Here is a 58,602-nt window from a genome sequence, read left to right as displayed (position 1 = left end):
AAAAATAGAAAAATATCTAAATATTTTTTTTTGTAAATTGATAAAATACCATAGTCTCAACTTTATTGATTTGTTGAGTTTTTACTGTAGTTGTTGTTGAAAGTTAATTAAAAAACTAGTTATTTATTGAAACTGAATAATAATTGTCAACTAATGATTTATTCTAAATATTTATCAATAACAACCAAAATATATAAATGCAATATATATTTTTTTGGTAAAAATGTTAAGTATTATTACCGATTTTCAGTTTGAGACATAGTTTACACAGTACACAAGTAGCGGAATTGCATAATTAAATCTAAACAAAGAACCTAAAGCGATTATAGAACAATAGGAAAGAACAAGAAAGAGGGATTAGAACCGGACAGCACCGAAGCAACGATGGACCAGAGGAGAAGGCGTAAACGTAGTGAGCAAACCAGTTACCACGAGCTACCGGAGAGAAAGACGCCTTCAAACCTTGAAGGACACGGCTCCTACAGCTTCTGATCGACCCACATGCCACAACCCCCACAAAGAATCACATCTCGAACTCGCTTGCCCACCCAAGAGAAACCAGACCGGCAGCACAAGGAGGGAACAACAACCGGCGATGCCGTTGTTCGGAGAACGAAGACTGAAGATTGCTGCCTCCAACCCTCCAACCCTGGACCGTATACACCGATTTAATCAATCACACGTATAGAGCACCGAGACAGGAAGAGCGCACCCCCTCCGGAGAAGCGCCACCAAATGAACAAGGAACCGAAAGTTCAAGTGAAGCTTACCCTTCACCACAGACCTGAAGTGCTTCCACAAGAGACCAAACCGCAACAAGATTCACAAGAGAAAAAGACAGCGACAAGGAGAGCCACACCGCCGAGCACACACAAACTATGAGGAGAAGCCCAAACCAGTACGCATCGAGGAGACCCCAACAAATACGTGGTTGAGTCAACCCAAACGCGCCACCACCAAAAACCTTAGAGAGAGAAGAATCCCTCACCGAGATTTCACGCATCACCACCAGAGATCACCGGCGAACCCAAATCTGAATGTGAGAGACCGTAGATCCACGAACCCATACCCCTAACCTGCTGAGAAAACGTCTCCAACCAGCCACTCGCCACGTTGAGAAGGAGACAAACCCGAGTCAGGTTACTCGGCACCTCACGCACCACCGTCTCGAGGAAAATCCAGCCAAGGAAGGGGAAAACCCTCCAGACAGAGATCTCGTCGCGAGATCCAGAGACACACGACATGTAGAGAGCCATCCTCTCAAGCTCTATCGCCAATGCCATGTACTTGCGGATCTACACGGAATACCGCCAGATCTACATGGAAGACCGCCAGATCTGAACCAGAGATCCTTGGACGAGCACCACCTCCGCCGAGAAACGAAAGCTAGACCACAGAGACACACAGGAGAAGCAAAGAAGACATCGGGGCTACGGCTACCACCTAGACAGACGCGGCGGCACCGTAGATGCGAAGAGGCAACAGAAGAACCTTAGAAAAAAAATCGCGAGAAAAAATAGAGGAGAGAGAAACTTTAATCGAGAAATCGATCTTGAAATAAAAAGTTTTCCCCTACAAAAATGCAATATACAAAAAGTAAATAGAGCTAATGGGAAGATATACTAGAAGTTTTTCATTAATTTTTTTTCTTACTGATTTTGTCTTTTTTTTTTGGTAAGAGGTTATCACTTATCAATCATATCTATAATTAGTTATTTAGGAAAATAGACGTCTGGATCAAAACGAATGCATGAGTGATGATGTGTGTGCTGTTTGTATGATGGAGAGGGAGACAAAGTAAATTGCCGCGAAAGTTCCTCTTCCTTGTTTCGTCCTTTTCTTGGTCCACAGTTATTCTTCACATCGTACCAAAAATTATCTGAAATGCAAATGACCTTTTCTACTCTAGTCCATACATAATTTATGTGGTCCAAAAATTACATAAGAAGCAACTCTTTTTTTTTCTCTTGGCTTTGGCATAATTTATTCGGAAAAATATTTAATATTTTACAACTTTTTATTTTGAATACACGTATAAGATGACTCACAAACTCGGTTACAACGTACGTACCTTACAAGATTTTGGTTTCTAAAAAACTTACAAGAATATCACAGATATTTTTTTTTGTAAATTAGTAAATATAAAATATCATATACTATTTTTATAATTCAAGAATTACAAAGAAGTTTCATTTTTTCTCTTTTACTGCTGACTAGTGAATTTTGTTAAACCTAATAGTGTACCTTTAGAGCATCTTTAACTCAACCTTATTTTCTCTTTTATATTTTCATCTAAATAGATAAAATTTATTATAGAAATATATTTATTCCAATAAATGTATTTATAATAGAATTCCTCTATATTAGAAAAAATATAAAGAAATATTGCTTTTTATTTTTAGAGTAAAAATGTAGCATTTTCTATATTTTTCTTTATAGTATAAAATTATGTTATAAATAAATATATTGGAGCAAAATTCACCTCTATAATATATAATTTTGTTTATTTTTAGAAGAAAATATAGGGAAAAAACAAAGTTGGATCGGAGATGATTTTAGATGAAACATTATCCACCATTTTACATTATTCCAGTTTAAATAGTATTTCATTATTTACATCAACTTAGAAAGACACCATTAAGATTCTGTTAACTAAATTGAAGACTCTATATTTATATGAAAAAATATGAAGATTGATTTCATGCATCACGTGCAAGAGCATATGTCTTTGTATTCTGAATCCTGGGTAGATACTTGAGCTGAAAGGTAGTAAAATTATCTTGAAGCTTTTGGATTTCGTCTATGTATATTGCAAAAGTAATATATTCCTCTGTTTTGAAACCATCAGTTAAATAGTATTTTATATCACTGACAATTTTAATTATTATTTTAGAATTTTTTTTGTAAGAAATTTAGAATAGTTATAAAAATTGTTACCAGTTAAGAAAATATGATGGACTTTCACGTAAACTTTGTTTGGGTCAAAAATGGTTATTTCGAAATCAACGGCTATGATTATTTCTTATTCACGGATTTCTCGAAAAACATTCACTGAAATAAAGATCGGAAGTGAACAAACGAGCGAATCCCCCACAAAAGCCACTCGCCGGCGAGCTGAACCATCACGCGGGTCAGCTCGCCGGCGAGCTCAACCATCACGTCGGACAGCTCGCCGGCGAGCTGAACCAACGTGTGGTTATACTCGCCCGGCGAGCTCAACCATCACGCCGGTCAGCTCGCCGGTGAGCTGAACCGTCGTGTGGTTGCACTCGCCCGGCGAGCTCAACCATCGCGCCGACGAGCTGAACCGTCGTGTGGTTGTGCTCGCCGGCGAGTTCGGCCGTCACGCGAGTCGGCTCGCCCGGCGAGTTCGACCTGATCCCAGCCTGTCCGACTTACTTCGACTCCCGTATCTTTCGTATAGCTGTGATATCCGACCTTCGGGACCATATACTTCTCGTTACGTTTTGATTAAAGTTATTCTCGAAGTTTTATGACTAAAACCGAGAAATCGTATAAATGCCAAAAGGCCTAAGAATGGTCCGCAAGGATCCAAACTGGTCTAGAGGCCCATCTACGCTCTCAGAAGGGATTCGAGCCCATAAAAGTTATGATGGTTTGTCCTAACTCGCAGAAATACGATAAATGCTAAGTTTCCAAAGATAAATGTAAAGATTCGAGGATAACTATCAAGATAGACGAAAAATGAAATATTCCCAAAGGAGATAGACTTGGGCCCGAAGGCGAAGGATGGGCCACCTACCTAGAGCGACTATATAAGGAGAGCAGGAGCAGAAGGAAAGGGGATCCAAGAATTTAGATTTAGAGAACTCCTGCTAGCTTAGAGAACTTAGGGCTTAGGTGGTTAGACTAGCACGGCAAGGCTTAGGACGTCTTGGCCCCCTCGTATACTCCGACAACTTTCAAAAAGTCGATCTTTTCGAAACTTTTTACAAAAATAAAAAAATAAAAAACGCGACGCTACAATCGCTAAGCCCACTATCCGACAAACGGCTAGAACGACGGTCCAGAACTCGCCCAGAACGCCTAAATCATCTATCACGCTAAAACCAACAAACCCACGAATGCTCATAAAAAAAAGAGCATCCTTGGTAAAAAGCCCGCAAGAAAAACGCGGCTCAAAACAAAAAAGATTAACTTTTGGCACTGTGAGACGTCGCAACACGCTTGAAGTTACGGTCTTTCCAACACTTATGGAAACAACACTCTTGTTTCCAAAATCAACATACCTCTAACGGCATAATATCGACATCTCGATATGAGATCCCAAAACTTGTCTCTTCACTTAAGTCTATACGTTTTCACGAGTCCTCGCACAAAGCAAAAACTGCGCGCTCAACAGACTATGGATACGGTGATCGTCCGGGGGCGAGGAACGAGACGACAACTCACTCCTTCGCCCTATAACTTCGAAAAACCCGGAGTTCTCTCGATTTATAATAAGCCGAAAAGGTTTTATAGATTGAACCAAGCATTATACAAAAAGCCCTAACAACGGCAGGGATTCAAAGCCACCAACGGCCAGTCCCGAAACATGCAAACTGTGGCCTCACAAACAGGCCAAAACAAAAAATAAAAAAAATCCCCGAAAGGATCATTACCCTAGGCACTCCTCGGAGCACTACCTTCATCCTCAACCTCACAACGTTCCCCGCTCGCAACATTTCCACCTTCTTCAGCCACGGGGCCTTGCCCCTCGGTCTCTCCCGAACACGGCGTGAGGGTGCACTCGAACTGCAGCTGAGAGAGGATCGAGTCGAAGTCCCCGTCGGAAGCCTTCAACTCCTCTTTGCGAGACAACAGCCTGGCTTCTTCGGAGTCCAGAGTCGGAGCCATGTCGCCTTTAAGCAGGTGGATCTCGTTCAGGCTTCCCTCGACGCTCGACAGAGCCAGGTCCTTCTCATGGACTGCCATGAGGGAATCAAACAGAACAGCCATCCTCGTCAAGCGAGCGTGAAAATCATCCCTCAAAACAACAGTCCTCGACTCTTCTCGGTTCTGAATTTCACGCTGGAGACGACGGACTTCGGAAGCCTTGATCTTCTTCTCTTTCTTCAGCTTGAACAATGCGCTCGCCGACTTTCCGAGGTCCCGCTCGAGATCGCAGACCCGAACCTCCAGCTGAGAGATCTCAGCAGCACGAGCAGCTTCAGTAGATTTCAACGCGGCCTCGGCTTGTTTCAATGCCTCTCGCGATTCAGCCAGGCCCCTTGTCGAACGCTCTATCTCTGATCCGCAGTCGCTGTGCATCCCGTCAATCAGGGATACAAACTATACATGAAATAAGGATCAGGACAATCGTAGAACAAGGTGGCTTATGCTGAAAATAGTCAATACAAACCTTGGCACGATGTTGCGACAAAGGTCCCGAGGGCTCCCCTTCCGCGCCAGCGGTACATCTCCTCTTCTTGACGGTCTCGGTCGCAGCGCCAGTCCTCTTGCGACTTTTGGTCAAAGGATCAGCACTGGACGCGGGAAGCCCTAGGACGATCTCCTTCCTATCCAAAGGCGGAGGCATCAACTCCGTCGCCTTCTCCTCCTTAGGAGCTGGGACTGGTGTGGTCGAAGAGCCCGAGGGTTCAGCCGAGACCTCTGAAACTTGAACAGGAACCATGGCCGATTCTGCGAGGGGCGTGGCATCACCAGGGGACGTGTTTCCTCCAGCCGAGGTCGACATCGCAGACGAAGAAAGGATAGCTGGCACCTAAGGCTGAATCCGACCCCCTTCCTTCTCGGCACTGCGTCTGGACAGTCTCTCTTTGAAAGAAAGAAAGCCGGCGACGAAGGTTGGAGTAGCTTCATGCATGGCCGGAGTCGGAAGTGCCGAGTTGGCCTCACCCATCTCGACGTCGGAGCTTTTCTTTTCACTTGGGGAGGAAGACATTCTTGATAGGTAGTTTGAAGAAAAGAGAATGTGAGAGAAAGAGATGTGTGAAGAATGAGGAGTGGTGAGTTGCTACTTATAAAGATATGAGGGTGACGTGGATTTCCGCAATAAATATTCTTAGCCAAAGATTTCGATTTCTAATTCACATCATTCGCCCGCGAAATCGTCTCCGAGTCTTACGGGCTGGGGGGCTAACTGTTGGGGTCAAAAATGGTTATTTCGAAATCAACGGCTATGATTATTTCCTATTCACGGATTTCTCACAAAACATTCACTGAAAGAAAGATCGGAAGTGAACGAACGAGCGAATCCCGCACAAAAGCCACTCGCCGGAAAGCTGAACCATCACGCGGGTCAGCTCGCCGACGAGCTCAACCATCATGTTGGACAGCTCGCCGGCGAACTCAACCATTACGCCGGTCAGCTCGCTGGCGAGCTCAACCATTACGCCGGTCAGCTCGCCGGCGAGCTGAACTGTCGTGTGGTTGCACTCGCCCGGCGAGCTCAACCATCGCGCCGGTCAGCTCGCCGGCGAGCTCACCCGTCGTGTGGTTGTGCTCGCCGGCGAGTTCGGCCGTCACGCGAGTCGGCTCGCCCGGCGAGCTCGACCTGATCCCGGCCTGTCTGACTTACTTCGACTCCCGTATCTTCCGTATAGCTGTGATATCCGACCTTCGGGACCATATACTTCTCGTTTCGTTTTGATTAAAGTTATTCTCGAAGTTTTATGACTAAAACCGAGAAATCGTCTAAACGCCAAAAGGCCTAAGAACGGTCCGCAAGGATCCAAACTGGTCTAGAGGCCCATCTACGCTCTCAGAAGGGATTCGAGCCCATAAAAGTTATGACGGTTTGTCCTAACTCGCAGAAATTCGATAAATGCTAAGTTTCCAAAGATAAATGTAAATATTCGAGGATAACTATCAAGATCGACGAAAAATGGAATATTCCCAAAAGAGGTAGACTTGGACCCGAAGGCGAAGGATGGGCCACCGACCTAGAGCGACTATATAAGGAGTGCAGGAGCAGAAGGAAAGGGGATCCGAGAATTTAGACTTAGAGAACTCCTGCTAGCTTAGAGAACTTAGGGCTTAGGTGGTTAGACTAGCACGGCAAGGCTTAGGACATTTTGGCCACCTCTTGTCCTGTTGTTCCGATAGTTAGCATATCTCTACTCCTCTCGGAGAAATCTTGTATTCATACAATTCAATAAAACGCCTCTGAACGATTATGTATATTTTTATCGTTCTAAAGTGATTACGCAGAGAATTCAGACCTTCAAGAAAAAACGGGTTCACTCGGTTTTCCTCCATTATTATTTATTATAATCGACGGTGTGAATTTCGGTTCGCACAAACTTAAACTGGTTTAACGTTTTATACCAAAACGTAACCACACATTCTGTAGTAAAATAGAGCGAATGCATTTTTCTTTCTTGTTTTCTGCTCTCACATTATTTACGTGTCTTTAATCATTTTCCTATATATTTTACCAATGATTTTTTATTTTTTACTAATTTGATTTAACATAGTCTTATTATACGATTTTTTCTGTAAAAAATAGTCCCGTGATTAGTTATCTAATACAACACTACCAGGGCTCCTGTTTGTTCTTTTTTTAATTACAATATAATGTTTCATATCTTTACTAAAGTCTGTACCGTCAAGATGTAAAAGTTTGTTTTTTGTCAAAAGGCCTTCAGTCAAGATGGAAAAGATAGGGGAAAAGGAAATTCTAATGCTAAATAAGAAACTGTTATCTAATTTAAAACTAACTTTTAGATTAAATTTTTTGAACTTTTAACTAACTTTTAGTTTATACCTAACTAACCCATCTTTATATTTTTCCATCATTATATCATATTGCTCTCAATTATTAGCGATATAAACCTTTGTAACTGCCTGTCATTTCTCTCTCTCTCTCACCCTCTCTCCCTTCCTCTAAGCAAGCTAAAACACAACAAGAATAAAACCTATGGCTGGTATGCTTCCAGGAGTTGAGTGCGCGAGGAGGCGGCGATTTCACGGCGGTGCTCCACCGATTGACTTATCCAACACGGCTTCTGTGGCGGCAGCAACGGGACACGTATGGACTCGCCGACCATCCTTCTCTCTCTACACTACCAATCACGAGAGTCACCAAGCCTATGTCTCCTTCTCGGTAATGAAACGACTAAAATAAAAGAAAAAAGTTCAAACATTTTCTTGGGAAAGATTGTAACTTACAAAATTTATAAAATTATAGGAGAGAAATGTTAGGAACAAATCTTACGGTGTTGATAACGACGAGAAGCTTGTAGGAGCAGCCAAAGAGGCGAAAGATAGATTGGACGAGCGGCTGAGAAACCCGCGAAGAAGGTTTGGTTTGTTTAAACAAGTGTATGATAGCAAACCAAGTCCTAATTCACCTTAAAATGCACCGAATCAGCTGAAGCATTTTGCTTTAATTCCTTGATAATGACGCATGATGATGCACTATTATCTTTCTAACATGTGGTATCACATGAGCATATAATTGTGAGATTGCCTTTTGTCGGACAATTATTTTATCCTTTTAGCGCTAACCGACTTTTCTCGACTAGGCGCATTTTAGCAAGGGTTTCAATTTAAAGATTACCAAATTTGACATTTACTCGTCTCGAATTTTACTTTGAATTTTCAAGTTCAGGCAAAATGGCAAAGACAAAGTGAATAAATTGGAGCAAGGGAAAATTAAATCTCTCATGGATTTACCGACAGAGTTAGTTGGGTTGAAGAAGAGCCGGGGAAGGCTTGTCAAATGGTTCGGGTGGCGAGTAAGGGAACAACAAGAGTGTGCTATATGTCTTGACCAGTTGAAGATGGGTGAGACATTGGTCCACCTACCATGCACCCATAAGTTTCACTCCATATGTTTATTGCCTTGGCTAGATACCAACGGGTATTGCCCTTATTGTCGAATGGACATTTGGAATTAATTGTAACAATTTGATGTCATACTTGTTTACGGCTATCTTAGTCTTTAGAATTTCTAACATAAGCTGCATATCCTTGACCTATATAACGTTGTGAAGAAATGCATCCATAGTCTATCAGCACCATATATAAATCATATTATAACATATGCGAGAAGATAATGCGGAAGAATATAATAAACGTGATAAAAACAACACAAAGATTTAATATTGTTCACCAAATTGTGACGTCTACATGTAGAAACAAGTTTCGGATTACATGAGGTTACTGAAACACAATATAGATAAAAAAAAAACCCCTTCATTATAAATCAATCGGTGGATGTCCATAACCGGCCCAGTCCATAACCGGCCCAGTCCATAACCGGTCCATATACTTAGAGAGAGACGGTCCAACCCTAAAGAGAGAGAGGCGGCCGCGAGACTTAGAGAGGAGAGAGAGGCGGCTACAACTTGCCTATTTCCTAATTCGTTTATGTTTATGATTTGTAATCTTTCATTTTATTGTATTTGTATTTCTATTTCTCTCTCTTGTAACCTCTATATAAAAGGAACACTTATTCATTAATAATATACATAAACTTACAGTTCTAAATCCTTAAGTTTACAACACGTTATTAGCACGATAGCCTCTAACACCCTGAGCCTAAAACCAAATAGCTAAAACCCTAAAACCCTAAATGAAAAGAAATCTGCCTCGGAACTTCGAAGAGGCCGTTCTCCCAAACCGTGAGGACCCAGAAAACGATCAAGATATCAAATCGAAGCCCTGGCCGAGACGAATCAGTCAGTGCAAACCGTTTGTCGACCTGACCACCGACGCGCCCTTACGCACAGATAAAGTGCACCCCGATTTGCTTTGGAACCCTAATCCGAACCCGACGATACCGACGAACCCTAATCCGTTCGCGACTCCATTCCAGCTCGTGTCCACCTGATCAGCTCCAGCCCCAAGGTGTTCCTGATCCTAGACGAACTCAGATCCATCCTACATCAAGGACAGCTTGCGATCCGACAGCAACAGCTCCCATTCGCATCAGAGCCGCTAGCGATCCGATAGAAGCAGCCCGCGTCCCAGCCAGCTCGCGTCCCGATCGTGTCTATGCTAGAGGTTCATTCTTGGTGGTCCAGTTTCTACAAACAACTAAACTAAAGGTATTTTGAATTCTAAGAACATAATGAATCGAATTTGGTTGATTGTAAAGAATGAAACCCTAAAATATAATCTCTAAGATGAAAGCCATAGGATAATAGATCAATCCCTATGCGAGTAAATCGAAGCTCTATAAGTTCGATCCCGAAACCCTAAAAATCGAGATTGATCCATTGATCAATTAAAATCAGAACCTTAAAGGTTTTGAATCTCAAATCAAATCCCTATGATCTAAGATAAATTTTCGAAATCCCTAAACCCTAATTCGAAAACTATTGATTAATTAAAACTGATTGATTGATTGATTGAGATTGAATTTGATCATCCTGAAATTGAAATTGCTTGTTAATAAAATCGAAACACTAAAACCCTAATTCTGAAAATCGATTTTGATTGTTTGAAATTGAACATTGATTGGTTGATTTGATCACCTAGAACTATTGTTAGGATTGTTCAAACTCGAATCTGATTGTTTGGCTTGTTTAAACTAAAACCCTAATGACCTAGTTTAGATTATTTTAAAATCGAAATCTGAAACTACATATTAGGTTAAACTGTTCTAGACTTGATCATACTCGTGGCCGTGTGGCCTTGTTGCATTCATACCATAACTTAATCACATTGATTGATTGCAATTACACTTAGAACTTATTCTAGGAATGGTGTTGAATTGAATCAAATAGCCGTGTGACTTGATCTTTGCTTGGCCGATAGGTTTGCTTGTTTTGATTGCATCATGAACTGATAGAAACAAACCATGTTAGGATTGCAATTACACGACAAACTAAATGCATAAAAACGAACTAGTTTGCATCCATGGCCGTGCGGCTTGCTCATTGGCCGTGAGGCATATATCTTGGCTGTGAAGGCTTGTTTGATTGTTTGAACATAAAATACTAATCGTTTACACATTAAAAACTATTCCTAAAAGATCTAAAAATATTAATCTATAACTTCAGATGTCGAAAATCAACAACTTTGATTTCGCTGTCCTAAATCTATCTGGAGACAATTACCTTCAGTGGGCGCTCGATGCTAAGATCATCTTGAAATCCAAGGGTCTCGGTGAATGTATCACCGAGAACAATAATGCCAATGAAAAGGATCGTTACAGAGCCATCTTGATCATTCGTCATCATCCAGCTGAGAGTCTCAAGGATCAATATCTAACCATTGAGAATCCACTAGATCTTTGGACTGAATTAAAATCGAGATATGATCACCAGAGAACGGTGATCTTACCAAAAGCTCGGTTTGATTGGACTAATCTGAGGATCCAAGACTATAAGTCGGTGGACGAATATAACTCTGCACTGTTTAAGATTGTTTCTAAAATGAAACTGTGTGGTGAAAGTATTACGGAACAGGATATGCTTGAGAAAACCTTTTCCACTTTCCATGCAAGCAATGTGCTGTTACAACAATAGTACCGAAAGAAAGGTTTCAAAACCTATGCTAATCTTATTTCTTGTCTCTTGCTCGCTGAGCAGAACAATGAATTACTAATGAGAAAAGTGAAAAGATGAGACCACTTGGATCAGCTCCACTACCTGATGCACACGCTACAGAGGACAATAAAGAGTCCAATCACGTCCAAGGAAACGGCCAGTATGGCCGTGGTCGAGACAAATCGAACGGACGTGGCAGCGGTCGAAGATCCTTTGGCCGCGGGCGAGGAAATGGTCGAGACCATGGACGAGACCGTGGCTCATTTGGATGAGGCCATGGTCATGGCCGTGGATCTTCTTTCAAACCCCAACACTCGACTAAATCAGAGAAATACGTGTGCCATAGATGTGGAATGAGCAATCATTGGGCTAAGACTTGTAGGACTCCCAAGCATCTTGTTGACCTCTATCAAGAGAGTCTGAAAGGGAAGAATCCTGAAGCCCAAATGACTTACCAAGATGATGAAAATGACTTTAATCATGAGAAGGACGATCTTATGGATTATGAAACTTCAGATTGACTAAAAAAAAAACTATACATGCATTCTCTATTGATCTAGACTATGCCAATATCAGTATGATAGAGGCAATAGTCATGGTAACCAGAATGGTTTACTCACGAAATTATACACTTTATGGTATGACCGGATTGGCCATCCTGGTCCAAAACATGATGCGAAATTGATATTGTAAAGGGCACAAAGAGTTATCCCATAGAATCTCACGTGTGTAGCATGAACACAAGGGAAACTCATTAGGCCATGATGTCCCAAAGCACTTAAAGATTATAGTATGTCCATGAGGGGGCAGTGAGGACAAATCCGCACATGTCCATACTATATATAGCTTGGTTGAATCCTTTTATAAATCTGTATTGGCCATTACCCATAGGTCCAAACTCTCAGTCCAAGGCTTGGGGACACACGAATTTACATGCATCTTTACTAATAAGCATCAGACCATTAAGTGAGCATAGATATTCCCATCTCAAATTTATTACGGGTCATGAGCCAGACATATAACATCTTGAGATATTTGGATAAGCCACCACAAATATATGTGCCGTCTAAGATGGATCCTTAGAAGAGGATGAGGATGGGGATATATGTTGGATATGAATCTCCCACAAATAATGAAGTACCTTAAGCCAAATATGGGTGATCTATTTAGTGGCCAAGAACACGGATTGCAAAGTTTAATGGATCTGACTATCCAACATTAGGGGGAGAAAATAATAAGCTGGTAAGAGAAATAGAATGGCATCGACCATCATTGACTTGGCAAGATCCTCGGACTAAAGAATGTGAAATAGACGTCCAAAGATTATACATTTACAAAGCTAGCTAATCAAATGCCAGACACATTTGCTGACCCGAAAAAGAATGACTAAGTCATATATAAACCAGCTTGTAAAGCACCAACTAAATTGATGTCCAAGAGAGACACATTCAAGTTGCTACAGAGTCTATACAAGATAGACCAATAAGTTCCAAAGATAAGAATCCTCGGAAACAAAAGAGAAAGGTGCATAAAATGATAAAACAAATCCGAGGTCAAGGAAACCATCCCAGACATAGAGATAAGGCCGGCCGGCTCTAAGGTACAAGTACCAAACAATGTAGCTTGGGACGCCAAAAGTATTAAAAGTCCTGATAATAATGAATCTCAATCGATTATATCATGTCTGGAACATAATGAAACACAATAAGGAATGTCGACATAAGATGATACAAGGTAGCACTTGAATTTATGAATATATGCGAGGATCATGAACCCACGTCAATATAAGAGTGCGCACTCGTAGAACAGATTGAATGGAAACGTGGGGTTAAATAGTTTAAAGAAGAAAGGTGTATTTGGCCATATGATAAAAACGCCATATCATGTTAAAACCAGTGGATATAAATGGGTCTTGTGAGAAATATAAATTGTGAGATATAAAGCTAATGTTGCACAAGGATTCTCACAAAGACCAGTAATAGATTATGAGGAGATATACTCCCATGTGGTGGATGCAACTACTTTTAAGATTTCTCATAAGTCTGACTATATAAGAGAGAAAATTAGACTTGCAGCAAACTGATGTAGAGACTACATATTTATATTGTCCACTGGATAATGAAAGTACTAGAGGGTATTGAGCTGAATGTACAGCAAGTTCTCGAGAACAATATTGATAATCATCGAAATATATGATCTGAATATCTTAGGAACCTCTGGATACAATTTCCCAAACGGTTGAATACCTTAAGAAAGAATTCGAGATGAAAGATTTCGGGAAAACAAAATTCTGTTTGGGATTACAACTTGAGTACATAAATGATGGGATCCTTGTGCATCAGATGACATACACTGAAAAGGTACTCAAGAGATTCAATATGGCCGATTGCCATTCTCTGACCAGTCCCATGGTCGTGAGGTCTCTCAGTGCCATAGGAGCTTTAATGTACTTGGCAACTCACACACGGCCTGGTATAAGCTTTGTCGTGAACCTACTATCTAGGTTTAGCTCCTGTCCGACCCAGAGGCATTGAAATGGGATCAAACATGTTCTTCGTTCTCTGCAAAGAACGAAAGACTTGGGTCTATATTATACTAACCATAACAAAGATGGTTTAGTTGGCTTTGCTGATGCTGGTTATTTATCAGATCCACATCAAGCTTGATCACAGACAGGATATGTCTTTACACATGGAGGTACGGCCATATCATGGCGTTCCATGAAACAAACCATCGCGGACACTTCATTTAATCACTCGGAAATCTTGGCCATACATGAGGCCAGCCGAGAGTGTGTTTGGTTGAGGTCGATGACCCAACACGTCCGAGCTGATTGCGGGATGGCCGAGTGCAAAAAGCCAACCGTGATGTATGAGGACAATGCTGCGTGCATTGCTCAGCTCAAGGACGGTTACATAAAAGGTGATAGGACGAAACACATATTGCCTAACTTCTTCTTTACTCACGAGCTTCAGAAAGCCGGTGAGGTCCAGGTCGTCCAAGTACGATCCAGTGACAATTCAGCTGACCTATTCACCAAGGCACTTCCTACCTGCACGTTCAAGAAGCTCACGCATCAGGTTGGGATGCGTAGGCTGAAGGACCTCCACTGAGGTTCACATCAGGGGGAGTAGTACGTGTTGTACTCTTTTTCCTTCATCATGGTTTTGTCCCACTGGGTTTTCCTAATAAGGTTTTAATGAGGCAACATTAAGCGTATTACAATCTCTGTATGGTTATGGCATCCAAGGGGGAGTGTTATAAATCAATTGGTGGATGTCCATAACCGGCCCGGTCCATAACCGGCCCATACACTTAGAGAGAGAGACGGCCCAACCCTAGAGAGAGAGAGGCGGCCGAGAGACTTGGAGAGGAGAGAGAGGCGGCTACAACATGCCTATTTCCTAATTCGTTTATGTTTATGATTTGTAATCTTTCATATTATTGTATTTCCATTTATCTCTCTTGTAACCCCTATATAAAGGGAACACTTATTCATTAATAATATACAGAAACTTACAGTTCTAAATCCTTAAGTTTACAACACCCTTCTTATTATTTGAAGATCACTTTTATAAATAAACCTTTATCCCATGTGTGATTCACAACTTTGTCATTTCCTAGGTGTCAACACCACATTCCACCTCACAACCTTTTTTAAATAACCCTCTTTGACATAGACTAATTACGTGTCATGCCATTGCCAAAAACATATAATATATGTTTCATTTTATGCATCTTGATTCTAAGCATTTATTATGAGCATCTTGTCAAAAACATATAGTCTCATTTCATGAACGTTGTTCACTAAATTTAGAAGATTGAAACTTTTTATACATCCATGTCACGACACTATTGTATAAAATGTGAACTCTATGGATAATATAATTTATATGCCATGTTAAGTTATATTGATACTTTTTAACATCCCTATCAACTCGAGATAATATTATGTTATTGGCCATCATATTATATAATTTTCTAATTTATGTTATATAATATACTATGCTGAATAACCCATAAACAAGATGATATACTATGTTGTGCGATTTGTCTCTGTGTTGTTGTATATTAGTTAGTTATTATTAGTAATATATTATTAGTAATATGTTAGCATAATAGTTGTGTATACTCGATCACATCAACAATATAATCGTATTTTTATTCTGATTATAAACACTTAGATACAATACGAAGATATTACTCGAAAATGAAACATATAGTCCATGATATATTTGACTGAATCGGAAAAACCACTGTCATTGGATCTTGATTAAGCTATATTTCCTTAATGGAGTAAATCTCGGTGTCAAATATTGAATGCTCCAATTCAAAAGATTAATGAAAGTTGGTCATGAAATTTGAGTCAATCAAATATTTTCGGAATGATTGACTTTCGTGTTTGTGGTATTTCAATTATGGGAAGTCTATTGTATTCTTTCCAATTTTAGAGGATAATATTCGCACTGATTGATCAATCGTGACATATGTGATAGTAACATAAGATGTTAAATCCCTATGGTCAAAATTTTGAATAAATATGCGATCAATTATGGATTTTTTGGCGTGATTTTAGGGTTATATGGAATTATGGATTTCATAGTCAATATAATTTTTTTTATGTCCATTCATTTATCTATAATATTAAACAAAATCACTAAAAATTATTAACCCTGATGGTATGTGGTATAATGCGCAATGTACCATCAAAATTTATGTTAATGAACTACACAGCAAGGTCCATTGTCTACTATGTTCTAACTGAATCATATCATAAGCATTTCAAGCTTTGTTGTGTAGATTTTACACACACTCTGTTAAAGACACTTGCGAATAACATTAAAACATTTTAGATATATTTTTAAGTTATTTGAAAAAGAGTATACATTCATTATATTTGTGACTATTGATGTATGACTATGATCACTATGATTCATGTATTGAAAATATAACTGATCTTCATTATTGTTCATTGTTACATTAGTCTAATTGAATCTTTTCGAATACTGCTGATATTTTGAGCAATTGTTCGTGTTATATAACTCTGAATCCTTAACCAAGTTCGTAGCAATGAGTGTTTTAACCTCCTATGTATCTATTCAATTAATATATAAACTTTAGCTGTAAAGTTTTTCTTAATGGACAATAGAAATCAAAATATACGCAAAAAGAAAGGTATAAAGAAAGATTGTTTTTTGGTTGACAAGAAAAAAGATTGCTTTTTAATGAGTTTTTATTATTTCTTTCGTTATGATAGAAATCTCACGAATTTCAGGGCAATCTTTAAAACATCAATAGTATTTTTTTTTATTTAAATATGGAATATATGAAATATATGAAATATGATGGTCTATTTAATTTAAATGTTCAATTTTGTGTGCACGTTAATTTCAAACTTTACGTATTTAGAAGAGTGTAATTTGTTAATATCTGATTAAGTGCATAAAATAATAATATACTCTATCCCATTACCGAACTATAAGGCTTAAATTTGGAGCTTAAATTTGGAAAATCAATATTTCAAATAATATTATTATCTAATTAGCCCGTAGTTTCTTTTTAAATTTTAAATGTCCATATAAAATACCACCATTTTTATTTTAAATAAGACCCAGTAATATGTTATATATAACAAATTCACAACTCAAATAATACAAACCTAATATAAGAATGTAACCAACATGTAAACTTGAAATAATGAAGTAAAATATAAATGCAATTTTTTTATATTCTCATACCGCACAAGGTGCGGGTTACCACCTAGTATATAGAAAAAAAGAGTATCTTAGAGCATGATTAACCAAGATTCTTAATTTGGGGTCCTTAACTCATGATTTGACACTTTTTTATTTATTTATTATTTTTTATATTTTTCGGCTAAGAACCGGCTCTTATATCTCTTTTTAAGAGACAGTTCTTAGTTTTTCTTAGTTAAAATTAACAAAAAACAGTTCTTAGCCGAAGGTAAGAACTCATCCTAAGAACCCGGGTTAATAATGGTCTTACATCCTAAAACCATAGTGTTGACGGACTTGCGGGCTTAGACCCATTAAAAATGACTAAATAGAATACGTCCGTTCATGTGAGTAGGGGTGGGCAAAAAACCGAACCGAACCGAGTCAAACCAAACCAACCGAACCGAAACCGATTCGAACCGAACCAAAGTCTATTTCAAACCATTCAGTTGATGATTTTCCCAACTCGAATGGTTCGGTTCGGTTCGGTTCGCCTGAACCAAACCGAAACACCGATGTATTTTTGTAATTATTTTAATTAAAAATATTAGTAATACCAATATACTAAAATTTTAATACCAAACCACAAATTTTTCATTTTTTATTCATTAACTTATATTTTTCTAACCTAATATGTAATCATCAAAATATTTTGATTTAAAATATTTTATTTATTGCATGCTTTTTAATTTTAATGATATAAGAAACATTACTAATGATGTTAGGTTTTTTTACTTTACTTAACTTTCATTTGTTTTAATTTTTATATACTTTTTGTGATTTTTTAAAGGTTTTTGTTTCAGTTTTATATTGAATTTATTTATGCTTACATAATTTATGTTTTGAAATATAATTTCTCTTAGAAAAATTAAACTAAAAAGAATATAATTAATCCGATCCAAAACAACAAACCAAACAAAATACAAACCGAACCGAATACAAACCGAACCGAATATAAACCGAACCGAACACAAACCGAACCAAACTAACTATGGTTTACATCAGTTGGAAAAATACTAGAACCGAACCGAACCCGAACCAAACCGAGAAAATAACCGAAATGTCCACCCGTACATGTGAGTAATCATATCGCTAGTTAACCGAGCCAGATTAGATTGAAAGCATATCAACAAATCATCTACGTTGACATTCTAGTGAGCATCTCATCAGATCTGATTTGAAATGGCAAATCTATACCGGAAACAAGATTATCTACTTCGTAGTCAAAAGGTGGACACATATTAGTTTTAGACAATTAATATTTCACAAAATCATCAATTGCATCTGTATAGTCTTTCGATTTTATGGTCATCTCTTAGTTACAGCCGATAGAGGAAAATGATATGACACCCGATTTTCTCAAATAATATAAAAGCAAAATTAATATAATAATAGATACTGAAACAATAATAAATTCCACATTATAATATCAAGTCAAATACAGAATCATAAAGTCAAACATCAAATACTGATAACAGCATAAATTCGAAAGTATGAAATAGGAAATAACATAAACGATAAAAACCCAAAAATCCAATAGCACCGGTTTGATAATCACTCATGCTCGTCGGTTTCACCTGAAAAAAGAAAGGAAGGAGGGATGAGTAACAGGGGAGTCACTCAGTGATGTATGAGATGCTAAACCACAAACCACTGACCTAGTTCATAGCACTACAACTATGTAGCCTAGCTCTAGCATGAAACAAACACGGTGTCTAACACACCACACAGAACAATCATATGCCTATTGCACCATACAACGACAAACAATGCGATGATAGTACATAGCTATTATATGCCCGAGTGCATAGAATATAACCATTCTTAACATCAACCATTTCACACAACCGTTGAATCCTCTATTATCCTATTTCTGGTTTAACAATCAATAATAATAATAAACAAACAAGACTCTCAAAAAGATTCGATTCACAGAGACGGATCATGTTTCGAAACAAAATTTCCATAACGGTAGTACTAAACTAGTTCGAGATTTTAATGGAGTAGCGCTCACTTTAACAATGAATAGAACTGTGTTATCTATGAACTCCAAATGCTCAAATGTTATCCAAATCTGAAAGCAGGACAAAAATTTGAGTCATAACGCCCTACGAACAATTAAAAACAGGTCTGGTCAAGGTCTACGGAAAAGTCATACCGCTGGTCAAATGTCAACCCGATCAACCCTTGACCAGAAATCAATTTGACCTAAGCGACCGATTAACCCTAACCGATTTTGAATTCAATTGAACCAGATCCTAATTTAATTGCAAACCGGTTTACTCCTAACCAAATCAATTTCCAATAACCAGCCAGTTTAATTCCTAACCGATTTCGAATTAACAAACCGTAACTCAATTAGCAAACCAAACCGGCTTGACCGGTCAACGAGTTGAGTCGGAAGAGAACGCTGACCCGGCCACGGTCATCACGATCAAGGCGGTCAGCACGGCGACAACCGCCGAGTGAAAACGCTCGCGACATAAAACAGAACTACGAGATGGCTTGATCCTCGAAAGAGGTACGTAGGCAGCTCGTCCAAAGACAAGTTCAGCTATCCCCCTCTCTAAGACGGGGGGGGGGGGGGAGTGGGTGCGTATACTCGTATACTCCCACATAGGAAAAGATGCGTTATTGTAATCAATTTTTTTAGAGATTTCGAAAATGTTTACTATAATATGCGTCACTCTTTTTTAAGACACCTGCGCTTCAATTAACGCAAAATTCTCAGAACACGCTTAGAAAATCTACAAACGTTAATACTCTTGTCAGCAGCCTCGTACGGCCCAAAAATCGCAAAACAATCTCGCTTCAGCACCGAAAATATACGTATAGTCTTCGAAATAACTGCGAGACGTCGGCAAGTTAAAAATCGAGACGATACGAACAAATTATCCGAACGCGACCACTAAAAATCTTACACTCCGTTCGTCGATTGGACCCGACGAGCACATCAGCCGTCTTAAACAAACGCAACTTGATCACTCTTTTGATCTTCGAACGTCCAACACAAGGACGAAAGCGCGCTACAAAAAAAATCCGAAATTTTGGTCTAGCACTTCGAGTTGGCTTAAAAATTGTCTCTGGAAAGATGCTCGATTCGTACCATACAAGTCGTATAAGCCGAGAACCTATCGCGGACTTTAAATCGGTACGAATCAGGTAGAAATCGCAACAGGAAAACCGATAACCGGCCAGTCACCGCACAAACCTTAAAACCGAAAGTAAACCTAGGTCTTGCCCTAAACCCATCGCATTGGTCTCAGACATCTCAAAGACATGATATCTAAATGATACAAGATCCTAAAACATGTCTCTCCGTTCATATCTCAACGTTCCCGAAAGATCGTAAGAATAAATAATTTTTACGAAAACTCACGTCTCGAACAAACCAACAGATTGAACGCCTCAACGAAGTTAAATATGAGACGACAACTCATGTTTACTTCAAACCCACTCGAAAAAAGTAACTCAAACAAACATCCATTATATAAACCGCATAGCCGTAGGGGTTCAAAGCCACCAACGGCCAGTCCCGATAAAAACGGCCAAAACAGGCCCATACAAAGTTAGAAGGCCACACTCGGCCGGACATATATGAACAAAGGCCACACTCGGCCGCAAAATACTAGATAAGGGAAAAACTTCTTCCCGTCAAATAACTCACAGATCAAAGTTAAAATTCCCGGACAAGGAAGCTCCAAATGCATCCGCGGGATAGTTCACTTCCTCATCGTCACCGGCAAAATCAGTCGTGGTTTCTACGGTATCAGAAAAAACCGGGATGGGATCCCAGAATCCCTGAATCTTCCCATCGATCGGAGAAATGAGCGTCTCAGCGTGAGCATGATCCTTCATGCCACCCTTCATTAACTCCATCTCCCTCTCGAAAACGTAGTCATCCGCGCGCGTCTTCCAAAGTCTCCCGACTGAGCCGCGACACTCACGGAAGTCGCCCAGCGATTTGAAAACGTCCTTGAGATTCCCGTACTCAACCTGGAATTGAGAAGCGCGAGTCTTCATCACCTCGACAATTTCCCTCTTGCCCTTCCGTTCCGCCCTACGAACAGCCCTGGCATGCTCACGAGCGAGTTGAGCATCTCGCGCCAACATCTCGTCTCGCATGCGAGCAAGATCCTTTTCTGCCTTCTCCGCTTTAAAGCGATAGATCATGGCCTCTCTATGGCTCGCCTCAATGGCCGATCAAAGCAAGTTCAAGCCCTATAAAACCGATTGACACGTTACAAACAAAAAAAATAATAACGATCGTCAAAATTCTTAAAGCTTATACCCCGTTGATGATACGAGATCCTTCCGTGACGACTTTCGGCCTCCTCGACTGTTCGTGGCCGGAGGAGCATCGAAGCCCGACGGAAGACCAGCGAAGAAATCATCGAAGTCCGGAATAGGGACCTCGCTCGTACCACTTCCATCGCCGAAAGCAAGGTGCGGATCCCATCCCGGAAGCATGCAATCGTCCACCGAAAACTCCAGGTCACCGAGGTCAATGTCTTTCCCCGTCGAAGAGTTCAGCCCCGTCGCAATCGTGGGAGAGGTGTCGGGATCTTGATAATCAGGCTCGGAATCACTCCTTGTTTGTCCACCCAAAGCAGGACTAGGATGCACAAACCTCAGTACCTTTCGAACTCTCTTCGGCGTAAAGGAAGTCCAGAAAAAAGGACCGTTCCTGAGCAGATCCCTTACCGCAATAATGTCCTCCGGAAACGGAGCAAGAGGATTTATGAAGGGACGATCGTTCGGCAACCTCCGGAACAATGGGATACAACTCTCCTCAACGGACGCAGCGTCTACACGAACAAAGAAGGAAAACTTCTTCCACGAGTTGAAGTTAAAAGTAAACCCCTTTACCACTGACATGAAGTTCCGAGGAACCAGCCTGTACGTGTTCGTATCCTTGATGATCTGTAACCGAAGAAGCGCTTCGAAGTGATCGACGGTGAGGGCGAGACCATGCTCGTAGTTCAGGATCAAGAATCCAATGAGGTGCTGGACGCCAAGAGGATTCAGTTGGCTTATCGCCACCCCGAAACGATCCAACACACAGATGATAATTCTGGGGATCGGGAACCACAAACGACAGCGCACTACGAATGCTTCGTAACAGGTAAAGTAACCCTTCGGGGGACTACTAGTGCGCTCTCCTTGTCGAGGAACCCTGAACTCCACCGCATCCAAAATATGGTAGAACGACCGCATGACCTCGAGGAATTCACTAGTACTCCAACTTGGTGCACCTACCTCCATCGGGCGATGGTTCATGACCGGGAACGATTTTTCTTTGGGAGGCGTGATCGAACCGTAACACGCCACCCACCATTCCTCGTTCTCGGCCGGTTCTACCGAATGAGGAAAGAATTCCATCTTTGGCACACGAAGCTCTTCAGAAACGTTCGCGGGCAAGGACCCTTTCTTCGAACTCCTCTTCTTACTCGACATCTCGTGTTTTTCTTTTTTTATCAAGAAGGAAATGATAGAGAGAAAGAGAAAGAAGAAAGAATTTTTCAAGAAACCTCTCTATGAGAATGAGTAAGTGTAAAGATTGTGAAGAAATTACCTCCCTTCTTATAGGCATGAGAAATTACTATTTACTTGCGGATTTTCGGACACGAACTTCGCCCAAATACACCAATCTCGCCCGAACTCGCCATACCGGGCATTGGGATCTCACTAGAAATCCACGATACCAACGAGCTGAGGGGCTAACTGTTGGGGTCGAAAACGGTTGCGACGAAGCTAACGTCCAAATCCCCGAAGAAGAAAACGAAAAACCTTTTTCGACAAATACTTTTTCGAAATAGATTCTTCCTTACGAAAAGCTTTCCGGAGGAAACGCAAGTCATCGGACAAGAGCTCGAAAAGGGTCGCTACGCAGCGACCGAATGCGTGTTCCGCTCGGCCGCTACGTAGCGACCGAGCTCGAGCCAAAGCTCGGTCGCTACGTAGTGACCGAGCGTCCATTCCGCTCGGTCGCTACATAGCGACCGAGCTCTTCCGAAACGTCGATACGACATTAGTCCATGCATTCTCGTCTACCCTTCGATGCTATCTCCCGAAGACCGTAGCGAACCCATTTCACGTTCCCCGCCATTCTAAGTTATCGATAAAACTTTACCGTAAAAACCGCGAAAAGTTCGTTCTTTATCGAAAGAAGCCGTAATAAACGCTTCGAGTCAGAAGACGGTCCAAAGGGACCTAAGACATGACTCGAGGCCCAACTTACGATTTCTTAACTAACAGCCCATGAGCCGCATGGCGGTTTACGCTTGGTTCGCAAGGAAAGATAAATGTCAAGTTTCCGCGGATAAATATGAATTTTTGAAGATAATTACGAAGATCGGAAAAAATGGAATATTTCCATTTTTATGCTATGGTGGCTTAAGGGCAGAAGGGAAAAAGCGTAAACCGACCTAGGAGCCAGTATATAAGGAGTTCTAGGCAAGAGGCATGGGAAAGACTTTTTCAGAGCAAACTTAGCACTTAGAGCGATTTAGTCATATTTTCGTTTTTGTTATTCGAGCTGCGACTCAACTAGGTTATTGCCGTCTTAGGGTTTTAGAACTAGGAACCTCGCCAACAGCTCTCGTAGCCCAGGCTCTTACCTTGTTGTAACGCTCAAACGCGAATTCGAAATAAGATCTTCTTTGCTCTCTTTTCGATTTCTTATACTTTATCGTTGTCTTTATTGTGTTCTGATTGCTTGGCGTGTGGTATTAGCAGATATCCGGGACCTCTGGGAAATTAGGGTTTTCCTAGTTTCTTTATTTAAATGGAAATCGACAGTGCGAATTTCGGTTCCCACAAATATTTCAAGCCTTGAGTTTATTATACTCCCGAGGAGGAAAAAGATCCTTCGTCAAGACAACTGATGTGTTCAAATTACCCCAAGAGAAACTATCTCAAATAAGAGATCGATTGTAGTACTTAAGGATCGTATCCACAGAGACTCGATATCTCCCACAATAGAAATGAGTTTCAGATTAAGCTAGGTCAAATAATATAAAGCGATAAATAAGAAATCAGTAAATAGAGGAGTTGTTTGTGATGGATGAAGTGATACTAGACTTAGGGTTTCAATCATGCTACAATAACTATAATATATATATTCTAAGAGTTAATCCTAGAACTCAATTCAATAAGCAAGTAATACAGCTTTTGCATGTAATTAGTAATCAGATGTATAAGTCCTATGTTCCAGTTGTCGCCCACGAATAAGGAGTGAGCGTCGATCGATACTATAGAGTGAGTGTCGATCAATACTTCTTTAGACAAGCATTAACGACCTAATGGATATGTTCACTAGATTAACTAAACCAGCTTTTGCTGATGCCTAAAAACCTAGCTCGGTAGAATTCAGTTCAGGTAATAGACCACGCTTTCGCGTGCGCCTTACGATCCTATGATTAGGGTTCTAGTTAGCTATTCTAAAACACAAGAAGTAAGAAAAATTATGTGAAGGATTCAATTAATCACCCTATCAATTATATATCTTAACAGAACATCAAAACCCTAGAAAACCTAGATCTAACAGGTGGATCTATTCATACATGATAGCTGTTACATAAATTATAGATGAATAGATAAATATATATAAAATAATAAAATTAAAACTAATGGAGTTCCAAAAGGACTCTGAAAGAGTTCCTCTCTTCTCTCTAATATGCTCAAATTAACCTCAAGCAACTCTCTTAAATAATAGATCAATTATAATACTTAAGGATCGAATCCACATGGAGCGTGGGCACACAATAAACCAAATGAATAGTAAGATGCAAATAAATGAAAACAATAAATATTAAATAAGCAGTAAATAGGATAGATGGAATGTGTTTGCATAGATAAAACAGAAGCTAGACTTTCAGGTTAGGTAATCCAAACTATGACATAGTTGCCAAGTGCATGTGATAATCAATCTTAGAACTCGAATACTAATATAAGATTTTCCAGCTCAACCTGTGAGTCTACGTGTTGGAATTTTATGTCCACACTCTCGTGTGTCACACGGAACGGGTATCGATCGATGCACCTATAGGGTGTCGATCGATGCTCTTCCGACAAGCGTTAATGATCGGATTGATAAGTTCACTAGGTTTCTAAACCAGATCTTGCATGCGCTTAATAACATAGCTCAGCAGAATTACTATCAGGTATGAGCCTACTCTCCTAGTTGTCAACTCCTAAATCATGATTCTAGTTAGCTACTCTAGAATGCAAGCAATAAGTCATAACTCTGTGAAGGATGTCAATTTATCACCTTCTCAGTTCTAATATCAATAATTCTTCATAACCATATAAACCCTAAGTCTAACAAGGTAATTACTCAGACATAATCAAAAAAAGAAATAAAGATAAACTGAATGAATTGCAATAATTAGATAGGGATATATAGAAAACCGGAGTTCAAATAAAATACTCCTAAGGAATTCTTAGATCTTCTCTCCAAAACCTTAAGCTAACAACCTATTCTGAATTTACATCTGTGTATGTGTGTTTGTTGTGTAAATGGCACAATATATATTCTAGGTAAGAACTCGTCAGGGGAATTCTTGTAAATATGTAGACTTTTGGGCTCAAATCTTGATCTTGGCATGCGAGGCTTCTCGCATCGGGTGTCGATCAACACTAAGGATGTGTGTCGACCAACACTTGCTCTGGGTATCGACTCTGTCGCCTCTTCATTTGCTCAGCTACGGGTTTCTCCCCATTTAAGCTCCATAATGTCCACAATGTTCCATAAGTACCTAAACCTATAAATACACTCGAATAGACTCCAAACATAACATAACGACTCTAAATAAGATATATTCTATGACATAAGAAGTGGTCAAATCCATAGTATATCAACTCCTCCAAACTTATTCTTTTGCTTGTCCTCAAGGAAAATATAGAACAGTCTCTACAAAAGGTCTGAAAACGGCGGGGACTCAAAACAATCTATAAAAGTATTACCAAGTATTAGTGAAAGACTAACGATGTTAGAAGTGATTCAATGGCTACACACTAGTTTAGCAACCATACCATACACAACACAACTCCACTAATAACTCCTGACATACCCTTGTACTGTCCTCATTTCTGCATAAATATAGATGTGTAGACTAAATCTTGGGAGTATCCATCACATGACCCATGGACTCTTACTCAGACAAGTATCTGGACCAACATATAGTATTTTCTAATCCTTTCCCTCTCTTTTTCTTCTCTGGATCTTTTCTTTTCCAATAAACAATGGTGCTGATGCAGTCCATCTTGTTCATCTTCTATTCCAATCATATATATATATATATATATATATATATATATATATATATATATATATATATTTTCTTTTTTTCTTTGACAAAGTGTAGGCGAATAGTGGGGTCATCGGTAATGTACCTACCCCTCGCATCCAGCAATGTGTGATCATTCTATTAGAGTAGAATTATGGGGTCGCAGGAAACATTCCTACCCTACTAAACCGCAAGAAATCATTTCAATCTTTTCTTATTCTATAGATGCCGATGAGAATGTGAGTGGGGGACCAAAAATATAGACTTTTACCTTCCAGACTTGCAAGAGGAATCCGATCCTGTGCATATCAAGCCCCAAAACAAGCTGATGTAGTTGATTAAGGTTGGAAGTCAACTTTGGTTTCTCCAGGCATTCTTAGGGGGTGTGAGTGTTTGTGGTAGGTGATCCACTGCGGTGTTTTCATATAGTACACTCTGCAATCAGTAAATCTAAGATGGTGCTAGAGATGGTAAAATACTAATAAAAATCAAAAAAATTTATCATCATCCCCTTCTTGACTCAATAAAACATTTGACTCAAAAAAAAAAAAAACAAAACTCAGTATTAGTAACACATCCCCGAGACTTAGAATTAAACAACAATGTGCCCAGTGATATTCAACCTAAGATCGGAGAAGAAAATAAATCATAAGTAAATATAATGTAACAAGGAATCTGGTAACCTGTTTCTGCGATGAGTATCAATCGACAATAGATTGGTGTCGAGCGACGCTCTTTTACGAATGGTATCGACCGCTACATGGAAAGGTGTGGGGCGATGCTCGTTACATACTTTTCTTCCTTTGATCTGAAATCACATAAATCCGAAAATAAGTAGCAATAAAAATAAAAATATAAGTAAAATACCTAATAATGGATTACCTCCCATCCAACGCTTGTTTATAGTCTATAACTTGACGTTTATGAAGGTTGAGACTAGAAATAAGAGGGAGCAAAAAACTTTGTTGGGAAACAAATCTCCACATCTTCCTCAGACATTTCAAACTAGGTGCCTACAAAGCTCCTTATTGCCTTCTCTTCTTTGGTTCTCTGTCTCTTCAGCTTCTACAATGCATTATTGACGTCATCCACTATGCTTCTAAGATCTTCCATACACTTGTGTATCCATCCAATATTGCTGTCAATAGGATAGTAAATTCCATCCAGCCTTTAATTGGTCTCTTTTATCATCCTCTCCTGGGATGTGTACACTCCATCTATCATGTCTCCAAGCATGTTTTAGTTACTAGCTGTTGTGGATCTGGTTGCCTCCTGTGACGCACATTGTACCGTGGTAAACTCAAATAGACACTTCCCGTTCTTTCAGCACACTCAAGGATATCAGCTATGTCGTGCCTGGACACATTGAGACTCCTTCCATCTTTAGTTTTTGCGTCTCCCCACTTGTGTCTGTAAACTCCATACTCGTCTACTGTGAACGCATTGAGTCGTGGTGGAGGTGCTATGGGACATGCGGTAGCTTTGAGTATCATTGCCTCGAGCTGTTCCGAAATCAAACTTGTGTCGATCGACGCTAAAGTTTAGGTGTCGATCGACGCTAAACTCTCCTCGTAGTCCTTGTGTTCATAGCCACAATGGCTGACTGCTATGAATCCTGGGTCATCACCCAGTCTAATGTAGGTCGTGTGATCTCGTGAAACTTGGACATGGTCGTAGAAAATTTCCCTATCAACAAGTGTGAGAAACAACTTGTTATCCTGCATATTGCAGACATCTCCTACAGTATCCATGAAGGTTTTTCCAAGTAGTAGATATGTATTCCATCCATTTGGGATATCCATAACATGAAAATAACCAGGGATCACAAAGTTACCAATTATTACCTCCTGGTCTTTGATTAGTCCTCCTGACTTCACCTTAGAGAAATTCACAAAAGTGAAAGAATCTTTAGAAGGCTCAATCCTCAATCTCAAATGTTCTGCCATAGCCCTTGACATGATGCTCACTAAAGATTATGTATCACAGAGTGCATTCTGATAGAAATGTCCTGCAATAGTGCATGGAACAACAAATTTTCCAGGATCATCTTTCTTTGTTAGCTTCATATGTCTCTTTTGCAGTGCTCTGATTTTGTAGAACAATTGTTTGATGTCCTCCTCTGTTTCTCTGTTTTCTCCGAAAAACATGTAGAGGTGGTAGGCGTAGTCGACATCATCGAACGGTTCATCAATGGGTATCTTCAAGACCCTTTTGGTAAATCCATCTAACTTTTTTCTCAGTTTCTGCTCTCCTTAGATGCTTAGGAATCTTATTTCTCCTTCTCATTCCAACAGGAACTTGTCCATCAGCAGCCTCGGGAAAGACTACTGGCTCCGTTGCATTATACTCTGGAGGGCGTCGACTATAGTTAACTTATTGATTCCAATCAACAGTCGGCCTTGTCTGAGATGAGTATCGATCGGCATAAAGACGGTGTCGATCGATGCTTCGCAATCGTGGTCGAGATATTGTGGTTGGGGTGTAGTAACGATCGTCATCAGAGTAGCATCGATCGATGCTTGCAGTTTGTTGAGATCCTACGTACTCTGCTGGCTGTGGTGATCGTTGCTCTGACGGGGGTGGAAATCGATGCTCAACATGTGGTGGCGATCGCTGCTCAGCAGGTGGTATCAGGCGACACCAATGCGAACTGCCCATCGACTTGGAGCTTTCGACTTTAAAGTCTCTTTCTTGCAGTTTCTCATTCTCCACCTCTTCCCAAAAATCATCATCAATCAGGGCATTCACGTGGTGCCTCTGACCAATTTCACTTCTTTCCCTAGCTTGTGTTTCCTGCTTCATTACATCCTCAATGTTATGTATGAACTGAGTTTCCAACTTCTTCACCTGGGTGTTGAGAGTATCAAACTTCCCATTCAAGTTGTTGTACACAACATATATCTTTCCATTGAAATTCACAACCATCTTCTCATGCCCATCAAGAACTTGATCAATCATTGATTCTAGTCTACTTTCCTGAGTTGGTGGAGGGATGTTCTGATATGAAGATGCTCCATAGTTCCTTGTGAAGTTTTTGCTACTGTTGAAGGGTTTATAGTATTGGGAATTCTGATTGTAGTTGTTTCTATGGCCTGAACCACTGAAGTTTTTGGTGTTGCTCTGATTCCCATACTCTGATTCTGAAAACCAACACCACTCACAAAGTTCACATCCTCTTCTTCTTCTGGCTTGACTACATATAGAGCTACAACTTCTACCTCTGTGAAACTGACTTGCTTCACGAGAAGTTTGTGGACACCATCCAGCTTTGCTTTAACTTCATCCAGCAGTTGCATGTCCATGCTAGAAACTTATTTACTCCTCTCATGGTAAGTATTCTTGGAAAAGATCTCATGCTAGAAACACCAGAAGAAGCAAGGAAAAAGATCTCTTACCACCATCATACCATCAAATACCAAAATCGATGCCTCTGAAGTAAGTATTAAGCAGTTGTACTTGTTTGAATCCATGATGTGGGCATTCACGCTGGTAAGATTTGAATATAACCCATGAGTCTCTGAAAGACTGTAGACTTTTGAGCGAATGTAGAGATTTTATTCCTCAAGTCTTCAGCTCGCATATCATCAAAAAAGTTACGCAGGAATGCGTTTTTGATGTTAGTCCACGTAAGAGATCCTGACATATCAACTGCTTAACCCAATATGATGCGTCTCCAGGAAGTGAGTACTTGAAGAGCTTGCAAAATAGAGTCCCCAGGGACTCCATTGGCTTTAATAGCAGATACTAGATCCTCGAATCGCTCCAACTGATCTATTGGGTGCTCATGTGAGAGACCATGAAATGGTGCTTGTCCCACAAGAGTCAAGTAAGTAGGCTTGAGCTCGAAATCGTGCCTCTGGAAGGCAAGGGCACAAATTGAAAACATGTTGGCGTAGAACTAATATGGGCGATTGTAGTCAGCCAACGGTCTATGTCGAGCAGCCTCAGCATTTTCTACATTAGCTGCAGCATTCTCAGCTTCCGAAGCAGCGGCTCGTAGAGCATCTGCTTCTGGATCAGGGATTTCAGCCCCCTGATAATCTATCCTTCGACCTGCTGCATTACGCAGGTGGTCCTCTGGGTCACGTAGGCCTCCTTCACCATCTCGGATCAGTATCAGTGGTGCGACCATGTTGTTAACTTACGGGTTGGTGTCGATCGATGCTTCTGTAAGAGTGTCGATCGTTGTATGCCTGCGAATAGTAGTATCGATCGATGCTGATTGCTTCCTTCTATGGATGGTAAGAGATCTTTTTCCTTGCTTCTTCTAGTGTTTCTTGGCATGCACCTGAAAGACACAAGAAAATAAATTTCTAATTAGTAAGACAAAAAGAAAAATAACCTAAAAATAAAACCTAGAAGAAATCTAAAGATAATCTGATCTAATGGCGAATCCAATGCTCCCTGAAAACGGCACCAAAATTGATATGCTCAAATTAACTTCAAGCAACTCTCTCAAATAAGAGATCAATTATAGTACCTAAGAAGCGAATCCAAAGGGAGCGTGGGCACACAATAAACCAAATGAATAGTAAGGTCAAGCTAGGCAAATAAATGTTAAGACAGTAAATATTAAATAAGTAGTAAATAGGATAGATGGAATGTGTTTGCACAGATAAAATAGAAGCTAGACTCTCAGGTTAGATAATCCAAATTATGATATAGTTGCTAAGTGCATGTGATAATCAATCCTAGAACTCAAATATTAATATAAGATTGTCCATCTCTCGCTGCGAGTCTACGTGTTGGAATTCTATGTCCACACCCTCGTGTGTTACATAGAACAGGTATGGATCGATGCACCTATAGGGTGTCGATCGATGCTCTTCCAACAAGCATTAATGATCGGATCGATAACTTCACTAGGTTTCTAGACTAGTTCTCGCATGCGCCTAATAACTTAGCTCAGCAGAATTACTATCAGGTATGAGCCTACTCTCGTAGTTGTCAACTCCTAAATCATGATCCTAGTTAGCTACTCTAGAATGCAAGCAATAAATCCTAACTCTGTGAAGGATGTCAATTTAACAACTTAGCAGTTTTAATATCAATAATTCTTTATAACCATATAAACCCTAAGTCTAACAAAGTAATTACTCAGACATAATCAAATGCGACATAAGGATAAACCGAATGAATTGCATAATTAGATAGAGATAGAAAAATCGGAGTTCCAATACAATACTCCAAAGGAGTTCTTAGATCCTATCAAGCTAAAAACCTATTCTGAGTTTCCGTCTGTGTTTGTGTGTCTCTTGTGTAAAACAATGGCACAACATATATATTCTTGGTAAAAACTTAAATATGTAGACTTTTGGGTTCAATTCTTGATATTGGCCCGCGAAGCTTCTCGCATCAGGTGTCGATCGAAATCAAGGATGTGTGTCCACCGACACTTCCTCTTGGTATTGACTATGTCACCTCTTCATTTGCTCAGCTACAGGTTTTGCCCCATTTAAGCTCCATAAAGCTCATAATGTCCACAGTGTTCCAGAATGTACCTAAACCTGTAAATACACTAGAATAGACTCTAAACATAACATAAAGACTCTAAATAAAATATATACTATGACATAAAAAGTGGCAAATCCATAGTATATCACTCTCCTTAAGAGAAAACCTAAAGTAAAATAACAGAATAAAGCGTAGCCGTCAACAATGGCTTAAAAACATATAAAATAGGGTTTCAAGTTGTCCAGGGGTATTCTGGTAAATTGGTGTGACTTATGGGCGTAAGTCGGTCTTCAAATATACTCGACCCGTATTCTTGCATCAGTGTCGATCGACAAAATAGGACTGTTTCCGTTTAACACTCCTTCGTATCTTTGACAGTTTCCTCTCGCGAGGCATACGTACCACTCTTCGTTGGAACATGCATAACTTTATATCTAACCGTCCAATTGACCTCAAACCGGTGGCATTAGAAAGATAACTCAATATCTCTTGTAAAAAATATCCGCTCAATATCACCGTGGGAAGGTCTCCATCCATGGTGAAACCTTTGACGCATATATGCAGTTCTGCACCTCAAATAGCTCGAAAATCACCAAAATTCTCCATAACGTACCTGGACATTAAAAGACTGTAAATCAGACTCCAAGAACATATAATATACTCAATTAAAGACATGTATCATGGTCTAAATGTGGTAAAATCCATGGTATATCAACAGCACAAATGTGATCACCAACATCAAAGCATATTTTAGATATTTGAAATATAATGATATTTGATGGATTGATTGATACCACATATAGTGTGTGATATTTAGTTTTGATATTGTTTCCAATAATCACACTTCCAATATATTCAAACTAACAATTCAGTATCGTAAAAGACAATATGTCAATGTATATATCATAAATCGTTTAATCATTTATTTAAATATCACCTATTAGGGTAGGTAAGATATTATATTTTTTTTTTTGCAAATAATTTAAACAGGGTAATAATGATATACTTGGGAATATTTTTAGGTCTCTAAAAAACTAGTCAAATTCTTATATATACTTCCTCTCATGTACAAACCAATCGTCTGCCTCTCTCTTAACTGCAACAATGTCGATTGCCGCAAGAAGTATTCTATACTATGTTCTGGTGAGTCTAACATCCAGTGAGACTCAGAAAGTTCGTGTGAAAGTTATCGACAAATGGACTTTGTACAACTTCAGAGCAGGAAACTCTATTGAGTTTGTTATTGTGGAAGAAACTCTAAGTTTATTATTCTATTTACTATTACTTTCAAAATAAAATTAATGTTTGTTCACGCCATATGAAAATACAAATGCATATTTTTTAAATTTTATAGGATACCAGATTGCACACATTTATTGAGAATGGACTAGTACAAAACCATAAACATCTTTTAAACGAAGGGAAAACTTTATCAATAAACACATTCAGTCTAAAAGAATACGGTGGCCAGTTCATAACAAATTTGTTTCCTTACAAGCTGGCTATTCTAAGGACAATTAAGACTAGTGCATTGACTGATTTTCCTAATTCTGTACAGAAAAAGTATTTCACTGATTTTGGTGAATATTAGAAGGAAAATATGAAATGAACGTATTGATAGGTAACAACATTATTATACATTTTTGTTGAAAAATAAACATATGTTTTCTATCTTAAATTACAGTTTGAATAATCATGCATGTTTTCCATTTTATGTTTGTTTGAATTGACAGATGTAATTGAAAAAAACCATCGAGGTTGGTAAAGTCGAAGAAGTGAAGACTAAAAAAAAAGTCAAACAATTCTTAGAAACCCCAAATAGTTTTACGCGATACAAAGTAAGTGATGTTAATATTTATCTCATATAATCAAGGATATATTACCTTACATAAAATATATATCATAGAGGTTATAGTGAAGTGTAATTTATGGGGAGATCATGCGAAATGAACATTTGCTTACACCGCGAAATAGATAGATGCAGTTGTGGTATGTGTCATGTGTTTTATGTCTGTCAAATCCTGCAAAAGTCTAACAATATTTATTCTTTTTTTTATATATCCAATATTATTTATATTCAAGTCATATGTCTAATATCTTTACTCTGTTTTATAGGTGAAATAAGAATATCAAATATTTTTAGTGCTACACATATATTGTTTGATAATTGAACTGAACATGTTGATAGTTTGAGAAATATGTACATATATTCAACTGATTATCATGTTTTAAGTAGAATGATTATGCATTATTAATTATTTTCACTTTTTATTATTTTGTGCATAATAGATTGCCCAGTAATCATCAAAGATTTTATAAGGTGTTTTAAGTTAGGTATCATTTGGTAATTCTTTAGATATCTACGTTAATTTTTTTTTCCAGAAATCCTTAGAAGACCATTTTATGAATTTTAGAGTCAACTTCGATTAGTATTTACTTGTGAAGTTTTTGTTATAACCATTTTATGATTTTTTTTTCTTTTATACAACGCGTGTTATATTATATGTAATTTGAAAAGCAGTTTGTTGGGTCACCATCAAAAGGATTGATACTTTCAAAACTTGGTATTATTGGGCATGCAAAAACTGTAATTTGAAGTTCATGAAAATGAAACATTTCTGACAATGATGGAACTAAACTGATGTGCAACAATAAGACATGTGGTGATATTAGTATGGTTTAAACTCAAATTCAGTATATCCACCATAGTTAAGCTCATTTTATCTATATCCTCTTCATTGTATTTCTAGTCTTCCAAATTCGTTGATATTATTCATGGTAGGCTAGCCTTCAAAATTGTTGTTGGTGAGTAATAATATAAGTTAAGGTTTTTAAAATAGTTCTAATCATTGTGTGTGTTTAATGAAAATATTTACTTCAGATGTTATCAGCGTGGTAATTAGTTGTATACCAATCTAATCTCTTGTGAATGAGGAAATAGAGGAAAACGATCTTACTTTTCTGAGTTTCTCCTTTGAAGATGAGAGGTATAGTTATTGTCAATGTATAATACTACATATATATAAGGTATAGTTATTGTGACTGTATAATACTATATATATATATATATATATATATATATGGTATAGTTATTGTCACTGTATAAATTGTCATCAACACTATTAAAACATAAGACCTTTTTTTGAAGTGCCATCCTGTTTCAATAATATTTACAACTCTATGTCACTGGAATGTTTTAAGTCTATGCTTTTGATTAAAAATTTTATATTTTATTTCTTAAATGACAGATAATTTGTGTGAGTATTTAGTGGATATCAAACAGATCACACGGCCACGATTCATTCAACATCTTTTGATAATACTTTCAAAACAAATCCTCTTCACCACCATTTTATTCTTCCAGCGCCATTTATACATCTTTCTCCTTCTCGCATTACTCATCAATATTAATTATAACTGTTAAATTAGATGTTTATTAATCTACCTGTAAATATCACTTATACGGTTAATCTCAAATTATGCCACTAATATCATTACACATATGTTTATATATGTGATCTTTAAAATTCAAAACAAATATAATAACATATCAAGAATAACCAGACATTGCTTGTTATAACATATAGGATGAACAAACTATCTACAGGTGGATACATAGGATGGGTTTCAATTCGTTTATAATTTTTAAATATTTAAACTATGGTTTCAAATCGAAATTAAGTTTTTTCAAATTCGTGTATAAATATAGATACTAACAACTTTGTAACAAATTAGATATCAACAATTATGAGACAAATTCGATATTAACTACTATGAAACAAACTCGCTAATGCACTTACATATTTTATTCCAAATGTATTTATTTAACATGTAAAACTAGTTGGATAAGCATACTCTGGTATAAAAATCGTAACTATATAATGAAATCCTATCTAAGTTGAACAAATTCAATCATCTAAAAAAACAAATCATTTATTGTTATAACTTATAAGATTTCAAATAATTATATCCATAGAATATTCCTAATATATCACGATTTTATTCCATTTTGCTCGCCTAACTAATTTACCTGCGATATGACGTATATAAAAATTCTTTCAAACACAACAAATATAACCATTCTAAACCTCCAACGTGTCTACCGTGATCTATACTTATGGGTTCCTTAATCAACATCAGCTGTCTAAATGATGTTCAGCCTTTCAAAACTGCATGCAGTGTTCACGTGAAAGTTCTTCATACGTGGAAGTCATGCAATCCCAACTTTGGTTCTTCCATTGAGATGGTTCTTGCTGACGAAAATGTAAACCCAATGCAACTACCCGTTTTCTATATTATATGTTTAATATACATTAAGAAAATCCATGCTTACTTCATCCTTATTTCGACATGTTTTAGGGTGTGAAAATCCATGCCAGTTGCAAACAGTCATTGTTGCAACACTTTGAGAAACACTTTCGAGTTGGAGAATGGAAAGTTATTTCTAACTTTACCTTAAGTCCAGCAACCGGTCTTTACAGACCCACCAATCATGTTTACAAAATGGATTTTGTGAGTCAAACTTTAATTACGGATTCTAATCTCCAATGAGACAGCATGTTCCTCAAGCTCCATGATTTTGCCAACATTATAAATGGTTTACATGACACATGTTTTCTTATTGGTAATTTCTAATTTTATGCGATTTTTTTAAAATTTATATATTTATTTTTGTGCTTCATAAAAAATTTATATATTTGCATAACAGATGTGATTGGTGAAGTCTTAGACTTTGGTGGTCTACAAAATGTTCACTGTGCAAGAAAAGAGGTAATCAAAGTGGAGTTTACTCTTAGAGATATCAAGTAAGTTTTCCATTTACATAATTTCATGGTAGTGTTTAATTTTGTATTCCTAATGTACTGTTTTTATTAACTATCTCAGCAACCACCGCATATATTGCTGCATCTTCGGAAACTTAGCTGAGATTTTGACAGAAGCTGTCAAACAAACAAACAATGGAGATATTTGTTTGATCAGATATGCTAAAATCAGCAAATACAAGGGTTAATTACATTACTAATTCATAAAACAAAATCCTGTATTGTTATTTTTTTAATTAATTTTTTTCTTCTGTTTTGTTTTTGTTTCAGGTGAGTTACAAGTCTCCAATGCATTTGATACTTCTTTGGTTTTGATAAACCCAGATATCAAGGAAGCACAATCACTTAAACAAATGTATGCGGACATATTAGTATAACATTTTTATGTCGTGGCGAAATTTATTTTGGCTTTATGCTGTTTATTCATTTAGGTTTCATGGTGATGCTAATGCTGTTGATCTGTACCAACATAAAAATGACAAGATTCTGATCCAGAAACAGCGCAAGAAATGATCCCAGTATCCATTCAAAACCATTCAAGAAATGAAACGCTCGGATAAGGTTTTGTTATATTGAAATCCTAAATTTATTTTCAAATTATAACTGTATTTATACATAAATGTATTGTTGTTTGTAGAGTGGAAATTGTAGAGTAATCTGTATGATTTTAGAGAATAAGAAAGGTATTGAGAAGTCTAAGAGAGATTCAAGAGAGATTAGAGTGTTTAAGAGAAAGTGTATGAGATTATCATGATGAACTAGAGAGAGAGACTCATAAACTCGTATTATTCATTAATCAAGACAGAGTTTACAATATATAAGATCAGATACAAGGGTTTCAGAGAGACTAAGCATGTGAGGTCAAGGATAAGGTTGCGTTAATTCAAACTTGATCCAATGGGAGCTGTCACACGTTTTTGGCATCTTGGACCAGGTTCCTTTTGCCTTTACAGCCTGTTCCAGCCTGTGTGGATAAGGCTCAGTCACTCTATCCATCCAAACGGTCATCTCCCCTAAGGTAAAACCCCTTTGGCCGTTTACTTCTTTCACGCGGTAACTTCTCTTCTTGGTCGAGTGGTGGATTGATCCGGACCGTACGGATGGTACGGCCGGTACGGCCTTGTACGGCCTGATCACTCCCAAGCTCTCCTTCTCTTTGCCTTCACATTATCTCATTCCCAACTCCTTAAGCTATCTTCTCATATATTGTTCAACTCATTTCAACACTCCCCGTCAAGCTTAACTTAGTAACTTAGTTAAGCTTGGAACAACCATGAGATCTTCCTCATTAAAAACCTCACCAAAGAAAACCCATTGGGACAAAACTTTGATGAGGGAAAAAGAGTGAAGAGCTCATGGCTAAGGGGATCAGCTCCGTGGTGTAAGATCTATGAGTCCCAATCTGATGTGAATGGACTCCATAGTCTTTTGTCTTGCTGCCTTGGTGAACACATCCGCAAGTTGATCCTCACTCCTCGTATAGCATGGCAGGATTACTCCCAAGACAATCATCTGCCTCACCTTGTGACAATCAACTTCAATGTGCTTGGTTCTCTCATGGAATACTGAGTTGGTTGCAATGTGTATAGCCGCTTGATTATCACAGTGCATAGTCATTGGAGTCACTTGCTCTATCTCCAAATGCTTCAAGATCCCTTTAATCCATACCAACTCATTTGTAAGCTTCAGCATTGCTCTATACTCAGCTTCAGCACTTGAACACGATACCACCTTCTGCTTCTTGCTCTTCCAAGTCACCAAGTTGCCTCCAATGAATGTACAATAGCCGGTGGTTGATCTTCTGTCTGCTCTATCTCCAGCCCAATCAGCGTCACAATATCCCACCACTTCAGTACTCTTGTTGCATCCCATCCATACTCCAAGGCTTGATGTCCCGTTCAGATACAAGAGAAGTCTCTCCACCATGCGCCAGTGATGTTCATTTGGGACTTGCATATGCTGGCTCACTTGATTCACAGCAAAGCATATGTATGGTCTTGTGATAGTGAGATAGATGAGCTTCCCTACCAGCTTCCTGTATAGCTTTGGATCATGAAAGGCCTTGCTATCTTCAACCTCCCCCTCACGTGGAATCTTGTATCCATCTTCAAGGGGCATCTTTGCTGTCTTATCTCCTTGTATACCTGCATCTTTCAAAAGATCAAGTGTATACTTCCTTTGGGAAATGAACAATCCTTCCTTAGATCTACACAACTCAATTCCAAGGAAGTATTTCATTTCTCCTAAGTCTTTGATTTCAAATACAGATTTCAAAAACTCCTTTGTGGCTTTTATACCAGCCTTATCACTACCTGTTATTATAATGTCATCAACATATACAAGTAGACAAATGATACCCGAGGGTGTAGTGAGAGTGAATAGAGTGTGATCCAGTTCAGACTTCTTGAACCCACGTCCGTTTAAGGTAGTGCTCAATTTGTTGTACCATGCTCTAGGAGATTGCTTTAATCCATAGATAGCCTTCTTGAGTCTCAATACATTTCCAGGTTTCACAAGATGCTCTAGGCCTGGTGGTGGATGCATATATACTTCGTCCTCTAGCTCTCCTTGAAGAAAGGCATTCTTCACATCCATCTGCCAAAGCTCCCACTCAAGGTTCACAGCAAGGGACAATACAATCCTTATAGTATGTAGCTTGGCAACAGGAGCAAAGGTATCAATGTAGGCTTCCCCATATGTTTGAGTGTATCCTCTAGCCACCAATCTTGTCTTCTTCCTCTCAATGGTTCCATCAGGTAGATACTTGATAGTGAATATCCACTTGCTTGTCACAGCCTTCTTCCCTTTTGGCAACTCACTTTCAAACCAAGTATCATTCTTTATCATAGCATTAGCTTCATCACCCACTGATTCTTTCCAATCCTCATGTAGCATTGCTTCTTCATATGATCTTGGTACACTACTTTCATCTAAGCTTGTAATGAAAGCGCAATGTTCCTTTGGGTAACTAGCAAAAGAACACACAGCCTGAGAGGGATGCTTCACAGCCTGAGTATTGTAGTACACTCTCGTGTTTACCCAGTTGGAAGCATCCTTCTTCAACCGTGTGCTTCTCCTTAATGGAACTGGTTCCACCTCCACCACTGTAGGCTGAACCGCTTCCCCTTCTACTTCATCTGGTTCCACTTCTTGAATGACTTCTTCCTCGCTTTGTATCACACCTTGACCATGACTATCTGAGTCTTGATCTTCATGATCTTCAGGCTCAGTCTCATTTCCCCCCTCATGATCATGGTGTGATGGTTCTTCAGCTTCATTCTCCTTGGTTGGTTGCTGATCCTGGGTCATGTTGATTCCAAGTCCTTCCAGTACACGCCTAAGACTTGTAGCTCTATCAGATGGTTGAGACAAATCTTCAAGATCTTCCCACTTTCTATCTCCATAAAAGCTCTTATCCTCCAAGAACTTAACATCTCTAGACACAAGAACTCTCCTGGCTTCTGAATCATAGCATTTGTATCCCTTTTGTGATGTTGAGTAGCCAATGAACATGGCTCTTGTGCTCTTTGCTTCTAGCTTATTCCTTAACTCCCCGGGTACAAGTACAAAGCACACACATCCAAAGACTCTTAAGTGATCCAGCACAGGTTTGTTTCTGTTTAGAACTTCATAAGGTGCCCGATCCTCCAAGATCTTGGTTGGTATCCTATTGATCAGATAACAAGCCGAGATCACCGCATCACTCCAGAATCTTTTAGGCACACTTGTGTGAAACATCATAGACCTTGCCACCTCCATTAGGTGTCTATTCTTTCTCTCAGCTACACCATTCTGTTGAGGAGTGTATGGACAACTTGAACGATGTAGAATCCCATGGTGAGCTAGATGACTCTTGAAAGCATTACCAGTATATTCTCCACCAATATCAGACCTGAAAATCTTAATCTTGGCATTATACTGGTTAGATATATAAGCTTGGAAGTTTTTAAATGCATCAAGAACCCTATCCTTTGTTTTAATGAGTGTTATCCAGGTGTACTTAGATTTTTCATCTATAAATGTGACAAAGTACTTGTAATTATCTCTAGATAAGCAGGGAGCAGTCCATACATCAGAGTGAACAAGATCAAAACATTTATCATAGATAGTAGTAGATCTTTTAAACACAGTCTTACAATGTTTTCCCAAAATACAAGCCTCACAATCATTATTTTTAAACATGACACCTGGTAACATTAAGCTTAGGGCTCTAACATGTGGATGTCCTAGCCTAGAATGCCATAATGCACCTTTACTTAAAACAGAACTCAGCAAACAACTAGAAATGGGATTAATATCTTCAAGTACATAAAGATCCCCCTTGGTTACTCCTTGTCCAATCAACTCATTGCTCTCAATATCCTGAAATGTCACATTGTTAGGACTAAAGATAACATTGCATTGTAGATCATTGGTACATCTTTTAACAGATAAGAGATTAGAAGTGAAATCAGGCATGTAAAATGCTTTAGAGTTCTTATCAAATAGTTTTAAGTCTCCTACACCTTTAATGGGAATTCTATCTCCATTTGCAATCATTACATGTCCATGAGCAGGTTCTATGTTTTTAATCAAGCTATCATCACTGATCATGTGATGAGATGCACCAGAGTCAACAATCAATGGTTTTATGCCTCTAGCTAGATGAGTTCTAGGTGATTCATTTCTCAGTTTTAATTCCTCAGTGATATCTATCAACCTATTCTCATTCCTAGGCATCATATGAGCAGTGTAAGAGTAACCAAGAGTGTTTCCGAATGTACCAGACTCCTTAAGAGCTTTGATGAGGGCATCAATGTCAGATTTGCGAATCACTTCATGCTCCAAACTCTTTGCGGCCGTGTAGTGAGTTGCCATTGCCTTTCCTGCGCTTTCACCCACTTGTGCACTTGAGCCTGCTCCTGATGGACCGGACTCACTTGCTTCAGTAGACAGGTTAGCTCTGGCTTCTCGGTCTTTGTTGAATTTGGCCGGCTTGAGATGGGGGTGAAGGATCCAGCACTGGCTCCTCTTGTGTCCCAACTTCTTGCAGTGATCACAATTGCCTCCAAACCTCCTCTCATCACCATACTTCCTCTCATCAGTCTTGTATGCTGCACGGTTAGCTTGTGCTCCTTCCTCAGCCTTGTTGGCTAGAGCTAAGTCTCCCTTGCTTCCAAAGAGACCAAGTGACCCTTCCTCCTTCTGGAGTTACGCACACACTTCCTCCATAGATGGGAGATTTGGCATCCTCAACATGTGCTTGATCACATCGTTGAATGGAGGATCCAACGTCAACAGCAACCCAAACACCTGATCCTGCTCCCTCCTCTCCGTGAGTAGCTCTTGATCATTAGTGCTTGGCCTCAACGATTCAAGCTCAGACCACAAGGATCTATACTTGCCCAAATGCTTGGTGAACTCCTCTCCATCTTGTACCAGTGTGTTGATAGCTTTCTTGATCTCATACACACGGCTCAGATTGGTAACGTTCCCAAAAGTCTTTTGGAGTACCTCCCACAGGTGTTTTGGAGTCTCGCAGTAGCTGTAGGCTTCCAAGAGATGTTCTTCAAGTGATCCTTGCAGCACAGATAGCACCATCAAGTCATCTTGAATCCACTTCTTTCCATCAGCAACCGCGAGCTCTCTTCCACCTTCTTCCTCACTGGCCACTGGTGCTGGGGCTCCATCTGTGATGTGATCCCATAACCCTAGCCTCCCAATGGCTGTCTTCACAAGCCTAGACCACAACAGGTAGTTTCCCCCACCCTTGAGTGAAATCGGAACCGAAATAACCTTGTTTCCTCCCATCTTGATTTGCTTGAACTTTGTTTAGAATCTCACAAGAAAGAACATTTATCTGAAGCTGAAGAACACAAGATCTCAATACCACAGCCAACCTGGCTCTGATACCATATGATTTTAGAGAATAAGAAAGGTATTGAGAAGTCTAAGAGAGATTCAAGAGAGATTAGAGTGTTTAAGAGAAAGTGTATGAGATTATCATGATGAACTAGAGAGAGAGACTCATAAACTCGTATTATTCATTAATCAAGACAGAGTTTACAATATATAAGATCAGATACAAGGGTTTCAGAGAGACTAAGCATGTGAGGTCAAGGATAAGGTTGCTTTAATTCAAACTTGATCCAATGGGAGCTGTCACACGTTTTTGGCATCTTGGACCAGGTTCCTTTTGCCTTTACAGCCTGTTCCAGCCTGTGTGGATAAGGCTCAGTCACTCTATCCATCCAAACGGTAATCTCCCCTAAGGTAAAACCCCTTTGGCCGTTTACTTCTTTCACGCGGTAACTTCTCTTCTTGGTCGAGTGGTGGATTGATCCGGACCGTACGGATGGTACGGCCGGTACGGCCTTGTACGGCCTGATCACTCCCAAGCTCTCCTTCTCTTTGCCTTCACATTATCTCATTCTCAACTCCTTAAGCTATCATCTCATATATTGTTCAACTAATTTCAACAATCTGTACGGTGTATGCTATTGATACCTCCAGTGGATGGTATTATCTATATTGTATGGTTTGCAAGAATAAGGTTTTCAAACCAACTGTTTCATTTGATGAAATGATTGTCCCAATATGGTGGTGTGAATTTTGCCAGTGTATTGTTACCAAGGTTTCACCAAGGTTATTTATTTTTAATAACATTTTTGAGTTATATAAATGTAATTATACTTTTTCTAATACGATACAATTGAATTGTATATTTTTATTCAGGTACAAGTTGGATTTGCTTGTGCAGGATCAGACTGGTGAGTCTAAATTCACACTTCTGGACGCAGAAACAAAACTTATTGTGAAAACTACAGCAGCAAAAATCGTGAAACTTTCATTGGCTGAGGTTATATATTATTTATTTTTTAAATATAACAATATAAATTCGTGTCCACTGAATGTTAACTAATTAGTATAACTTCTTATAATAGATTGAAGATCAAGAAGTTTTACCACCTGAGATTGTGGAGATAGTTGGCAAAACTTATGAATTTGGGATTTCAGATGATGAAAATAATATGATTGGTGGTGCTGATAAATTCAATGCCATGAAAGTTTGGAATCTTAATGACATTATGTGGAAGAGAATCAAGTCACTCCACCAGATGTCAACTTATTCAAGGAAGAAGCAATGCACCAATGATGACAACTTATTCAAGGAAGAAGCAATGCACCAATGATGAAGGCAACAAGATTAAAAGTGGCTGATATAATTTATACTCTATGATACTTTTCTCTGTGTTATTTATTTTTAGTTTTAATTTATGTTATGTTTTTACTTTTTAGTGCTTCTTGATTTATTAATTTTTTTTTGCTTTTTAATGGGATTTTACATTAAGCTACTACATTTTTTTTTAAAAAAAATATCTTATGTATATGTTAATGTATTTATGACTATAAATTTTAATTTTTTAACATATATAATAATTTTAATTTTTCAATAACATCAAGAGTTATAAAATAATCAGCATTTGGAAACCATCAAGCAGCATGTAGCCCACATTTTTCTAACTATCCAGAATCAGTTCCATTCCTAATGCAGTTGTACTATTATAGATTTAATGTTGATGGTTTACCTTATTTTGTTTTAATATCAGGTTACATGCCATCTGCGAATTCCCTCTTTTATATTATTGTATTGTGTATATTATCACTGAGTAAAAAAAAACAATACGTTAGAATCATGTTATGCATACACACTTTTGATAACAATGAATTATTAATCAAATTTCAAACCTGATAATATAATTCTGAACATAAAACTACGGATAATAGTTATACTTTCATATTTTATACATTTTAAAAAAATCAAAACAGAACACCACAAATCTGTTTATCTAACCGCATATATTCCCTAACTGTATTCAATTACGAATATCTTAACTAAAATATCTACTATAATATATTCGAAAAGAGTATATTCCATTACTTGAATAAAGACGATTTTCTTAAGCATATCATTTTACTAAACTAGCATCCTATATCCTCTCTACCTGTATTCACTTGGAGTTCCTAGATCCATGACTTATATGATGTATATATACTGCGTTCTAGACTAATCAAACCCATCACTTAAAGGAAAAACGCCCTCTTAAGATTCTTTGAAGCCGAAAATAGTTTACCTTGATGAGATTCGTCCATGGAAGACAGCCTGGTTGATCGAAGCCAAAATTCTCCACAGCCTGGAAACCATCCAATGCCAGCTTTGGTGAGAGTTTGAAAATCGTCATGTCAGACAAAAAGGTAAAATAAACATTACAAACTGTCTAATAGATTTCTATTAGATGTAAAGCGCTCATCACTTTATATGCTATTATCGCAGGGCATCAAGATTCATGCTACATGTAAGAAAAACTATCTGAAATCTTTGGGGGAACAATGTAAAGCTGGCGAGTGGAAGACACTATACAACTTTCAAGTGAGTGCAACCGGCAAACATTACAGACCAACGGAGCATATGTATAAGATCACTTTCATCAATTAGACGGTTATTAAACCCTCTGAGTTCCAAAACGATGACATGTTTCTTTCATTGGGAAAGTTTGATTCCATTATGAGTGGAAAGTTAGATAACGATATCTTAATAGGTAATTTTCATCTTATATTTATTGGCTATATAACAGTTGATCGTATAAATTTTAATATGTTTTATATTTTCTACCTAGACATTATTGGACAAGCTATTGAAGTTGGTGAGATTCGAACTCTCCAATGTGGTGGAAAGGAGAAAAAAAAGATTGAATTCCAGCTAAGAGACATCAGGTTAAATATTACACAATTTGCTGAGGATATGGAGTCTCATAGAGAGGAAGCACAATTTGGATTTGTTGTTTGTCTCATCCACTTCGCTAAAATAGGGTCCTTTCGAGGTAATATCTGAGATTTACATAATTTCAGAGATTTAAATAAATTGTTGGTGCCTAAAGTTTCTCCTATTTTAGGTAACCTCCAAATCTCAAACGGTTATGATTCTTCACAATTGGTTTTCAATCCTCACATAAAAGAAGCAGTGGAACTAAGAGAAGCGTATGATTTGCAATACCATTTAACAATGAGATAGATTATAAAACCTTTTTTAACTATTTTGTTTTCTAACTCCTATATTATGGGACTGTAGTTACAAATTCCATGACGATTCTATGAGCATTGTTGAAACAAGTGAAGAAGGCAAAGATGTTGTATCTCAAGCCAACGATGGGACTGGACAGATAACTGGATGGGAAGCAGTCGAGGTTAAAACCATATCAGAGATATTTAATTGCACACAGGTTTACATTCTCCCGTGTAATCCATTATTTTTTGACGTTTGTTTTTGAATCTAATTAGTTTAATGTTACATCTGTTTAATTTTACAGGTTGATAAGTGCAAGGTTGTTGCTACAATCTATGCTATAGATACTGATTATGCATGGTATTATTTTGGATGTGATTTGTGTCAAACCAGGACTTATAAAGTCCCCGTTGAAGATATAAATCCTTCTGGCGTAAACAAGCCTTTGTTTTGGTGTGAAAAATGCAAAGAGAATGTGATGAATGTTAAACCAAGGTAAATTTTTGTCTTCTTTAAGTTATCTAATGAACAATCATTAAGATTGCTTGATCTTATTTTGTTATTGTGATTTTAATATTATATATAAGCTCCATCTGATGGCTAAGGATGATACAGCTAAAGCAAAATTTGTACCTCTTGATTGGGTAGCATGGCCAGTTATCGGAGTAAAAGCTGAAAAAATCTCAATGGTTCTTTGGATGAGGTATTTTACTGCCATAAATGCACTTAATATGTTATTGAATTTGTCAATCTTTACCAAAATTTTTGTCATAATTTGATTTAGGTTGAAGATTTTGAGATGTTACCTGACTGTATTAATGAAATTGTAGGGAAGACTTATAATTTTGGGGTTACCATCGAAAAAAGATCTGAGACTTTTAAGGTACTTAAAGCATGGTCAGTTTACAACACACTCATGGTTGATTCCCAATCGGAATCTACGTCTGGAAAGGGAATAACAGCAAACTCAGCATCAGAGGTATTTCTCAATTTTATTGATCTGTTTTGTATGCAGTAGATAGTATTGATGTTCATATTGTCATACTTTTGATTGTATTTATTTCAAGTTATACACCTAATATATGTATACATTCTAGGTGTCTCTATTGACTTACAGTGATGAAAGCTCTAGCAAGATGGCAACTCCTTCTAAGCGATCAGTGGACGACATTGTTGATATTCCAGATAACACCTCGACTTCAAAGATGCGCCCTGTCAAAAGTATCAAGATTGAGAAGATGAGCAGTGATGAGCAAGGCTTAAGGAAGAACTGAACTCAGCGCAATATAGTTCAACCACTTTATTATTGGTATTTTTTAGAATTTTTAATAAGTGTTTACATACACACTTTGTCGTTATGCTTTATTTTTTAGGAGTGATGTTTTCAAATCATTATTGTTTTTTTCTTATTGGTTTATAATAAATAATTGGTTTTATAAATGGTAAGCATTATGATTAGAATAACATAATTCAATAACAACGTATGAAATTTTTTTATCTTTAATTAGTGACATACCGAAATATAACTATCTATTGAACAATGTTGAAAGAGATAGCAAAAAAAAAAAACATAAAGATCATTATACTTAAATTTAGATATATAAATAACTAATGCTACCATTTCAATACAAGTAATATAAGAACAAAATAGTTTTTAATATTTTTAAATTATTAATTGTTAACATATATTATATATGTAGCCAGTTTTCCTATTACCGTATGGAATGCAGATTCAGTTTTTACTTATTAGAAACTGTACTTCGTAAAAAATTATAATCCTTATTAGAATCTATACTTCGTTAAACATTTATAAAGGGAGAAATAAGGGTTTCGCAATAGACGACAATTGAGTTAAGTCAATTTAATCCATGATTCTTCCTAAGGAAAACGGCACAGGGATTGTCTCCCATGGTCAACCATCTCAGAAAAGGAAACATAGAACAGTTAATGATGAGAACGGCAATTCTCAGGCTCGGAGTCAAAAAGCAAATAACAGAATAGTAGTGGTGTTGGAAGATGTCACAAACATATCTCACGTGAAGAGTATGAGTATTCTCCTATTGTCTTTTTTTTTATTACACAGCTCGCATTCTTCATCTATATGTACCTGCAAATCTAACGATGATTAGGTGAACATGTTTGAAAATCTAATTTCATACTTTTACTTATTGCAGACAACGAACTCGGACTTCATATACCTTCTACGAAGAGAAACAGACTACATAGAGATGAGGGTTGTGAGTAAACAAGCAAATTACATATGCAGCATTTTATGTTTATGGTTCTTACAAAACATATAACATTGGGTGATTATTTTACTTCGTTAAACATTTAAAAAGGGTAAAATAAGGGTTTCGCAATAGACGACAATTGAGTCAAGTCAATTTAATCCATAATTCTTCCTAAGGAAAACGGCACAGGGATTGTCTCACATGGTCAACCATCTCAGAAAAGGAAACATAGAACAGTTAATGATGAGAACGACAATTCTAAGGCTCGGAGTCAAAAAGCAAATAACAGAATAGTAGTGGTGTTGGAAGATGTCACAAACATACTTCACTTGAAGAGTATGAGTATTCTCCTATTGACTTTTTTTTTATTACACAGCTCGCATTCTTCATCTATATGTACCTGCAAATCTAACAATGATTAGGTGAACATGTTTGAAAATCTAATTTCATACTTTTACTTATTGCAGACAACGAACTCGGACTTCATATACTTTCTACGAAGAGAAACAGACTACATAGAGATGAGGGTTGTGAGTAAACAAGCAAATTACATATGCAGCATTTTATGTTTATGGTTCTTACAAAACATATAACATTGGGTGATTATTTTACAGCAATAGGCCTCAGGATGCTTAAGAGTATGCTTAGGAAAAATGGAAGGAACCAAAAAAGCAATTACAGTCAAGGAACAATTGATTCAAACCAGCATAACAAATCATCCTCATTCAGCAACATTCGCAACGATCCAACTCCTAACTCAATTTTCAAAAAACCACCAAGCAATCAGTCTATTCCTTTGAAATCCATTTTTGGCAGGATATTTAAACCTCAGAGTTGTGATAGACCTCAGAGTGGTGGATTTGGCTCACAAGCGGTTCAAATGCCACATATATCTTCTCCCAGATTTGGAAAGCTTTCACAAACTCCATATGTAGCTGCGACAAGTATGGGTTACTGCAAAAGTAAGAGAAATATAAATTTGTATTAATTTATCCTTTTGTCTCATTTGATACGTGATGTACCCTTATATTTCTTTCTAATGTATCTAAGTTGAACACAGGTAAACGTCTAAAAAACTTACAGTGTCCAACTCCAACAAGAAACAAATTCGCTAGGTGTAAGTTTATATTTTCTTCTTATAATTAAGTTTGCATTATATAACTTTTTACATATACAGATTATTATTAATGTGTTGTTTTAGCCAACGACTTTGGAATACTTTCTACTTGGGGACATATATCATCAAATCTCAGCCAAAAAATAACCATTGATGCAAGGAAAAGCAGTACACAATGGCAGAACATTAAAAAAGTACACAAAGATCAAAGTTTGATCCTGCCGTTATTGAACCTAAAAGGTTATTTCGAACTGATGATGAAGGTATATTGTTTTTTGTAGTACGGGTAATATATTTATACAGATCAACTTTTCTTAATTTATTATTTGGTAAATTAACAAATAAATAATGCAGATGTAGTAGAAGCCCAATATAATCAGGAATACGATCTAAGCAGTGAATAAAGTGATGTATATTCTGATTTTTCATCTCGTGATGCCTATATTTTTAAGGACGTAGAGAAGATTGACTTCCAGACCATTATTGCCCGAAAAAATGCATGATGCCAAGAAAGTAGAGAGTAAACTAAAAACTATTTCAAAATCAGGGCTGAAAATGATTGGTAAGTTATTAGTTTTAGAAGGTTTGTTATGAATATATTTTTTACAAGCTCGGTGACAACAATTGCTATTGTGTTTCTCTGATTTTTACAGCATATGTTGATGAGGGTAATCCCACCTTCAAATGTGAGTATTGTAAGGCTAAAATGTGGTATGGTGAACGTTTAGACCGAAAGACAAGATCAAAGAAGAAACCTATTTTCTTACTATGTTGTGGACAAGGACAAGTCAAGCTGCCTACGTTGAGAGAGAGTCCATTAGCTATAAAACAATTGCTTTATGGGAAAGATGAGAAAAGTCGATACTACCAGAAAAAATTAAGAGCATTGAATATGCTATTTTCATTTACTTCTCTCGGTGGAAAAGTTGATCGCTCTATTCCTAATGGTGTTGGTCCAAAAAATTTTACACTGCATGGGGAGAACTACCATCTAATGGGCAGTATGAAACCAGATATTGGTGATTCGGCTAAGTTTTTGCAGCTATACATTGTTGACATTGACACTGAGGTTGATGATAGAGACTCGGTTATGAGGTACTGACGATAATTTCTAATTACAGCTATAACTTATATTACCCTGATGTGTTCGATAATAAATTTTAATTAAATTTCTTTTCAGCAAGTACAACACAGAAGCAGATAAAGCAAAGAAGCAGGCTTTGAGAAAACAGATTATTGAGGATATTATAAAAGTTCTCGACGATGTTAATCCTTATGGGAAGCAGTTTCGGCAGGCACGTGAGAGATTGAGCATGGAACCTAATGAAAAGATTCATATGAGGATAGTGAGTAATCATGAAAAAGATTGACGAACGTATGATACGCCTACTGTGTCCGAAGTGGCCGCTTTAAGTTCTGGAGACTTCAAATTGGAGATGGACAGGCGTGACATTGTTTTACAAGAGAAACAGACTGGCTGGTTGAAAAGGATTAGTGAGATACATCCTTCTTATCTTGCACTTCAGTATCCTCTTATTTTTGCCTATGGAGAAGATGGATTCAGACTTGGAATTAAAAAAAGAGATTCTCCTGCTACTGATAAACTAAAGAGAAAGGATATAAGTATGAGGCAATGGTTTGCTTTTCGTCTATTTGAGAGGGATGGCGAGTGTCAAACTCTTCTTCACTCAAGGAGATTATTTCAGCAGTTCTTGGTTGATGCATTTACAACTATTGAGACAAACCGGCTCTGTTTTCAGAAATGTTTGAGGTCTGACAGCTATGACTCGATTAAACAGGCTAGGAATGAAGGGAAAGTTGATATGAATGATCAAGGTGCTCGATTTGTTTTGCCTGCTTCTTTCACTGGTTCACCAATATACATGAAGAATAACTATCTAGACGCAATGGCCATTTGCAGACATTTTGGTTTCCCTGATCTGTTCATCACCTTTACGTGCAACCCTAAGTGACCAGAAATTACAAGGTATCTGTCTTAGCGGAATTTGAATACAGAGGATGGCCAGAAACGATCTCTCGAGTTTTCAAGATGAAGTTGGATTCACTTATGACAGATTTAACTGATAATGAGATATTGGGAAAAACAGTGGCATGCAAGTTTATCTTTTTATTGATCAGTAAGACTAAATTCGATATTTGATTGTGTTTAATTTAATTGGTTTTTTTTTCAAATGCAGCAATGTATACTGTTGAGTTCCAGAAACGTGGCTTGCCGCATGCTCACATATTGTTATTCATGCACCCCAGTTCCAAGTTGTCCACGACTGACCATATTGACCAGACCATTTCAGCAGAAATTCCAGACAAATCTGAGGACCCAGAACTTTATGAAGTGGTTAAAGACATGATGATTCTAGGCCCTTGTGGAGTTGTCAGTATGAAATCACCATGTATGGAAAATGGGAAATGTTCAAACTATTTCCAAAGGAGTTTTCAACCATGGCTACTGTTAATAAAGAGGGCTTCCCAGTTTATAGGAGAAGGGATAATAATCATTTTGTTGAGAAGAAGGGTTTCAAGTGCGACAACAGATATGTTATACCATATAATAGAACTTTGTCTCTTATGTACAGAGCTCATATTAATGTGGAGTGGTGTAATCAATCTGATTCTATCAAATACCTGTTCGAGTATATCAACAAGGGACAGGATCGAATTACTGTTACGGTTGAGGCGCCTAAAGAAGGAGGATCTTTGGAGAACACTGATGTGAAACAGAAAGCAAACCCAGAAAAGAAAAATGAAACTAAAGATTTTTTTGATGGCAGGTATTTATATATATATATTAATCAGGTGTTGTGTTAATTTACTATAAGCGATTTTTCCATAAAGTCTTACACTATTTTTATTTGTATGGAAAATTTGGTTTTTTTTCCAGATACGTCTCTGCATGTGAATCTTCATGGAGAACTCTAAAGTTTCCTATTCATTACAGATCAGTGCCAGTTGAGAAAATACAGTTTAATTTACCAGGAAAGCAGATAATTATCTTCAAGGACGACGACACATATGAGGAAGTAACAAGCCGGATGCTGATTCATAATACTTATCTCCTTGACTGGTTTGAGCTGAATAAGGTTAGCGCTGTTGCTAGAAAGCGAACTTTAGCTGAAATTCCAACGAGGTTTATATGGAACAAAAAAGAGAGAAAACTGCAAGAAAGAAAAAGAGGTTTCAGCATTGGAAGAATTAATTATGCCCCAAAGAAGTATGAGGAAGCATATCATCCACCTGTGTTGCTGAATATTGTTCGTGGACCAACATGCATTGAAGACATAAAGACGTATAAACGTGTGCTATACCCTTCGTACAAGGAAAAATGTTTTGCTCGTGGTCTATTAGAAGATGATCAAGAATACATTGATGATATTATCAGGTCGAGCTATACGGAAACTGCATCCTTTCTACGACATGCCTTTGTGTCATGCTCATGTCCATGACTTTAACAATGCCAGAAAAGGTTTGGGAAAATACATGGGAGTTCATTTCAGAAGATATACAATATAGGCAGAGGAAACATTTTAAAAGGCCAGGTTAATTATTTGTCCTCTTCTTGATCACTTTACCCGCTAATTTACATGCTTTCGTTACCTAACAGAAATCTAAAGTTTAACCGACATCATTTATTTGTTCAGGATTATGTCTAAGAGATGCTGAGAAAAAAAGAAGGAGCCCTATTGGAGATCGAGAAAATATTGAAAAGTAATGAAACTTCACTGTCAAATTGGGAAAAAATGCCAAAGCCCTTCTGTGATGTTGCTGATAATCAAAATGTTTTGATTCTTGATGAACTGAGCTACAACCATGAAGAGTTAAGTGAAGAACACGATAGGGACATCGTAAATATGACTGATGAGCAGAGGAACATTTGCGAGGAGATTATGGATGCAGTTATAGAAAAGAAAGGAGGTCTTTTCTTTGTCTATGGATTTGGTGGGACTGGAAAGACATTTTTGTGGAGATTGTTATCTGCACCTATTAGATCTAGGGGTAAGATTGTTTTGAATGTTGCCTCAAGTGGTATTGCTTCGCTTCTTTTACAAGGAGGAAGGACTGCACATTCTAGATTTGGAATACCTATCGATCCTGATGAATACTCTCTCTGTAATTTGCCACCAAGGACTGATTCTGCTAATTTGGTTAAAGAAGCCTCGCTGATAATTTGGGATGAAGCACCTATGATGAGCAAACATTGTTTTGAGTCATTGGACAGAAGCTTAGCAGACATTATGAGAAATAAAGAAAAGATGCTATTTGCTGGAAAAGTTGTTGTATTAGGTGGTGATTTCAGGCAAGTACTGCATGTTTTTAATGGTGGATCAAGAGCTGAAATTGTGATTAATTCTCTAAATTCATCCTATCTGTGGAAACATTGCAGAGTATTCAAACTAACCAAAAATATAAGGTTGTTGTCGTCTAATATGTCTGCGGATGAGCTGAAGGACCTTGAGTCATTTTCGCAATGGATATTGGATGTTGGAGATGGAGTATCTGGTGATTGTAATGATGGTGATGCACTAATCACTATTCCAGATGAGTTTCTTATTATGGATTAAAACGATCCTATAGAATCAATCAGCAAAGAAGTATATGGGGATGCATTAGCTCTACACCAGCAGAGAGATCCTATTTTTTTTCCAAGAGAGAGCGATTCTCTGCCCGACTAATGAGGACGTGAACAATATAAATCATCATATGTTGGATAAACTATATGGTAAGTACATTTTCATCACATCAGATTTTGATCCATACTTTTTTATAAACGTGTAACATAAGTCAAAACTGTAAAAAAAATTCAGGTGAGGAAAGAATATATCTAAGCTCTGACAGCATAGACCCATCTGATACACGATCCGTTAATGATCAAGCTCTCACACCAGATTTTCTAAACAGTATCAAGGCATCAGGTTTACCAAATCACAAGCTTAGGTTGAAAATTGGATGCCCAGTCATGTTGATGAGGAATATTGATCATGTTGGAGGATTGATGAATGGAACTAGATTGCAGATTATAGATATGTCTGATTTATGCGTCAAGGCTCGAATTATTACAGGTAAGAAAGTTGGAGAAGTTTTTTTAATTCCTAGATTGTTCATCACTCCATCAGACAAGAAGTTGTCATTCAAGATGAGGAGAAGGCATCTTCCAATCTGTGGCCTTTGCTATCACGATTAATAAAAGTCAGGGGCAATCTCTCTCACATGTTGGAATATTTTTACCTCAACCAGTGTTTTCTCACGGACAACTCTATGTTGCTATCTCTAGGGTCACATCCAAGAAAGGTTTGAAGATTTTGATTGTTGATGAGGATGGAAAGCCTCAGAAACAAACAAAAAATGTTGTTTTCAAAGAGATTTTTCAAAATCTCTAAGTATGATTTTCTATTTCACACTAAGTTTGTTTTTATTTCACGGAAATGTGTTTTATTCCACACCATATGCGTGTGTGATTAAGCTCAAACAGTTGGAGCTTTAGTAAAAGTTCCTTATGGATTCAAAATATTTATATCGCATTCTATATTTTATTATAAAAGCAGATGTTATATAATAATCAGTGAAAACTAATCGTCAATTAGCAAGATGTCCCAATTTCCATATCTATCCAGAATCAGTTCAATTCCTAACGAACTATACATTACTCTGTACAAAAACTATTTGAGTAGTAATATGTTACCTGATATACATTGCTCTGCACAAAAACATATCGACCGTGAAGACAATCACTGCCGAGCAGTTTATGAGGCACTTCATTGTGTTGAACTCCTTCTCTGTTCCTTCGTTAGGGAAATGGCCGCGAGGGTATAACTCACGAAGAAGCTGGTCTTTTAGCTGGAACGCGTTCAGTAACGAGTCTTATGCATACTTTGATCACATCATAAACTACAGTGGCATATATACATGTGTGAGAGCTTGCTCTGTTCAATATGAATGGGAAGCCTAGGAGAAGTATAAACAAACCTGCATCGAGTTAGCAGCTTAGTTCTTGGAAGACAATAGGAGGTTGTTCAGAACTGGTAAGCCATGTTCAGCTTTGGCATTTAGCCTCTCTGTATGGTGAAAAGGTTTAAAACCAAAAATGTTTATAAAACAAGAATGAAACTTCTAAGAAGAGGGAGCTTACATGTAATCTCTGCCTTCAGGGAAAATATCAAGCCACAAAGCATCTCTTGGATCCTTTAAACTCGAAACTATCTGCCTCAAGTTCGCGTCATCAACTTCCCATCTCCGCTCAACGGGGAAAAACTCAAAGAGGTGAAACTCCCAACCAAACAGAGGTTACTTCATGAAGCTGCTCTTAAGCACATACTTCATGTTCCCAATATGGCCTTTGCACAGTGCAAGATCCCAGAATCAGTTCCATTACTAACGAACTATTCATTACTCTATACAAAAACTATTTGAGTAGTAATATATTACCTAATATACGCTAAAAACGTTCTCATTGCATCTGAATCTCCTTATATGATTTTCCTTACGTGTATATAAAATCTGTAAAATAAAAAAAACAAAAGTGGTGACTTTTGTTGTTGCAATAGTTTATTATTACTGACAGGAAACAGAAGGTAACAATTAAATTGTATAGTACGATGGTATTAAGAAGAACACTTATCTCCTATTGATTCTTTGTATTTCACAACGTAATATGAGATCTTTGAGTATTATTATTTCTCAATATTTAAAGAATATAAATAAAATATTACAGTAATAATAACCTGATACAAATTATATTTAAAATTACAAAGAATAAAACTTTATGGTAGAAAAATATTATTTTGCTTTTTTTTTTTAATATTTAGAAAGTTTTAATTGTAAAAAATACTTTCATATGTACAAATGGAGCTACAGTTTTAACACATGCATTTAAAATATACCTTTCAAGTTTCGGTGTCCATCAGAATTTTTACGGCTTAAACTTTGAATCCGTTTTTACTCTCTTTGAAGTCATCACAACATGTTCTATCTCATTGAAAGAACGAAAGTCATTGGTTACAACCTGCCAAACAGATTGAAAAAGAAAAAAAGTTAGATCTGTCTTAGTTTTGATCTTCATAAGCATTTAAACTTAACGATATAGATATCACAGAGAATTAAGAGAAACATATATAACTTACAGGTGATTCACCGATGAGCATCAAACTAAGGTCGTCTGTCTGTAGATCGCCTTATTCTTCAATTTTGAGAAACCGACAGTAGAGAGAGGATAAAGTGGATGTTTTGTCCACATATTAATCTTAGATAATATAAACATGTTAAGGTTAATATAATGGGATAGAGCCCATTTGTTATTTATAATTCATATATTACAGACCTAACATAATATGTTTGGTAAAGATATAATAAAAATATATAAATAGATTTATTGCAAACTGTTTAAATATTACATTATTTAGTCAAATATTAAAGTCTGATAAGGTAATATATCGTTTATCTTAAAATACGTTATTTTCAATATGATATAATTTTAAATTTAATTTCTATTAATGAATATATATTTTATAAATAGTTTATAAAAATCATCACAATAATTATAGCCAACAAAAGCTTCTGTAATTATTGTTATTATAAATTTTATTAAAAAATAACTAATTTATGGGCTGAATATTATTTTAACAAAAAATAATAAAATAAACATGTATGTTGTTAGGTTTTTGTTTAGAATCATAACTATGCGATGTGTACAATAATATTTATGACTAAGATAAATATCGTCATCGCATATAAATAATACTCTAACTTGATGTTATAGTTCACAGATAATAAATTTATACTTTAAAATTAGCGAGTTTGTTTGTCATTAACGCAATAACATATATTTTTCTTTGTAGCTTGAAATAATATTACGCATACAATTTACAAACGAAGTATACATGATTTGATAGCTTTGAATTTTACGTGAAACAAATCCTGGAAGCGCGGATCCTAATCTAGTAACTGGTTTATTATACATAGTGAACATAGAATTGAATGCCAAGCAGTAGGTGACGTAGCCGTTCAGTTTGAGCGAGAACTAGTTCATTGTCAACAATCTGGAGATCTTGAAATCTGTTTATTGCAATTTTGGCATACTAATCAATTCACTGATAGTATTCTTTTTTTTTTTGTAGTTGTTTGGTTAAATTACATATAACTCTCGGGTTAATATGTATTATTAGATTTACCTCCGTGTTTAGTTTCTTTATAGGGTTTGAAGAATGCAACCAGGAACTGTGGAACCCTGACGTATCTTAAGTTAATGAGATACGGTCAAGCTATATCATATACTTATTAAGTATATAGGAAAATATAGTATTTAATAATGAATTTAAACTCAGGTTCTCCTTTGCAATTGCGAACGAACATTCATCGGACTGGAATGATGGTGGTGCTGGAAACTTTTATATTATTGATATTATATTTAATTTCTCTTTATTTAAGTAATATCAAACAATTAAATTAATATTTTTAATGTCATTATAATTGAATAAGATTATTATTATTATATTTTTTCCACCAAGCTATATATGACTATCTTAATAATACATGTAAACATACATAATTGATACATAATGATACGATAACATACAAAATATAGTCGATAATGAGAAATCATATAAATGTAAAAATCAATATAAAAAATCATATTAATGCATATAGGCCATCCACTTAAAAAAATATAAAATAGAATTACCAAGTTTTTATAACACTGGATATTGCACCCCAAGTATATACATCAAGCATAAATCCAATGTATCGTTATAGTTTAGATAGGTTTAGGATGATTTCCTAGAAAAAGGGAAAATTACATAACGAAAATTACAACAAACTATTAATAATCATTGGTTCCTTGTTTACACAATTAACCCACCTTTTGATTGAAATATAATTATAGTGCTTGTTTAATATATAACTAGATTAACATATGTGCTTGCGCGGAATGAGCATTATATATATAAATTATTTTATGTATTATATGTTATTATATATTGTGAAATAATAAATATATATTGAATAATTAAAAATCAGTAACTATTACATATACAATTAAATTGGTGCGTAAATATAAATCAATTTTATTAATCCAAGCAATAATTTTTTTTTATTTGATAGGATATATAATAAAATTTAAATGATATTAACATACATAGTATATTTTAAATATTAATATCTATTAAATTATGCTTTCTACTCATATGTTCTTTTTAATTATTTGTATCATTTATAGCAAAAACTTTAAATTATTGATAACAAATTCATTTATTGTGGGATCAATAGTTTTAGTACTTTTACAATTTTAAAAAAAAATTAAGTTGTCAATGTTTGTTCAAAGCTTTTATCAAAGAAATTGTTCAAAGTAAATTTTAAAATTAAAATATTTATGTATTTTATATGGTATATAGTTTAAATTAAAACGATATATATATATATATAAAAGTTTTTTTTAATCTC

General features: G+C 37.3%; 1 protein-coding gene and 1 long non-coding RNA gene across 6 annotated transcripts; one reads left to right on the top strand and one right to left on the bottom strand.

The window, feature by feature from the left end:
- Nucleotides 1-7,591: 7,591 nt before the first annotated feature.
- LOC106445638 (probable E3 ubiquitin-protein ligase RHY1A) lies at nt 7,592-8,899 on the top strand. Of its 4 annotated transcripts, none has more exons than XM_013887222.3 (3): nt 7,592-8,068; nt 8,153-8,265; nt 8,576-8,899. In XM_013887222.3, exons 1-3 carry the CDS (start codon nt 7,883-7,885, stop codon nt 8,862-8,864), a joined length of 588 nt encoding a protein of 195 aa, XP_013742676.1. In that variant the 5' UTR covers nt 7,592-7,882; the 3' UTR covers nt 8,865-8,899. The 4 variants fall into 4 exon arrangements, with proteins under 4 accessions (XP_013742676.1, XP_013742677.1, XP_048618253.1 ...); XM_013887223.3 differs by having other exon boundaries at nt 8,571-8,899; XM_048762296.1 differs by having other exon boundaries at nt 8,153-8,286.
- Nucleotides 8,900-43,085: 34,186 nt separating this feature from the next.
- Nucleotides 43,086-56,652, bottom strand: LOC106445634. 2 transcript variants are annotated; one of them, XR_007326664.1, is made up of 11 exons: nt 56,289-56,652; nt 56,049-56,170; nt 55,594-55,665; nt 55,298-55,502; nt 55,135-55,223; nt 54,851-55,056; nt 48,866-48,992; nt 48,363-48,438; nt 46,923-47,914; nt 44,879-44,938; nt 43,086-44,409 (listed from the first exon to the last, which is right to left on the bottom strand). It is a non-coding gene; the product is annotated as an uncharacterized LOC106445634 (long non-coding RNA). The 2 variants fall into 2 exon arrangements; XR_007326665.1 differs by lacking the exons at nt 43,086-44,409; nt 44,879-44,938 and adding an exon at nt 44,963-45,632.
- Nucleotides 56,653-58,602: the final 1,950 nt, after the last annotated feature.

The sequence above is a fragment of the Brassica napus genome, chromosome C7 (genome assembly GCF_020379485.1).
Source record: "Brassica napus cultivar Da-Ae chromosome C7, Da-Ae, whole genome shotgun sequence".
Classification (NCBI taxonomy): Eukaryota; Viridiplantae; Streptophyta; class Magnoliopsida; order Brassicales; family Brassicaceae; genus Brassica; species Brassica napus.
The sequence above is the reverse complement of the archived record's forward strand: the minus strand, read 5'-3'. Positions and strand labels throughout refer to the sequence as shown.

Coding starts and splice junctions, on each gene's coding strand:
- LOC106445638 (XM_048762296.1), top strand. CDS start 7,883: ATGGCTGGTATGCTTCCAGGAGTTGAGTGCGCGAGGAGGCGGCGATTT. Junction 8,069..8,152: donor AAGCCTATGTCTCCTTCTCG/GTAATGAAACGA, acceptor ATAAAATTATAG/GAGAGAAATGTTAGGAACAA. Junction 8,287..8,575: donor TTTGGTTTGTTTAAACAAGT/GTATGATAGCAA, acceptor TTTCAAGTTCAG/GCAAAATGGCAAAGACAAAG.